This window comes from Amaranthus tricolor, chromosome 9 (assembly GCF_026212465.1).
Source record: "Amaranthus tricolor cultivar Red isolate AtriRed21 chromosome 9, ASM2621246v1, whole genome shotgun sequence".
NCBI lineage: Eukaryota > Viridiplantae > Streptophyta > Magnoliopsida > Caryophyllales > Amaranthaceae > Amaranthus > Amaranthus tricolor.
The window spans coordinates 2,381,498-2,453,586 of NC_080055.1; the positions used below are offsets into that span (position 1 = coordinate 2,381,498).

General features: G+C 34.2%; 1 protein-coding gene and 1 non-coding gene across 2 annotated transcripts; both read left to right on the forward strand.

The window, feature by feature from the left end:
* The first annotated feature begins 15,384 nt into the window (after nt 1-15,384).
* Nucleotides 15,385-31,620, forward strand: LOC130823180 (protein Ycf2-like). The gene is made up of 5 exons (XM_057687814.1): nt 15,385-15,393; nt 15,480-15,495; nt 15,598-15,696; nt 24,965-27,229; nt 31,496-31,620. Exons 1-5 carry the CDS (start codon nt 15,385-15,387, stop codon nt 31,618-31,620), a joined length of 2,514 nt encoding a protein of 837 aa, XP_057543797.1.
* Nucleotides 31,621-34,545: 2,925 nt separating this feature from the next.
* On the forward strand, nt 34,546-34,662 carry LOC130824678 (U5 spliceosomal RNA). Its single transcript, XR_009046770.1, has one exon. It is a non-coding gene; the product is annotated as a U5 spliceosomal RNA (small nuclear RNA).
* Nucleotides 34,663-72,089: the final 37,427 nt, after the last annotated feature.

The following is a 72,089-nucleotide window of genomic DNA, read 5'->3' on the forward strand; positions in this document are numbered from 1 at the left end:
GCATCACAATAAATAATATGCAAGGTATCTTATGTATTGTAGGGAATTCATTTTTATATTAGATTCATTTATATATATTAAACTTCTGGTCCTTCTGCTTGAGTACCAGGGCGTGATTTACTAACACTTCTGCTTGAGTGTTAGGGCATGGAATCCGATTATTTATTTAATGAATGCAACACATATGATCTTTGTTTGATATATGTAAGGGCCTGTTAGAGTGAGGTAAACCAAAACCCCTAACTTAGTGGGAGTCGTCACTCCTCCAGTACAATATTGCTCGAGCCACAGGTCAGGTTAAACAACCTTACTGTGTTCGCCGTATTTTATGTGCCGGAAAAACACGTCCCACGGTTTTTACATGCCGGAAGCATGGTTCGGCATTTCCTTACTATTAAGCCTTTTTATTATCATGTTACTGTTTTCATATAAATGCAACATTACAATAACATACAATAGAAATAAATTTATAGCAACTTGCATATAAGTATTCATTTATTATTAAACTAAATCAAAACTAAAATGGGTTTTTAGTATTTATTTATAGATAAATTTCAATTATGCTTTATTATTTTCTTAATAACTTATTTTTAAATTTTGTACATGAATAATTAATTTTCTTAGGATCGAAATCGACACGAAATATTTTAAAATAAATAATTTATTAAATGAGTTGGCATATCTCCTTATTCACCAAAATAAATTAGTTTTAATTATTTCTTTCATTTTTATTCTTTTTGCCTACAATAACAATTTAATTTATTAATTTATTTCTTTAAAATTTAAATATCATAAAATTTCACAAAAATAATTTAAATGAAATGAAAATACAGTAACACTAAAATAAATTTTTTTTTCCAGAATTAATTATTTTTAACCCAAATTTATGAATTTCCTTATTTTATGCGTTTTTTTAGCAAAAAAAATTAATAATAATATTTATATTCAACAATAATTCACGAAATTAATACACAACTCATGTCTCATATTTATATATATACGGAAAAAGTTTCGTTTAAAAATATTAATATTTACTATTATAATTAAAATTATTTCAGATTTTGCGGTTTGTTTTTTATAGAAAAACAATTAATAATAATATTTATACTCAACAATATTTCACGAAATTAATAAAAAAATCTATATTTCATATATATATATATATATATATATATATATATATATATATATGTACAGAAAAAATTTCGTTTAAAAATGTTAATATTTACTATTTTAATTTAAATTATTTCAGATTTTGCGGTTTTTGGCAATTTCAAAGAATAAATCATATAAATTAATTTACAACGAATTAATTCGCCAAAATTTGCAGAAAATGAAATTTAAATATATGTAAATAATTTCACTATTAATTTATGGGCATAATTTCATGTAAATAAATATATGTAAGAATTTATGCCTTTACTAATATCACTATTAATTAATTCCCTTTGTTATAGAATTTCTAGCCACAAAATTAGCTTTCTCTCATTGAATTTCTATAATTAACACTAAATAATATTTTTAGAAAATTTTTGAGAATTTTTAGGAATTTTTCTAGGGTTTTTAGAATTTTTCTTTGAATTAGCTTTTATGAAATAATTTTTTTCTGATTTTTTTTTCCTTCTCCTCAGTCACGGCATGCTTGTTCTATTTATAGGCTAAGGATTGTAAATTATTTTTTTGATTATTTTAATTTTCCTTAATGTGGAAGAAAAAAAAAATTAGGATAAGGATTAATTATGTTGTTTTGGCATTTAGCCTAATTGTTGCCGCCAACTTTTTCTCTCTCTCTTTTTTTTTTAATTATTATTATTATATATATTATTATTTTTAATAAATTAATATAGGAAATAAAAAGATTAATTTATTGTAGTTAATTTAGCTAGACTTAATATTTAGATAATTTATGTTAAGAGAAATAAATTATATATAAAAGAAAATCAAGAACTTTAAAAACGATTGGAATAAAATTTCGAAACGGCATTGAAAAGAAAATATAAAAACGAAACGATTATTGAATCATCAAAATATTTATGATTAAGAAAAAGGGTCTATTACAGTTGTTCCCCACGATATAGGTCTGGAGAAGACATTGACTGGAAGTTACGAAAATTATGTTTTTTGTTTTTAGTTAGTGTAAAATATTAAAAGTTTAATTAGTTGCTTAATTAAATTAATTTATTAATTGGCAAAAAGTTTTTTTAAAACGCCTACTAATATGGAGAAGACTTATTCTTCATTTTGAAAAAGTCTCCTTTAAATTTGAACGGCTAAAAGACTCATTCTTTATCTTGAATGAGTCTCCTTTGATTTAGGATCTCTTAGTGACTCATGTACTATTAACCGTACAAGAAAAAATTGTCACTTATATTTGGTAAAACCGCAACCTATTCTCCACCTCTACTCTCAACAACTTCCCCTTTCCTTTTGGGATCAAGTAAGTAAATGGAAGTCATGGGGTGAGTACACTAATGGTTGTTCCCTGTATAAATAAGGGAAGCTACGATCAAGCCAAGTATGAATCCAAGTGTGTCCATTTTAAGGGAGATCATTTAAGAAAAATATTTTCAGTTTTCCAATGTGAATTAATTTATTATATTTTTCTTAAGTAATTATTTTAATTTTTAATCTTCTTGAGAATTGGCATTGTAAGGGTAATTGAGTGTTTTGTTGTAACTAGACTTAAGGGAAGTCTAGGGGAATAGAGAAGCTTCAAGAGAAGTGTGAGAAGAGAAAGAGAAGGAGAAAAAGAAGAGAAGAGAAGTAGGCCTAGAGTAGAGAAGCTTCAAGTGAAGCATATTGTTTTATGTAATTGTATTTGCTTGCCTAAAACATAGTGAAAATTTTGAAATCCCGGGGGGTCGTGGTTTTTCCTTCTTATTAGGCCAAGAACGTTTCCACGTAAAATCTTTATCTCCTTTTATTATTTTTCTTTTCGATTTGAGTTTAAGTTCTATTCTTTTCTTGATACAATTCCGCAAAAAAAAAATTAGAGTAAAAAATCTTAAACTTAATACACAACAATTCACCCCCCCCCCCCCCCCTCTTGTTGAATTCGATCATCTATTTGCATTTCTACAATATACACCAAATAGTGTTGTGTGCCAAGTTTCGTGCAAAACAGACCAAGTTTGAGCTACTTTATGCGCAAAAATGCCAAAAATTCTTAAAAACCCTTAAAATCGAAACTTAACACGTAATTTCTTGCATATGACTATTATATACAATTCTTACCACCTCAACACAATAATATATACCAAATAGTGTTGTGTGCCATGTTTCGTACGAAACAAACCAAGTTTCAGCTACTTTATGCAAAAAAGTGCCAAAAACGTTAAAAAAAACGCTTAAAATCGCAACTTAACACGTAAGTTCTAGCCTATGACTTTGATTTTAAATTCTAACCACTTCAACCCAATAATATATACCAAATAGTGTTGTGTGCCATGTTTAATGCAAAACAAACAAAGTTTAAGCTACTTTATGCGCAAAAGTGCAAAAAACGCTTAAAAACACTTTAAATCGAAACATAACACGTAATTTATAGCATATGACTATCATTTACATATTTCACCACTTCATAACAATAATATATACCACTACATGAAAACTTGTTTTTAGCAACGGAAAAAGTCGTTGCTAAAAACCTGATTGATTTCGTTGCTAAAAATGTTTTTTTCAACGAATTCCATTGTTGCGGGTACAGCCGTAGCTAAAAGTTTTAGCAACGACTATGGTGGTTGCAAAAGGTATCTGTTTTTTGCAACGAGATCTATTGTTGCAAAAAAAATGTCGTTGCAATTCCTTCAAATGTTTTTAGCAACAAAAAAGCTCGTTGCCAAATTTCCTGCATTTTTAGCTACAACTATTTTCGTTGTTAAATTTCTATTTTTCACAACAACTTAAATTGCAACGCTTACAAACCTTTAAAATTGCAACGTAACACGTAATTTCTAGCATATGACTATGATTTAAAATTCCAACCACTACAACAAAATAATATATACCAAATAGTGTTGTGTGCCATGTTTCGTGCAAAACAAACCAAGTTTAAGCTACTTTATGCGCAAAAGTGCCAAAAACGCTTAAAAGCCCTTAAAATCGCAACTTAACATGTAATTTCTAGCATATGACTATGATTTACAATTTTAACCACTTAAAAACAATAATATATACCAAATAGTGTTGTGTGCCAAGTTTCGTGCAAAACAAACCAAGTTTGAGGTAGTGTATGCACAAAAGTGCCAAAAAAGCATAAAAAAACGCTTAAAATCGCAACTTAACACGTAATTTCTAACTTATGACTATAATTTTCAATTCTAACCACTTCAATCCAATAATATATACCAAATAGTGTTGTGTGTCAACTTTCTGTAAAACAAACCATGCTTGTGCTACTTTATGCACTAAAGTTCCAAAAACGCTTAACATACACTAAACTTAACTTAACACGTAATTTCTAGCATATGACTATGATTTACGATTCTAACCACTTCAACAAAATAATAAATACCAAATAGTGTTGTGTGCAAAGTTTCGTGCAAAATAAACCAAGTTTAAGCTACTTTATGCGCAAAAGTGCCGAAAACGCTTAAAAGACCTTATAATCGCAACATCACTCGCACTTTCTAGCATATGACTATGATTTACAATTGTAACCACTTCAAATCTATAATATATACCAAATAGTCTTGTGTGCCATGTTTCGTGCAAAACAAACAAAATTTGAGCTACTTTATGCACAAAACTGCGAACAACGCTTAAAAACCCCTAAAATCGCAACTTAACACGTAATTTCTAGTATATGACTATGATTTTCGAACCACTTCAACACAATAATATATACCAAATAGTGTTGTGTGCCAAGTTTTGTGCAAAACAAACCAAATTTAAGCTACTTTATGCGCAAAATTGCCAAAAATGTTTAAAAACCCTTAAAATTGAATCTTAACACGTAATTTCTAACATATAACTATGATTTAAAATATTAACCACTTCAACACAATAACATATACCAAATAGTGTTGTGTGCCAAGTTTCGTGCAAAACAGACCAAGTTTGAGCTACTTTATCCAAAAAAGTGCGAAAAACGTTTAAAAAAACGCTTAAAATCACAACTTAACACGTAATTTCTTGCCTATGACTTTGATTTTCAATTCTAACCACTTCAACATAATAATATATACCAAATAGTGTTGTGTGCCATGTTTCATGCAAAACAAACAAAGTTTAAGCTACTTTATGCGCTAAAGTGCAAAAAACGCTTAAAAACACTTTAAATCGAAACATAACACGTAATTTATAGCATATGACTATCATTTACATATTTAATCACTTCATAACAATAATATATACAAAATAGTCTTCTGTGCCAAGTTTCGTGCAAAACAAACCAAGTTTGACCTACTTTATGCGCAAAAGTGCAAAAAACGCTTACAAACCTTCAAAATTGCAACGTAACACGTAATTTCTAGCATATGACTATGATTTACAATTCCAACCACTACAACAAAATTATATATACCAAATAGTGTTGTGTGCCATGATTCGTGCAAAACAAACCAAGTTTAAGCTACTTTATGCGCAAAAGTGCCAAAAACGCTTAAAAGCCCTTAAAATCGCAACTTAACATGTAATTTCTAGCATATGACTATGATTTACAACTTTAACCACTTAAAAACAATAATATATACCAAATAGTGTTGTGTGCCAAGTTTCGTGCAAAACAAACCAAGTTTAAGGTAGTTTATGCACAAAAGTGCCAAAAAAGCATAAAAAAACGCTTAAAATCGCAACTTAACACGTAATTTCTAACTTATGACTATGATTTTCAATTCTAACCACTTCAACCCAATAATATATACCAAATAGTGTTGTGTGTCAACTTTCTGTAAAACAAACCAAGCTTGCGCTACTTTATGCACTAAAGTTCCAAAAACGCTTAACATGCACTAAACTTAACTTAACACGTAATTTCTAGCATATGACTATGATTTGCAATTCTAACCACTTCAACAAAATAATAAATACCAAATAGTGTTGTGTGCAAAGTTTCGTTCAAAATAAACCAAGTTTAAGCTACTTTATGCGCAAAAGTGCCGAAAACGCTTAAAAGACCTTATAATCGCAACATAAATCGTACATTCTAGCATATGACTATGATTTACAATTTTAACCACTTCAAATCTATAATATATACCAAATAGTCTTGTGTGCCATGTTTCGTGCAAAACAAACAAAATTTGAGCTACTTTATCCACAAAAGTGCGAACAACGCTTAAAAACCCCTAAAATCGCAACTTAACACGTAATTTCTAGTATATGACTATGATTTTCGAACCACTTCAACACAATAATATATACAAAATAGTGTTGTGTGCCAAGTTTTGTGCAAAACAAACCAAGTTTAAGCTACTTTATGCGCAAAATTGCCAAAAATGTTTAAAAACCCTTAAAATCGAATCTTAACACGTAATTTCTAACATATGACTATTATTTAAAATATTAACCACTTCAACACAATAATATATACCTACTGGTGTTGTGTGCCAAGTTTCATGCAAAACAGACCAAGTTTGAGCTACTTTATGCAAAAAAGTTCCAAAAACGTTTAAAAAACGCTTAAAATCGCAACTTAACACGTAATTTCTAGCCTATGACTTTGATTTTCAATTCTAACCACTTCAACCCAATAATATATACCAAATAGTGTTGTGTGCCATGTTTCATGCAAAACAAACCAAGTTTGAGGTAGTTTATGCACAAAAGTTCCAAAAAAGAATAAAAAAACGCTTAAAATCGCAACTTAACACGTAATTTTAACTTATGACTATAATTTTCAATTCTAACCACTTCAACCCAATAATATATACCAAATAGTGTTGTGTGTCAACTTTCTGTAAAACATTCCAAGCTTGCGCTACTTTATGCACTAAAGTTCCAAAAACGCTTAACATGCACTAAACTTAACTTAACACGTAATTTCTAGCATATGACTATGATTTGCAATTCTAACCACTTCAACAAAATAATAAATACCAAATAGTGTTGTGTGCAAAGTTTCGTTCAAAATAAACCAAGTTTAAGCTACTTTATGCGCAAAAGTGCCGAAAACGCTTAAAAGACCTTATAATCGCAACATAAGTCGTACATTCTAGCATATGACTATGATTTACAATTTTAACCACTTCAAATCTATAATATATACCAAATAGTCTTGTGTGCCATGTTTCGTGCAAAACAAACAAAATTTGAGCTACTTTATGCACAAAAGTGCGAACAACGCTTAAAAACCCCTAAAATCGCAACTTAACACGTAATTTCTAGTATATGACTATGATTTTCGAACCACTTCAACACAATAATATATACCAAATAGTGTTGTGTGTCAAGTTTTGTGCAAAACAAACCAAGTTTAAGCTACTTTATGCGCAAAATTGCCAAAAATGTTTAAAAACCCTTAAAATTGAATCTTAACACGTAATTTCTAACATATGACTATGATTTAAAATATTAACCACTTCAACACAATAACATATACCAAATAGTGTTGTGTGCCAAGTTTCGTGCAAAACAGACCAAGTTTGAGCTACTTTATCCAAAAAAGTGCGAAAAACGTTTAAAAAAACCCTTAAAATCACAACTTAACACGTAATTTCTAGCCTATGACTTTGATTTTCAATTCTAACCACTTCAACCCAATAATATATACCAAATAGTGTTGTGTGCCATGTTTCATGCAAAACAAACAAAGTTTAAGCTACTTTATGCGCTAAAGTGCAAAAAACGCTTAAAAACACTTTAAATCGAAACATAACACGTAATTTATAGCATATGACTATCATTTACATATTTAATCACTTCATAACAATAATATATACAAAATAGTCTTCTGTGCCATGTTTCGTGCAAAACAAACCAAGTTTGACCTACTTTATGCGCAAAAGTGCAAAAAACGCTTACAAACCTTTAAAATTGCAACGTAACACGTAATTTCTAGCATATGACTATGATTTACAATTCCAACCACTACAACAAAATAATATATACCAAATAGTGTTGTGTGCCATGTTTCGTGCAAAACAAACCAAGTTTAAGCTACTTTATGCGCAAAAGTGCCAAAAACGCTAAAAAGCCCTTAAAATCGCAACTTAACATGTAATTTCTAGCATATGACTATGATTTACAATTTTAACCACTTAAAAACAATAATATATACCAAATAGTGTTGTGTGCCAAGTTTCGTGCAAAACAAACTAAGTTTGAGGTAGTTTATGCACAAAAGTGCCAAAAAAGCATAAAAAAAACGCTTAAAATCGCAACTTAACACATAATTTCTAACTTATGACTATGATTTTCAATTCTAACCACTTCAACCCAATAATATATACCAAATAGTGTTGTGTGTCAACTTTCTGTAAAACAAACCAAGCTTGCGCTACTTTATGCACTAAAGTTCCAAAAACGCTTAACATGCACTAAACTTAACTTAACACGTAATTTCTAGCATATGACTATGATTTGCAATTCTAACCACTTCAACAAAATAATAAATACCAAATAGTGTTGTGTGCAAAGTTTCGTGCAAAATAAACCAAGTTTAAGCTACTTTATGCGCAAAAGTGCCGAAAACGCTTAAAAGACCTTATAATCGCAACATAAATCGTACATTCTAGCATATGACTATGATTTACAATTTTAACCACTTCAAATCTATAATATATACCAAATAGTCTTGTGTGCCATGTTTCGTGCAAAACAAACAAAATTTGAGCTACTTTATCCACAAAAGTGCGAACAACGCTTAAAAACCCCTAAAATCGCAACTTAACACGTAATTTCTAATATATGACTATGATTTTCGAACCACTTCAACACAATAACATATACAAAATAGTGTTGTGTGCTAAGTTTTGTGCAAAACAAACCAAGTTTAAGCTACTTTTTAACGCAAAATTGCCAAAAATGTTTAAAAACCCTTAAAATCGAATCTTAACACGTAATTTCTAACATATGACTATTATTTAAAATATTAACATCTTCAACACAATAATATATACCAACTGGTGTTGTGTGCCAAGTTTCGTGCAAAACAGACCAAGTTTGAGCTACTTTATGCAAAAAAGTTCCAAAAACGTTTAAAAAACGCTTAAAATTGCAACTTAACACGTAATTTCTAGCCTGTGACTTTGATTTTCAATTCTAACCACTTCAACCCAATAATATATACCAAATAGTGTTGTGTGCCATGTTTCATGCAAAACAAACCAAGTTTGAGGTAGTTTATGCACAAAAGTTCCAAAAAAGCATAAAAAAACGCTTAAAATCGCAACTTAACACGTAATTTTAACTTATGACTATAATTTTCAATTCTAACCACTTCAACCCAATAATATATACCAAATAGTGTTGTGTGTCAACTTTCTGTAAAACAAACCAAGCTTGTGCTACTTTATGCACTAAAGTTCCAAAAACGCTTAACATGCACTAAACTTAACTTGACACGTAATTTCTAGCATATGACTATGATTTACAATTCTAACCACTTCAACAAAATAATAAATACCAAATAGTGTTGTGTGCAAAGTTTCGTGCAAAATAAACCAAGTTAATGCTACTTTATGCGCAAAAGTGCCGAAAACGCTTAACAGACCTTATAATCGCAACATAACTGGTACTTTCTAGCATATGACTATGATTTACAATTGTAACCACTTCAAATCTATAATATATACCAAATAGTCTTGTGTGCCATGTTTCGTGCAAAACAAACAAAATTTGAGCTACTTTATGCACAAAAGTGCGAACAACGCTGAAAAACCCCTAAAATCGCAACTTAACACGTAATTTCTAGTATATGACTATGATTTTCGAACCACTTCAACACAATAATATATACCAAATAGTGTTGTGTGCCATGTTTTGTGCAAAACAAACCAAGTTTAAGCTACTTTATGCGCAAAATTGCCAAAAATGTTTAAAAACCCTTAAAATCGAATCTTAACACGTAATTTCTAACATATGACTATTTTTTAAAATATTAACCACTTCAACACAATAATATATACCAAATGGTGTTGTGTGCCAAGTTTCGTGCAAAACAGACCAAGTTTGAGCTACTTTATGCAAAAAAGTGCAAAAAACGTTTAAAAAAACGCTTAAAATCTCAACTTAACACGTAATTTCTTGCCTATGACTTTGATTTTCAATTCTAACCACTTCAAGCCAATAATATATAGCAAATAGTGTTGTGTGCCATGTTTCATGCAAAACAAACAAAGTTTAATCTACTTTATGCGCAAAAGTGCAAAAAACGCTTAAAAACAGTTTAAATCGAAACTTAACACGTAATTTATAACATATGACTATCATTTACAATTTTAACCACTTAATAATAGTAATATATACAAAATAGTCTTGTGTGCCAAGTTTCGTGCAAAACGAACCAAGTTTGACCTACTTTATGCGCAAAAGTGCCCAAAACGCTTACAAAGCATTAAAATTGCAACGTAACACGTAATTTCTAGCATATGACTATGATTTACAATTCCAACCACTACAACAAAATAATATATACCAAATAGTGTTGTGTGCCATGTTTCGTGCAAAACAAACTAAGTTTAAGATACTTTATGCGCAAAAGTGCCAAAAACGCTTAAAAGCCCTTAAAATCGCAACTTAACACGTAATTTCTCGCATATGACTATGATTTACAATTTTAACCGCTTCAAAACAATAATATATACCAAACGGTGTTGTGTGCCATGTTTCGTGCAAAACAAACGAAGTTCGAGCTACTTTATGCACAAAAGTGCCAAAAACACATAAAAAACACTTAAAAACGCAACTTAACACGTAATTTCTAGCTTATGACTATGATTATCAATTCTAAGCACTTCAACCCAATAATATACACCAAATCGTGTTGAGTTTCAAGTTTCGTGTAAAACAAACTAAGCTTGTGCTATTTTACGCGCAAAAGTTCAAAATACGCTGAAAAATCCTTAAATTTGCAACTTAACACGTAATTTCTAGCATACGACTATAATTTAAAATTCTAACAACTTCAACAAAATAATATATACCAAAAAGTGTTGTGTGCAAAGTTTCCTGAAAAACAAAACAAGTTTAAGCTACTTTATGCACAAAAGTGCTAAAAACGCATAAAAACCCTTAAAATCGAAACGTAATACGTAATTTCTAGCACATGACTATGATTTACAATTCTAAGCACCTCAACAAAATAATATATACCAAATAGTGTTGTGTGCCAAGTTTCGTACAAAACAAACCAAGTTTTTGCTATTTTATGCAAAAAAGTGCCAAAAACGTTTAAAAAAACGCTTAAAATCGTATCTTAACACGGAATTTTTAGCCTATGACTATAATTTTCAATTCTAACCACTTCAACCCAATAATATATACCAAATAGTGTTGTGTGCCATGTTTCATGCAAAACAAACAAAGTTTAAGCTACTTTATGCGCAAAGGTGCAAAAAACGCTTAAAAACCCTTAAAATCGAAACTTAACACGTAATTTATAGCATATGACTATCATTTTCTATTTCAACCACTTCATAACAATAATATATACAAAATAGTCTTGTGTGCCAAGTTTCGTGCAAAACAAACCAAGTTTGACGTACTTTATGCGCAAAAGTTCCAAAAACGCTTAAAATCCCTTAAAATCAAAACTTAACACGTAATTTCAAGCATATGACTAGATTTACAATTATAAACACTTCAACAAAATAATATACACCAAATAGTGTTGTGTGCCATGTTTTATGCAAAACAAACCATGTTTAAGCTACTTTATGCGTAAAATTTCCAAAAACGCTTAAAAATCTCTAAATCGCAACTTGACAACTAATTTCTAGCATATGACTATGATTTACATTTTTAACCACTTGAAAACAACAATATATACGAAATAGTGTTGTGTGTCAAGTTTAGTGCAAAACAAACCAAGTTTGAGCTACTTTATGCGCAAAAGTGCCAAAAACGCTTAAAAACTTTTAAAATCGTAAGTTAACACGTAATTTCTAGCATATGACTATGATTTACAATTCTAACCACTACAACAGAATAATATATACCAAATAGTGCTGTGTGCCATGTTTCGTGCAAAACAAACCATGTTTGAGCTACTTTATGCGCAAAAGTGCAAAAAACGCTTAAAAGCCCTTAAATTAGCAACTTAACACGTAATTTCTAGCAGATGACTATGTTTTACAATTTTAACCACTTCAAAAAAATAATATATACCAAATAGTGTTGTGTGCAAAGTTTCGAGCAAAACAAACTAAGTTTGAGCTACTTTATGCACAAAATTGCCAAAAACGCGTAAAAAAACACTTAAAATCACAACTTAACACGTAATTCTAGCGTATGACTGTCATTTTCATTTCTAACCACTTCAACACAATAAAATATACCAAATAGTGTTGTGTGCCAAGTTTCGTGCAAAACAAACCAAGTTTAAGCTACTTTATGCGCAAAATTGCCAAAAACGCTTAAAAGCCCTTAAAATCGCAACTTAACACGTAATTTCTAGCATATGACTGTTATTTAAAATTTTAACCTCCTCAAAACAATAATATATACCAAATAGTGTTGTTTGCCAAGTTTCGTGCAAAACAAACGAAGTTAGAGCTACTTTATGCACAAAAGTGTCAAAAACGCATAAAAAACGCTTAAAATTGCAACTTAACACATAATTTCTAGCTTATGACTATGATTTTCAATTCTAACAAATTCAACCCAATAATATATACCAAATAGTGTTGAGTGTCAAGTTTCGTGTAATACAAACCAAGCTTGTGCTACTTTATGCACAAAAGTTCCAAAAACGCATTAAAATCCTTAAATTCGCAACTTAACTTAACACGTAATTTCTAGCATATGACTTTGATTTACAATTATAACAACTTCAACAAAATAATATATACCAAAAAGTTTTGTGTGCCAAGTTTTGTGCAAAACAAACCAAGTTTAAGCTACTTTATGCAACAAAGTACCAATAACAATTAAAAGCCCTTAAAATCGCAACTTAACACGTAATTTCTAGCCTATGACTATGATTTTCAATTCTAACCACTTAAACCCAATAATATATACCAAATAGTGTTGTGTGCCATGTTTCATGCAAAACAAACAAAGTTTAAGCTACTTTATGCGCAAAAGTGCAAAAAACGCTTTAAAACCCCTAAAATCGAAACTCAACACGTAATTTATAGCGAATGACTATCATTTAAATTTTAACCACTTCATAATAATAATATATACAAAATAGTATTATGTGCCAATTTTCGTGCAAAACAAACCAAGTTTGACCTACTTTATGCGCATAAGTTCAAAAAACGCTTAAAAACCCTTAAAATTGAATCTTAACACGTAATTTCTAGCATATGACTATGATTTACAATTCTAACCACTACAACAAAATAATATATACCAAATAGTGTTGTGTGCCATGTTTCGTGCAAAACAAACCAAGTTTGAGCTACTTTATGCGCAAAAGTGCCAAACACGCTTAAAAGCCCTTAAATTCGCAACTTAACACGTAATTTCTAGCATATGACTATGATTTACAGTTTTAACCACTTCAAAACAATAATATATACCAAATAGTGTTGTGTGCAAAGTTTCGAGCAAAACAAACCAAGTTTGAGCTACTTTATGCACAAAATTGCCAAAAACGCTTAAAAAAACACTTAAAATCACAACTTAACATGTAATTTCTAGCTTATGACTATCATTTTCAATTCTAACCACTTCAACACAACAAAATATACCAAATAGTGTTGTGTGGTAAGTTTCGTGCAAAACAAACCAAGTTTGAGCTACTTTATGCAAAAAAGTGCCGAAAACGCTTAAAAGCCCTTAAAATCGCAACTTAACACATAATTTCTAGCATATGCCTATTATTTAAAATTTTAACCTCCTCAAAACAATAATATATACCAAATAGTGTTGTGTGCCAAGTTTCGTGCAAAACAAACAAAGTTTGAGCTACTTTATGCACAAAAGTGCCAAAAACGCATAAAAAACGCTTAAAATCGCAACTTAACACATAATTTCTAGCTTATGACTATGATTTTCAATTCTAACAACTTCAACCCAATAATATATACCAAATAGTGTTGAGTGTCAAGTTTCGTGTAAAACAAACCAAGCTTTTGCTACTTTATGCGCAAAATTTCCAAAAACGTATAAAAATCCTTAAATTCGCAACTTAACATAACACGTAATTTCTAGCATATGACTTTGATTTACAATTATAACAACTTCAACAAAATAATATATACCAAAAAGTTTTGTGTGCCAAGTTTCGTCCAAAACAAACCAAGTTTAAGCTACTTTATGCACAAAAGTGCCAATAACAATTAAAAGCCCTTAAAATCGCAACTTAACACGTAATTTCTAGCCTATGACTATGATTTTCAATTCTAGCCACTTCAACCCAATAATATATACCAAATAGTGTTGTGTGCCATGTTTCATGCAAAACAAACAAAGTTTAAGCTACTTTATTGCGCAAAAGTGCAAAAAAACGCTTAAAAACCCTTAAAATCGAAACTTAACACGTAATTTATAGCGAATGACTATCATTTAAAATTGGGATATTATCAATGGTTACCCCTGTACTATAGCAAAATAACAATGGTACCCCCAGTGTATTTCAGTGGTACCCCCCCAACTATATGCTAAGTACAACCGTGACACTATTAGTCAATTTTCCGTTAAGTTGCCGATAAATGTGAAATGACCTAACCATAGTTAGTTTCTTCTTCTTCTTCTTCCCTTTTTCCTTTCCTTTTCCTGCTCTCCTTCCATGGCTGCTTCATCATAGGTAGATTCAATAGTATTTAGAAAAGTCTTGTAATTCTGATCACATGAAAGATTATCATAAGCATGTTCGAATCCATAATTAAGCATCCCTCTTAATCCAGCCTCATAAATCTTATATTCATGAAACTCTAGAAATGAAAGCATATTAAATCATTACTCATATGAATCTTTGAATTTCTGCCTATATTTTTATTGGCACATAAAATTTGTTCAAGAGCAAAGCTCCACATATTTCCAGGTCCAAATTTCAGGAAAGAAATGCAAAGGCATTCAGTGGCTGTGAAGCTGCTACTTCATTATAAGGCGCAGGAGTATGGCAACTTTAAATTGCTTGACGAAAAACGGGTATTTCAATCAATTTTGACCTCATAAATCCAAATACCCATTTCAACAATCGGGTCAATAGACGCCATACTAAGATTTAAAATTGATTTAATCAATTTGTAGTGAAAAATGATGAAAATAATTTCTGGATATCATCAAGATTTAGGGTTGAAGAAGGATTTTTGTTTTGGAGTTGTTTTATGAGAAATGAATCGGGTTTTTCATCGAACTTTAGGCCGATTTTTTGCTTCCCTCTAATCCCATATCAATAATCATAGTCTCCTTGATTTCCTGATCTTCAGAAGCAGGAAACAGGATGTAAATCGGCAATAATCTCACATTTATTGGAATCCGATTCAGTTTCTTCTGCGATTTCGCTCGTAATTGAATTTGATTTTGAACCTAATTGAAATTCGGAAGCAATTGATGATATGCAAGAAGTTTCTGAATTATTTGATGAAATTGATTGTTCGATTTCCTCTGTTATGATCACATTCAATGGAATGTTCAATGATTCAAGTTTCTTTTTCAATCGATTCAGTTTGGAAGCTTTTTTCTTAATTATTTCTTGAACTATGAAGTTTTTGGGTGAGATAATTGGGGGGTTTAATACTGGAAGCTCATCTTAAAGGTTTAAAGAATAGAGTATCCGTCTCTTAGATTCCATACTAAACTGCCATGGAAGGAGAGCAGGAAAAGGGTGGAAGAAGAAGAAGAAACTAACCATGGTTAAGTCATTCGAGATTTAACGGCAACTTAACGGAAAATTGATTAATAGTGTCACGGTTGTAATTAGCATATACTTGGGGGTACCACTGAAATGCAGTGGGGTACCATTGTAATTTTTCAATAGTACAAGGGTACCATTGATAATAACCCTTTAAAATTTTAACCACTTCATAATAATAATATATACAAAATAGTATTGTGTGCCAATTTTCGTGCAAAACAAATCAAGTTTGACCTACTTTATGCGCAAAAGTGCAAAAAAACGCTTAAAAACCCTTAAAATCGAATCTTAACACGTAATTTATAGCATATGACTATGATTAAAAATTATAACGACCTCAACAGAATAATATATACCAAATAGTGTTGGGTGCCAAGTTTCATGCAAAACAAACAAAGTTTGAGCTACTTTCTGCGCAAAAGTGCGAAAAACGCTTAAAAAACCCTTAAAATCGCAACTTGACATGTAATTTCTAGCATATGACTATGATTTACAATTCAAACCACTTCAACAAAATAATATATAGCAAATAGTGTAGTGTGCCAAGTTTCATGCAAAACCAACCAAGTTTAAGCTACTTTATGCGCAAAAGTACAAAAAACGCTTAAAAGCCCTTAAAGTCGCAATTTTACACGTAATTTCTAGCATATGACTATGATTTACAATTTTAACCACTTCAAAACAATAATAAATTATACCAAATAGCTTTGTGTGCCATGTTTCGTGCAAAACAAACCAAGTTTGAGCTACTTTATGCACAAAAGTGCCTAAAACGTTTAATAAAACTCATAAAATCGAAACTTAACACATAACTTCTAGCTTATTACTATGATTTCCAGTTCTAAACACTTCAACACAATAATATATACCAAATAGTGTGTGTGCCATGTTTCGTGCAAAACAGACCAAGTTTGAGCTTGTTTATGCGCAAAAATGCCAGAAACGCTTAAAAACCCTTAAAATCGAAACTTAATACGCAATTTCTAGCACATGACTATGATGTAAAATTCAAAGCACCTCAACATAATAATATATACCAAATAGTGTTGTGTGCCTTGTTTCGTACAAAATAAACGAAGTTTCAGCTACATTATGCCAAAAAGTGCCAAAAACGTTTAACAAAACGCTTAGATTCGCAACTTAACACGTAATTTTTAGCGTATGACTATGATTTTCAATTCTAACCACTTCAACCCAATAATATACACCAAATAGTGTTGTGTGCCATGTTTCATGCAAAACAAACAACGTTTAAGCTACTTTATGCCCAAAAGTGCAAAAAACGCATAAAAGCCTTAAAATCGAAACTTAACACGTAATTTATAGCATATGACTATCATTTACAATATTAACATCTTCATAACAAAAATATATACAAAATAGTCTTCTATGCCAAGTTTCGTGCAAAACAAACCAAGTTTGAGCTACTTTATGCGCAAAAGTGCCAAAAACGCTTAAAAACCGTTAAAATTGCAATGTAACACGTAATTTCTAGCATATGACTATGATTTACAATTCTAACCACTACAACAGAATAATATATACCAAATAGTGTTGTGTGCCAAGTTTCGTGCAAAACAAACCATGTTTGAGCTACTTTATACGCAAAAGTACCAAAAACGCTTAAAAGCCCTTAAATTCGCAACTTCACACGTAATTTCTAGCATATGACTATGATTTAATATTTTAACCACTTCAAAACTATAATATATACCAAATAGTGTTGTGTGCAAAGTATCGAGCAAAACAAACCAAGTTTAAGCTACTTTATGCACAAAATTGCCAAAAACGCTTAAAAAACACTTAAAATCACTACTTAACACGTAATTTCTAGCTTATAACTATCATTTTCAATTCTAATCACTTCAACACAATAAAATATACCAAATAGTGTTGTGTGCCAAGTTTCGTGCAAAACAAACGAAGTTTGAGCTACTTTATGCACAAAAGTGCCAAAAACGCATAAAAAACGCTCAAAATCGCAACTTAACACATAATTTCTAGCTTATGACTATGACTTTCAATTCTAACCACTTCAACCCAATAATATATACCAAATAGTGTAGAGCGTCAAGTTTCGTGTAAAACAAACCAAGCTTGTGCTACTTTAAGCGCAAAAGTTCCAAAAACGCATTAAAATCCATAAATTCGCAACTTAACTTAACACGTAATTTCTAGCATATGAGTTTTATTTACAATTATAACAACTTTAACAAAATAATATATACCAAAAAGTTTTGTGTGCCATGTTTTGTGCAAAACAAACCAAGTTTAAGCTACTTTATGCACAAAAGTGCCAATACTAATTAAAAGCCCTTAAAATCGCAACTTAACACGTAATTTCTAGCCTATGACTATGATTTTCAATTCTAACCACTTCAACCCAATAATATATACCAAATAGTGTTGTGTGCCATGTTTCATGCAAAACAAACAAAGTTTAAGCTACTTTATGCGCAAAAGTGCAAAAAGCGCTTAAAAACCCTTAAAATCGAAACTTAACACGTAATTTATAGCGAATGACTATCATTTAAAATTTTAACCACTTCATAATAATAATATATACAAAAGAGTATTGTTTGCCAATTTTCGTGCAAAACAAATCAAGTTTGACCTACTTTATGCGCAAAAGTGCAAAAAACGCTTAAAAACCCTTAAAATCGAATCTTAACACGTAATTCATAGCATATGACTATGATTAAAAATTCTAACGACCACAACACAATAATATAAAACAAATAGTGTTGGGTGCCAAGTTTGATGCAAAACAAACAAAGTTTGAGCTACTTTAAGCGCAAAAGTGCGTAAAACGCTTAAAAAACCCTTAAAATCGCAAGTTGACACGTAATTTCTAGCATATGACTATGATTTACAACTCTAACCACTTCAACAAAATAATATATAGCAAATAGTGTAGTGTGCCAAGTTTCGTGCAAAACCAACCAAGTTTAAGCAACTTTATGCGCAAAAGTACAAAAAATGCTTAAAAGCCCTTAAAGTCGCAACTTTACACATAATTTCTAGCATATGACTATGATTTACAATTTTAACCACTTCAAAACAATAATAAATTATACCAAATAGCTTTGTGTGCTATGTTTCGTGCAAAACAAACCAAGTTTGAGCTACTTTATGCACAAAAGTGCCTAAAACGTTTAATAAAACTCATAAAATCGAAACTTAACACATAATTTCTAGCTTATTACTATGATTTTCAGTTCTAAACACTTCAACACAATAATATATACCAAATAGTGTGTGTGCCATGTTTCGTGCAAAACAGACCAAGTTTGAGCTTGTTTATGCTCAAAAATGCCAGAAACGCTTAAAAACCCTTAAAATCGAAACTTAATACGCAATTTCTAGCACATGACTATGATGTAAAATTCAAAGCACCTCAACATAATAATATATACCAAATAGTGTTGTGTGCCTTGTTTCGTACAAAATAAACGAAGTTTCAGCTACATTATGCCAAAAAGTGCCAAAAACGTTTAACAAAACGCTTAAATTCGCAACTTAACACGTAATTTTTAGCGTATGACTATGATTTTCAATTCTAACCACTTCAACCCAATAATATATACCAAATAGTGTTATGTGCCATGTTTCATGCAAAACAAACAACGTTTAAGCTACTTTATGCCCAAAAGTGCAAAAAACGCATAAAAGCCTTAAAATCGAAACTTAACACGTAATTTGTAGCATATGACTATCATTTACAATATTAACATCTTCATAACAAAAATATATACAAAATAGTCTTCTATGCCAAGTTTCGTGCAAAACAAACCAAGTTTGAGCTACTTTATGCGCAAAAGTGCCAAAAACGCTTAAAAACCTTTAAAATTGCAATGTAACACGTAATTTCTAGCATATGACTATGATTTACAATTCTAACCACTACAACAGAATAATATATACCAAATAGTGTTGTGTGCCATGTTTCATGCAAAACAAACCATGTTTGAGCTACTTTATGCGCAAAAGTGCCAAAAACGCTTAAAAGCCCTTAAATTCGCAACTTAACACGTAATTTGTAGCATATGACTATGAATTACAATTTTAACCACTGCAAAACAATAATATATACCAAATAGTGTTGTGTGCAAAGTTTCGAGCAAAACAAACCAAGTTTGAGCTACTTTATGCACAAATTTGCCAAAAACGCTTAAAAAAACACTTAAAATCACTACTTAACACGTAATCACTAGCTTATAACTATCATTTTCTATTCTAACCACTTCAACAAAATAAAATATACCAAATAGTGTTGTGTTCCAAGTTTCGTGCAAAACAAACCAAGTTTGAGGTACTTTATGCGCAAAAGTGCCAAAAACGCTTAAAAGCCCTTAAAATCGCAACTCAACACGTAATTTCTAGCATATGACTATTATTTAAAATTTTAACCTCCTCAAAACAATAATATATACCAAATATTGTTGTGTGCCAAGTTTTGTGCAAAACAAACGAAGTTTGAGCTACTTTATGCACAAAAGTGCCAAAAACGCATAAAAAACGCTCAAAATCGCAAATTAACACATAATTTCTAGCTTATGACTATGATTTTCAATTCTAACCACTTCAACCCAATAATATATACCAAATAGTGTTGAGCGTCAAGTTTCGTGTAAAACAAACCAAGCTTGTGCTACTTTATGCGCAAAAGTTCCAAAAACGCATTAAATTCCTTAAATTCGCAACTTAACTTAACACGTAATTTCTAGCATATGACTTTGATTTACAATTATAACAACTTTAACAAAATAATATATACCAAAAAGTTTTGTGTGCCAAGTTTTGTGCAAAACAAACCAAGTTTAAGCTACTTTATGCACAAAAGTGCCAATACTAATTAAAAGCCCTTAAAATCGCAACGTAACACGTAATTTCTAGCATATGACTATGATTTAAAATTCTAACCACTTCAACAAAATAATATATAGCAAATAGTGTGGTGTGCCAAGTTTCGTGCAAAACCAACCAAGTTTAAGCTACTTTATGCGCAAAAGTACAAAAAACGCTTAAAAGCCCTTAAAGTCGCAACTTTACACGTAATTTCTAGCATATGACTATGATTTACAATTTTAACCACTTCAAAACAATAATAAATTATACCAAATAGTTTTGTGTGCCATGTTTTGTGCAAAACAAACCAAGTTTGAGCTACTTTATGCACAAAAGTGCCTAAAACGTATAATAAAACTCATAAAATCGAAACTTAACACATAATTTCTAGCTTATTACTATGATTTTCAGTTCTAAACACTTCAACACTATAATATATACCAAATAGTGTGTGTGCCAAGTTTCGTGCAAAACAGACCAAGTTTGAGCTTGTTTATGCGTAAAAATGCCAAAAACGCTTAAAAACCCTTAAAATTCAAACTTAATACGTAATTTCTAGCACATGACTATGATGTAAAATTCAAAGCACCTCAACAAAATAATATATACCATATGTGTTTTGTGCCAAGTTTCGTATAAAATAAACGAAGTTTCAGCTACATTATGCCAAAAAGAGCCAAAAACGTTTAACAAAACGGTTAAATTCGCAACTTAACACGTAATTTTTACCGTATGACTATGATTTTCAATTCTAACCACTTCAACCCAATAATATATAACAAATAGTGTGATGTGCCACGTTTCATTCAAAACAAACAACGTTTAAGCTACTTTATGCCCAAAAGTGCAAAAAACGCATAAAAAGCCTTAAAATCGAAACTTAACAAGTAATTTATAGCATATGACTATCATTTACAATATTAACATCTTCATAACAAAAATATATACAAAATAGTCTTCTGTGCCAAGTTTCGTGCAAAACAAACCAAGTTTGACCTACTTTATGCGCAAAAGTGCAAAAAACGCTTAAAAGGCCTTAAAATCGCAACTTAACACGTAATTTCAAGCCTATGACTATGATTTACAATTCTAAGCACTTCAACAAAATAATATACACCAAATAGTGTTGTGTGCCATGTTTATTGGAAAACAAACCATGTTTAAGCTACTTTATGCGCAAAAGTGCAAAAAACGCTTAAAAACCCTTAAAATCGAAACTTAACACGTAATTTATAGCATATGACTATGATTTAAAATTCTAACAACCTAAAAACATTAATATATACCAAATAGTGTTGTGTGCAAAATTTCATGCAAAATAAACAAAGTTTGAGCTACTTTATGCGCAAAAGTGCAAAAAACGCTTTAAAAACCCTTAAAATCGCAACTTAACACGTAATTTCTAGCATATGACTATGATTTACTATTCTAACCACTTCAAAAAATAATATATACCAAATAGTGTGGTGTGCCAAGTTTTGTGCTATACAAACCAAGTTTAAACTAGTTTAAGAGCAAAAGTGCCAAAAACGCTTAAAAACCTTTAAAATTGCAACGTAACACGTAATTTCTAGCATATGACTATGATTTACAATTTTAACCACTACAACAGAATAATATATACCAAATAGTGTTGTGTGCCATGGTTCATGCAAAACAAACCAAGTTTGAGCTACTTTATGCACAAAAGTGCCAAAAACGCTTAAAAGCCCTTAAATTCGCAACTTAACACGTAATTTCTACCATATGACTATGATTTCCAGTTTTAACCACTTCAAAACAATAATATTTACCAAATAGTGTTGTGTGCAAAGTTTCGAGCAAAACAAACCAAGATTGAGCTACTTTATGCACAAAAGTGCCAAAAACGCTTAAAAAAACACTTAAAATCACAACTTAACGCGTAATTTCTAGCTTATGACTATCATTTTCAATTCTAACTAGTTCAACCCAATAATATATACGAAATAGTGTTGTGTGTCATGTTTCGTGTAAAACAAACCAAGCATGAGCTACTTTATGCGCAAAAGTGAAAAAAACGAAAAAAAACTCTTAAAATCACAACATAATACGTAATCTCTATCATATGACAATGATTTAAAATTATAACCACTTCAACACAATAATATATACCAAATAGTGTTGTGTGCCATGTTTCGTGCAAAACAAACCAAGTTTGAGCTACTTTAGGCGCAAAAGTGCCAAAAACGATAAAAAAAACCCTTAAAATCGCAACTTAACACGGAATATCTCGCATATGACTATGATATAAAATTCTAACAACTTCAACACAATAATATATACCAAATAGTGTTGTGGGCCAAGTTTCGTGTAAAACAAACCAAGTTTGAGCTACTTTATGCGCAAAAGTGCCAAAAACGCTTAAAATCCTTTAAAATTGCAACGTAACACGTAACTTCTAGCATATGACTATGATTTACAATTCTAACCACTACAACAGAATAATATACCAAATAGTGTTGTGTCACATGTTTCGTGCAAAACAAACCAAGTTTAAGCTACTTTATGCGCAAAAGTGCTAAAAACGCTAAAAAGCCTTTAAAATCGCAACTTAACACGTAATTTCTAGCATATGACTATGATTTACAATTTTAACCGCTTCAAAACAATAATATATACCAAATAGTGATGTGTGCCAAGTTTAGTGCAAAACAAACGAACTTTGAACTACTTTATGCACAAAAGTGCCAAAAACGCATAAAAAACGCTCAAATCGCAATTTAACACATAATTTCTTGCTTCTGACTATGATTTTCAATTCTAACCACTTCAAACCAATAATATATACCAAATAGTGTTGAGTGTCAAGTTTCGTGTAAAACAAACCAAGCTTGTGCTACTTTATGCGCAAAAGTTCCAAAAACGCATAAAAATCCTTAAATTCGCAACTTAACTTAACACGTAATTTCTAGCATATGACTTTGATTTACAATTATAAAACTTCAACAAAATAATATATACCAAAAAGTTTTGTGTGCCAAGTTTCGTGCAAAACAAACCAAGTTTAAGCTACTTTATGCACAAAAGTGCGAATAACAATTAAACGCCCTTTAAATCGCAACTTAACACGTAATTTCTAGCATATGACTATGATTTATGATGTTAACCAATTCAAAACAATAATATATACCAAATAGTGTTGTGTGCCAAGTTTCGTGCAAAACAGACCAAGTTTGAGCTACTTGATGCAAAAAAGTTCCAAAAACGTTTAAAAAAAACCCTTAAAATCGCAACTTAACACGTAATTTCTAGCCTATGACTATGATTTTCAATTCTAACCACTTCAACCCAATAATATATACCAAATAGTGTGGTGTGCCATGTTTCATGCAAAACAAACAAAGTTTAAGCTACTTTATGCGCAAAAGTGCAAAAAACATTTAAAAACTCTTAAAATCGAAACTTAACACCTAATTTATAGCGTATGACTATCATTTACAATTTTAACCACTTCATAATAATAATATATACCAAATAGTCTTGTGTGCCAAGTTTCGTGCAAAACAAGCCAAGTTTGACCTACTTTATGCGCAAAAGTGCTATAAACGCTTAAAACCCTTAAAATCGAATCTTAACACGTAATTTATAGCATATGACTATGATTAAAAATTCTAACAACCTCAACACAATAATATGTACCAAATAGTGTTGGGTGCCAAGTTTCATGCAAAACAAACAAAGTTTGAGCTACTTTATGCGCAAATGTGCGAAAAACGCTTAAAAAACCCTTAAATCGCAACTTGACACGTAATTTCTAGCATATGACTATAATTTACAATTCTAACCACTTCAACAAAATAATATATAGCAAATAGTGTAGTGTGCCAAGTTTCGTGCAAAACCAAACAAGTTTAAGCTACTTTATGCGCAAAAGTGCAAAAAAACGCTTAAAAGTACTTAAAATCGCAACTTTACACGTAATTTCTAGCTTATGACTATGATTTTACAATTTTAACCACTTCAAAACAATAATAAATTATAACAAAAAGTTTTGTGTGCCATGTTTCGTGCAAAAAAAACCAAGTTTGTGCTACTTTATGCACAAAAGTGCCAAAAACGTTTAATAAAACTCATAAAATCGCAACTTAATACGTAATTTCTAGCTTATGACTACGATTTTATATTCTAAACACTTCAACCCAATACTATATACCAAATAGTGTGCGTGCGAAGTTTCGTGCAAAACAGACCAAGAGATAGTGCTTTCTTCTATTCAATCCTTTCAACGAGATAGTGCTTTTTCAACTCTCTCAAAATGGAATCTATTCCAAACATATATGCCATGGTTCCTTACTTCGACAGGGTACAAATATCTAAATTTTCTATTTTTAGATACTTTTTCAGACCTATTGTCAATACTAAGTAGCAATCCAAAATTTTTATCTATTCTTCATGATATTATGTACAGATCAGATATATCATGGCGAATTCTTCAGAAAATTTTGTATCTTCCACAATGGAATCTGATAAGTGAGATTTCGAGTAAGTGTTTACATAATCTTCTTCTGTACGAAAAAACAATTCATCAAAATAATGAGTCACCATTGATATGGACACATCTGGGATCTCCAAATGTTCGGGAGTTCTTCTATTCAATCCTTTTCCTTCTTCTTCTTGCTGGATATCTCGTTCGTACACATCTTCTCTTTGTTTTTCGAGCCTCTAGTGAGTTACAGACAGAGTTCGAAAAGGTCAAATCTTTGATGATTCCATCATACATGATTGAGTTGCGAAAACTTCTGGATAGGTATCCTACATCGGAACCGAATTCCTTCTGGTTAAAGAATCTCTTTTTGGTTGCTTTGGAACAATTAGGAGATTCCTTAGAAGAAATATGGGGTTCTGTTTCTGGCGACAACATGCTATTGGGTAGTGGTCCCGCTTATGGGTTCAAATCAATACGTTCTAAGAAAAAATATTTGAATATTAATCTAATCGATATCATCGATCTCATAAGTATCATACCAAATCCCATCAATCGAATCACTTTTTCGAGAAATACGAGACATCTAAGTCATACAAGTAAAGAGATCTATTCATTGATAAGAAAAAGAAAAAGGGTGAACGGTGATTGGATTGATGATAAAATAGAATCCTGGGTCGCGAGCAGTGATTCGATTGATGATGAAGAAAGAGAATTCTTGGTTCAGTTCTCCACTTTAACGACAGAAAAAAGGATTGATAAAATTCTATTGAGTCTGACTCATAGTGATCATTTATCAAAGAATGACTCTGGTTATCAAATGATTGAACAACCGGGAGCAATTTACTTACGACACTTAGTTAACATTCATAAAAAGTATCTAATGAATTATGAGTTCAATACATCTTGTTTAACAGAAAGACGAGTATTCCTTGCTCATTATCAGACAATCACTTATTCACAAACCTCGTGTGGGGCTAATAGTTTTCATTTCCCATCTCATGGAAAACCCTTTTCGCTCCGATTAGCCCTATCCCCCTCTAGAGGTATTTTAGTGATAGGTTCTATAGGAACTGGACGATCCTATTTGGTCAAATACCTAGCGACAAACTCCTATGTTCCTTTTATTACGGTATTTCTGAACAAGTTCCTGGATAACAAGCCTAAAGGTTCTCTTATTGATCTTAGTGACGATATTTATGCTAGTGCTAGTGACGATATTGATGCTAGTGACTATATTGATGCTAGTGACGATATCGATTATGACCTTGATACGGAGCTGGAGCTGCTAACTATGGATATGATGCCGGAAATAGACCCATTTTCTATCACCCTTCAATTCGAATTAGCAAAAGCAATGTCTCCTTGCATAATATGGATTCCAAACATTCATGATCTGGATGTGAATGAGTCGAATTACTTATCCCTCGGTCTATTAGTGAACTATCTCTCCAGGGATTGTGAAAAAGGGTCTACTAGAAATATTCTTGTTATTGCTTCGACTCATATTCCGCAAAAAGTGGATCCCGCTCTAATAGCCCCGAATCAATTAAATACATGCATTAAGATACGAAGGCTTCGTATTCCACAACAACGAAAGCACTTTTTGACTCTTTCATATACTAGGGGATTTCACTTGGAAAAGAAAATGTTCCATACTAATGGATTCGGGTCCATAACCATTGGTTCCAATGTACGAGATCTTGTAGCACTTATCAATGAGGCCCTATCGATTAGTATTACACAGAAGAAATCCATTCTAGACACTAATACAATTCGATCCGCTCTTCATAGACAAACTTGGGATTTGCGATCCCAGGTAAGATCGGTTCAGGATCATGGGATCCTTTTCTATCAGATAGGAAGGGCTGTTGCACAAAATGTACTTCTAAGTAATTGCCCTATAGATCCTATATCTATCTATATGAAGAAGAAATCATGTAACGAAGGGGATTCTTATTTGTACAAATGGTACTTCGAACTTGGAACGAGCATGAAGAAATTAACGATACTTCTTTATGCGCAAAAATGTCAAAAACGCTTAAAAACCCTTAAAATCGAAACTTAATACGTAATTTCTAGAACATGACTATGATTTAAAATTCAAAGCACCTCAAAAAAATAATATATACCAAATAGTGTTGTGTGCCATGTTTCGTACAAAACAAACCAAGTTTTAGCTACTTTATGCAAAAAAGTGCCGAAAACGTTTAATAAAACGCTTAAAATCGAAACTTAACACGTAATTTTTAGCCTATGACTATGATTTTCACATCTAACCACTTCAACCCAATAATATATACCAAAAAGTGTTGTGTGCCATGTTTCATGCAAAACAAACAAAGTTTAAGCTACTTTATGCGCAAAAGTGCAAAAAACGCTTAAAAAGCCTTAAAATCAAAACTTAACACATAATTTATAGCAAATGACTATTATTTACAATATTAACATCTTCATAACAAAAATATATACAAAATAGTCTTATGTGCCATGTTTCGTGCAAAACAAACCAAGTTTGACTTACTTTATGCGCAAAAGTGCAAAAAACGCTTAAAAGGCCTTAAAATCGCAACTTAACACGTAATTTCAAGCATATAACTATGATTTACAATTCTAAGCACTTCAACAAAATAATATACACCAAATAGTGTTGTGTGCCATGTTTAATGGAAAACAAACCATGTTAAAGCTACTTTATGCGGACAAGTGCAAAAAACGCTTAAAAACCCTTAACATCGAAACTTAACACGTAATTTATAGCATATGACTATGAATTATAATTGTAACGACCTAAAAACATTAATATATACCAAATAGTGCTGTGTGCAAAATTTCATGCAAAATAAACAAAGTTTAAGCTACTTTATGCGCAAAAGTGCGAAAAACGCTTTAAAAACCCTTAAAATCGCAACTTAACACGTAATTTCTAGCATATGACTATGATTTACTATTCTAACCACTTCAAAAAATAATATATACCAAATAGTGTGGTGTGCCAAGTTTTGTGCTATACAAACCAAGTTTAAACTACTTTAAGAGCAAAAGTGCAAAAAACTCTTAAAAGCCCTTAAAATCGCAACTTTACACGTAATTTCTAATATATGAACAAAAGTGCGAACAACACTTAAAAAAACGCTTAAAATCACAACTTAACACGTAATTTCTAGCTTATGACTATCATTTTCCATTCTAACTAGTTCAACCATAGAATATATACCAAATAGTGTTGTGTGTCAAGTTTCGTGTAAAACAAACCAAGCTTCAGCTACTTTATGCGCAAAAGTGACTAAAACGAAAAAAACCCTTAAAATCACAACTTAACACGTAATCTTTAACATATGACTATGATTTAAAATTCTAACCACTTCAACACAATAATATATACGAAATAGTGTTGTGTGCCAAGTTTCGTGCAAAACAAACCAAGTTTGAGCTACTTTAGGCGCAAAAGTGCCAAAAACGATTAAAAAACTCTTAAAATCGCAACTTAACACGTAATATCACGCATATGACTATGATATACAATTTTAACCACTTCAACTCAATAATATATACCAAATAGTGTTGTGTGCCAAGTTTCGTGCAAAACAAACCAAGTTTGAGCTACTTTATGCGCAAAAGTGCCAAAAACGCTTAAAAACCTTTAAATTTGCAACGTAACACGTAATTTCTAGCATATGACTATGATTTACAATTCTAACCAGTTCAACCCAATAATATATACCAAATAGTGTTGTGTGTCAAGTTTCGTGTAAAACAAACCAAGCTTGAGCTACTTTATGCGCAAAAGTGACAAAATCGAAAAAAAAAACCCTTAAAATCTCAACTTAACACGTAATCTCTAGCATATGACTATGATTTACAATTCTAACTAGTTCAACCCAATAATATATACCAAATAGTGTTGTGTCTCAAGTTTCGTGCAAAACAAACCAAGTTTCAGCTACTTTATGCACAAAAGTGCCAAAAACGCCTAAAAAAACTCTTAAAATCGGAACTGAACACGTAATTTCTAGCTTATGACTATGATTTTAAATTCTAGCCACTTCAACCCAATAATATATAACAAATAGGGTTGTGTGTCAAGTTTCGTGTAAAACAAAGCAAGCATATACTACTTTATGCGCAAAAGTTCCAAAAACGCTTTAAAATCCTTAAAATCACAACTTAACTTAACACGTAGTTTCTAGCATATGACTATGATTTACAATTCTAACCACTTCAACAAAATAATATATACCAAATAGTGTTGTGTGCGAAGTTTCGTGCAAAACAAACCAAAGCTACTTTATGCGCAAAAGTGCCAAAAACTATTAAAAACCCATAAAATCTAAACTTAACACGTGATTTCTTGCATATGACTATGATTTACAATTCTAACCACCTCAATACTATGTGCCAAGTTTCGTGCAATTACTAATTTAATTCATGTCTTCATCTTCAATCTAATCAGTTAAAGCCCAAGAATTATTCATTAACCTAATTTTATAATTTCCACAAAATTCAAATATAAAACATAAAATTTCACTTATTAAAGATTTAAATCAACCAATTGAATTTGTTTGGGTGGGAGTGTACCTCAAGCATAAACCTCTTTCAATTTTCATCGCTAATTCATTCTTATCTTCACCTTCCCTTCATCCTTAAGAATGAAAAAAAAAATTGAAATTGAAACTGACTGTGGGCAGCAAGCAGCTGCGGTGGTTAATACTGGCAACGATTAGCGAATATAGGCGGTGCAAATGGCAGTGATTACGCAAAGGGTCAGTCGAGGTTTCATCAGGATGAAGATGAAGTTTTTTTTATATATCTTTTATCTCTTTAGTTTCAAAGATATGTTTGAAAGAATATAGATGGAAGATACTACTACTGGATAGAAAAAGCTTTCACTTGAAGGCTTTAACTTTATTTCTTTTCTTTTTTTTTTAATCATCAACATTACTACTTCCTCTTGTTACATTTTTTATTTTTGCCAATTTTATATTATTTGTTATATTTTTATTTTTAGTAATAAAATAACCAATCAAATATCTACATCACCCCTATTTTTATTCTATTTTATAGCTTATTAACTTTTATATTTACCATTATTTATTACTTACATATTCCTAATTAAATTTAATAAAACCCCTTTTAATAACCCACCACCCCTTTTAATAACCCACCCTCATCCTGTCATCCATCATCATCTCTAAAACACATCCCCTCTTAGAAAACCCACCCTCATCCATCATATGTGAAAAATCAACCCTTACAATTTCTCTCTCTCCCTCTCATCTTTGCTTAGAAACCTTCATCATCTTCTGGTTTACAATTGAGATATGGGTCTTTTGATTTGCTTTGAAACTCATATATGAAATTGTACCAATTATTCGAGATCTAATTTTTTGATTTGCTTTGGTTTGTTAAGATCTTGTTATGAAATTTTTGATGTATCTTGAAGTTAATTTTTGTTCTTATTTGAGTTTAATCATCATTTATTCTAATGTTATTTTTTGTTTTGATTTGGGTTTGATCTATTGTGTTATGATTTTTTTAATCTAGTTTAAAGATAATTTTTCAATTTACTCATTTGTTATGTTTTTTTATTTATTGCTTTCATTTTCCCGATTTATTTTTTATTTTGTTCAGTTTTAATCATTTTCTCTGATTTTGTTCAGTTTTAATCACTTGATTCTTCCCTCAAAAAAACAAAATCACTTGATTCTGATTTTGTTTTGGTACTATCAAGTTTTAATCACTTGATTAAGATTTTGTTCAGTTTTAATTAGAATGAAAGTGAAGGGTGAACTAGTCTTTGAAAAGGTAGGTTTTCTTTTCTTAATTTATGCGCCGAGAGTAAATGTAGCAACAATATCAGAATAGAGGAAGTATTATTATTAGGATATTATTATTATTATTATTATTATTATTATTATTATTATTATTATTATTATTATTATTATTATTATTATTTATGAGGGAAAAGATTTTTTGTATTACTCAATCAAAAAGCGAGATACAAGGGAACAAAGCCCCTTTGGTTTCAAGCTTATCTCCCCATGGTTGCATCATTGTGAATACAAAGCCCACCTTTTAGAAAGTTTCAAGGTGTCATTCTTTATGTGCAAAGGAGGTAAGCGGAAAACCTCAAAAAAGCTATACACAACAGCAGAGCCAAATAATAATGCTAACTATGTCAGGAGGACATGCCTAACTTGACAAGTCAATAACAAAAGAGCCTTGAGAAATTGGCCTAGCTACAGAAAAAAGAAAGAAAGGATCTAGGGAGTGACACAAGTCGGGGCCAAACACAGCAGCTGTCGTGAGGGCAATCGTGCTAGAACTGAGAGCTGTCGAGCATCCGAGTGCAACATTTATCAGAGAGAGACTCAAGGTGTGGGGGAAAGCTTCAAGCTGTAGCAAATCTCAAGGACGCTAGTAATTTGATTATGGTCTCCGAAGTGTCTTTGACATTCCCTACCACTTGAGTAACCATTGGTACTCTGTGGTTCCACGTGGCGTCATTCCCAGCGCTCCAAATTGCATAGATTAGATTGCAAAGGACGGCCTCATAGTGTTTTCTTTTGTGGCGGCCCAGGTGGTTCCTCTTGAAGGTGTCATCCAGTGCCTACAATCCTTTAGCTTATCTACACACTTTTGGCTAAAGGCGCATTGGAAGAATAGATGGTTCACTATTTCACTTTCCAGTCCGCAGATTGGGCATGTATCAACATCCAAGACTCCATCGAGCTTTTGGCGATGTTTGGTTTTCAATTGATTGTTGAACGCCAGCCAGTCTATAAACCTACTTCTGGGTGTGGCAATCCTCCTCCAAACTATGTTGTTCCAAATGACTCTTTCTCCTCCACCCCCTAGGTTGTGGTACACATCTGTGATTGAGTAGGTCGGAGTGTTCATCCACCTCATTAACTTGTTCTTGACCTTGTAGAGCTTTTTCACAACCCAGCTGGATGTGATTAGGGGGGGGGGGGGGGGGGGGGGGGGGGTTAAACAGTATCCAATTACCCCCTTTCATGTACACCTCGTGTATCCATTTAACCAAAAGGGACTCATGGAGGGTGCTAATGTGCCAAGAAACTTTACCAACCGCGGCTAAGTTCTAAGACTTTAAGTCTCTAATTCCAAGGCCTCCTTCTTTCTTTGGCTTACAGACTTTCTCCCACCTAATATTCCCAGGGTTCTTGGAAAGTGGAACCATACCAAAGAAAGGATCTGCTGACACTAGTGAAAAAACATCATTTGCTGCGGTTTTTTTAGCCATTATTTGCTGCGGTTTTGTCCCCAAGCAATAGTGATAGCAGCAAATGGCCTACTTTAAATGATGCGGTTAAAACCGCAGCAAAAAAGGGCATTATTTGTTGCGGTCAGGTAGAAAACCGCAGCAAATAAAAAAGAATATTTGCTGCTGTCAGGCACAAAACCGGCACAAAATCGCAGCAAATAAAGAAGAATATTTGCTGCGGTCAGGCACAAAACCGCAGCAAATAAGCAAGATACTATATATAATAATGAACTCTTTGTATAAAGTCTCAATCGTGTATATAATATAATATTATGTACGTACATATATATATATATAATATACATTAAAGTCTTAAAAAATCTATACTAATTACAATTTATCAAGGACAAAAATTACCAAGATACGCGGCAATCTTCTCTTTTATATCGCGCGTCTCTCCACTTCTCAGAGAGCGTGTTTTCCTCGGAATGTCGTATATAACCTAGAATATAATATAAAATTAAAAGATTAATAAACATTACATTTTACCAATAATAATAATTTAAGAACGTAACAAATACTTACGGCATCTAGGTTTTCGACTCCAACCTCCTTCACGGATTTTAAGATATCGTCCATGTATTTGAGAGTGTAGTAGCCGCAATCAACAGAATTAGAAGGTTTTCTAAAGCACTAAGAAAAAATAGACGTTAGTGGCAAAAAAGCATAAAAACGCATAAAATCACAACTTAGGACGTAATTTCTAGCATATGACAATGATTTTCAATTCAAACCACTTAAACACAATAATATATACCAAATAGTAATGTGTGCCAAGTTTCGAGCAAAATAAACCAAGTTTGAGCTACTTTATGCGCAAAAGTGGCAAAAACGCTTAAAAATACATAAAATAGAAACATAACATGTAATTTCAGGCATATGACTAAGATTTTCAATTCTAACCACTTCAACACAATAATATATACCAAGTAGTGTTGTGTGCCAAGTTTCGTGCAAAAGAAACCAAGTTTGAGCTACTTTATGCGCAAAAGTGGCAAAAATGCTTTAAAACGCATAAAATCGCAACTTAACACGTAATTTCTAGCATATGACTATGATTTTCAATTGTAACCACTTCAACACAATAATATATACCGAATAGTATTGTGTGCAAAGTTTCGTGCGAAACAAACCAAGTTTGAGCTACTTTATGCGCAAAAGTGGCAAAAACGCTTAAAAACACATAAAATCGCAACTTAACACGTAATTTCTAGCATATGACTATGATTTTCAATTCTAACCACTTCAACACAATAATATATACAAAATAGTGTTGTGTGCCAAGTTTCGTGCAAAACAAACCAAGTTTGAGCTACTTTATGCGCAAAAGTGGCAAAAACGCTTTAAAACGCATAAAATCGCAACTTAACACGTAATTTCTAGCATATGACTATGATTTTCAATTCTAACCACTTCAACAAAATAATATATACCAAATAGTGTGGTGTGCCATGTTTCGTGCAAAACCAACCAAGTTTGAGCTACTTTATGCGCAAAAGTGCCAAAAATGCTTAAAAACCATTAAAATTGCAACTTAACACGTAATTTCTGGCATATGACTATGATTTTCAATTATAACCACTTCAACACAATAATATATACCGAATAGTGTTGTGTGCCAAGTTTCGTGCAAAACTAGGGCTGGCAAAAGCTGACCCGACCTGCTAACCTGATCTGATACCGACCCGAAATTAGCGGGTTTTGGTTTAGATTTTTGACCCAATTAATTAGATGGGTCAACCCGACCTGATCTGTTTATTAAATGGGTTAGGTTCAGGTCTAATATTTAAACCCGAAAAAAACCTGTTTAACCCATTTAATAAATTTAAGATTTGCCAAATACTTCGTAAAACTAAGATAATACCAATTACCATGTATTGAGGGATTTGTCAACTGAAGATGACTTTAATAAGAAAGGAAGTTGTCACACATCGGCTAAGGGATTTGTCAGCTGAAGATGACTTTCAATAAGAAAGGAAGTCGTCCCACATCGGCTATGAAAGATACTAATAAAAGAAAAATCCTTTAAATCACTTCCACAGATCTCATACTAACTTATGCAGCCACGCAGTGAGCACAAAGCGAACTATTCTTTCGCCTTTTACTAAAGAATACCGTGTGCTCGCTTCATTAAATGGAATACGTTTATTTTTTGAGGAAGCCTTTAATTAAGGTTAAATGGGGCAAATGACCTGAAATATATGGATTTAATGACCTAAAAAAAAAGCAAGTTAAATGGGTTATTAGCAGGTTGACCCGATTTGCTACAGATCAGGTCGGGGTTTTAAATTTTTACCCATTTAATTAAATGGGTCAGGTTTAGGTCAAGGGTTTATTGACCCATTTATATATGACCCAAACCTAAAAATGACCCAACCCGACCTGTTTGACACCCTATGCAAAACAAACCAAGTTTGAGCTACTTGATGCACAAAAGTGCCAAAAACGCTTAAAAACCCTTAAAATCGCAACTTAACACGTAATTTCTAGAATATGACTACAATTTTCAATTCTAACCACTTCAATACAATAATATATACCAAATAGTGTTGTGTGCCAAGTTTCGTGCAAAACAAACCATGTTTGAGCTACTTTATGCGCAAAAGTGCTAAAAACGCTTAAAAACGCATCTAATCGCAACTTAACACGTAATTTCTAGCATATGACTATGATTTTCAATTCTAACCACTTCAACACAATAATATATACCAAATAGTGTTGTGTTCCAAGTTTCGTGCAAAACAAACCAAGTTTGAGCTACTTTATGCGCAAAAGTGCCAAAAACGCTTAAAAACGCATAAAATCGCAACTTAAAATGTAATTTCTAGCATACGACAATGATTTTCAATTATAACCACTTCAACACAATAATATATACCAAAAAATATTGTGTGCCAAGTTTCGTGAAAATCTGATACAAATGTGGTTGTACCAAATGAAGATACCAAAGGAGCCCATCCAAGGCTGCATAGGCTGCATACAGAGCTCACAAAACAGGTCATGGCTTTAGAACAGCACAGCAGCAAACTAGCGACCAGACCACCTTGCACGACACGCGGAGACCAAACCTATGCATCCAAGACCTAGGCTAAAGTGGAAATGGAATCTTGGTACTTGGATCTAGCTATCAAGGTCCTAAAACCATTCTAACAATCCCCGTGGACTCCTAGAAGCTGAGATGTAATAGCACGTGCGATTTAATTAGGCGTGTACTAATATAGCCGTTATGTTAGTTGAGAGCTCTATATAAGGAGAGCCTCACCTGTGTAATAAACGTTGAACAATTTATGTTTCAGATTTAATCAAAGTAATATAGAGGTATTTAAGAACATTAATCCTTGGTTCTATTTGTGGTTGTTTCGTGTTCTTTTCATGATCATTTGTAGTTTTTCTCTATGTCATTAATCAAAGTTTCCGCACAACATTAATCCTTGCATAACCAAGGCCTTAATCAGCCCCGGTTTCGCATCAAAATCAAAATCGCAACTTAACACGTAATTTCTAGCATATGACTTTTCAATTCTAACCACTTCAACACAATAATATATACCAAATAGTGTTGTTGCCAAGTTTCGTTCAAAACAAACCAAGTTTGAGCTATTTTATGCGCAAAAGTGGCAAAAACGCTTAAAAACGCATAAAATCGCAACTTAACACGTAATTTCTAGCATATGACTATGATTTTCAATTCTAACAACTTCAACACAATAATATATACAAAATAGTGTTGTGTGCCAAGTTTCATGCAAAACAAACCAAGTTTGAGCTACTTTATGCGCAAAAGTGGCAAAAACGCTTTAAAACGCATAAAATCGCAACTTAACACGTAATTTCTACCATATGATTATGATTTTCAATTCTAACCAATTCAATAGAATAATATATACCAAATAGTGTTGTGTTCCAAGTTTCGTGCAAAACAAACCAAGTTTAAGCTACTTTATGCGCAAAAGTGCCAAAAAAGTTTTAAAACGCATAAAATCGAATTTGTGTAACTTTATTGCTGTCCATTTTTCCATTTGTCCCATTTGTAGATCCTATTTTTCCACGCACTTTTTTCATTGTGCTGAAACGCATGGGAAAAGTAATACTATTTATATATATATATATAACACTTAATTAAATCAAATTGGTAAAATAATTAATATTACGTACGCATTCTACAACACTTTGAATTTTGTGTTGCGAGGCGGGCTTTGAGTTTTTGGTAATGAGTCGAAGACGTGCACAACATTCGTTAAAGGAAATATGACTAAAAGTATCCAATGCAAACTACAAACGCAAATTTAAAATCAACAAATTAGAGATTAGGTGACTTTAAAAATCAAAAGATAAGTTCAATTTCAAAAATAAAAATTACTCTTCCATATATAGAGCCAGAATGAACGTGTGTTTAAATGCAAGGGAATTAGTCAAAGCAGTCTCAATGTATGCTCTGACGTCATCTAGATCATTTACACATTTAGTACCCGAAATCGACTCAGAATAAAACCATCCAGTTTTTATTGGAGGTTCGCAAGAATGTAGCTCCTCGTAAGCCGCACTAAACTTACGAATAAGAAAATTTTGTTAGTAATTCGGTTATTAAAACGATTAAACAATAATGCCTAACTTGTAAGATAATGAGTATCACCTCATGTAGACATGGAAAAGAGCTACGTTCAGCATCTCTCCTCTCAAACATTGCCCAATGTCACTAGGACCAATAATTACAAACGGGCTCTCTAAAGAGCAGTATTGGTCCTTCAGTAGGTTTAGAAGGATTGGGTCCTCCTCACGCAGGCGAGATGCACAAGTGTGCAGCCATTTGCAATCTTAAGAGAGACCTTTTAGCTCCGCATCAGTCAAAATTGGAGTGCTTGGCATTGACTTTGACCCAGTCGACACCTTTGCTGAGGAACTAATCTCTCTCCAACATCCCTTTGGACTCTTTTGCTATTTCAATTTATACAATTAAATTAGTGTAAGCATGCAATTAAAAAAATAAAAATAAATAAGGTACAAATGATTCTTACCATGCTAGTGAATCGGACCCAAGCGTATGACCATGTGACGAAACTACCTAGGGCGTTTGATAGTTTCTCAAGGCTCCATTCTGGCATTGGAACCAGGAGTGAGAAATCTTCAAACCCCTTTACAATAGTTTCCACGGTCACACTGATGTGGCCACTTGTAACAGGCATCGAATGCACTGTTTGGCCCTCTTTGGTTGGCTGAGCCACACCATATGCAACCTCAGTTAAGTCGTCATCACTAGCAACACCTAACTGAGGCAGCAAAAGAGAACAAGGAGTCGCCTCCTGAAAATTGTGTCGTCTAGTATAATAAGCATCATAATAAAATATTAAAACGCGTTGCAATTTAAATTACTAAGTGCTTATATATTTAAAAACTATGTACCCGTAGCACTGGCTCCGGAGTTGGCTCTGGATTTTGAGCAACGTAGTTTATGGTCTCCGGTGTGGGGTTTTCCCTTTCAGGGAAAGTAATGGGATGGGGTGCTACGGGGGTAATGGGCTCGGGTGTTGGTTCGACCAAAGCATTAGGATCCCCATGTTGACTTTCCTGATCCTCGACAATCAGGTTTGCCAAGTTAACAATGGGTGCTCCCATCTTCTGCAACAAGACGGCCAGTTTGGCGAGAACGTCCTTCGTAATCTCTGCTCGGAGGGTTGCTACTTCATCCCGCAGCGTTGTTCGGGATTGAGTAGCAACACACTCTTTGCCGAATGCCTTCTGTAACCCCACGCGGACTCCTCCTTTTCCGACTACCCGCCCACTGTGGTCTTTCCCTAAGACCATATGCAATGCGTCAACATTGCCTCTTTGGGTGAACTCCCCCGTAGTTTCTTTTTCCTTCCAGCCCATCTGTTCAAATAAAAAGTGACATATATAGTAATTAGTATAAGTAAATCAAAGCCAAAGAATACAAAACAAATCAAGAATATACTTAATAATTTCAAAACTTACCACAGCATCAGCAACCTTCTTCGTTCTCGGATCATTAATGGTAAATTTACCACTTGCATCTCGAGAATGAAGCCCGCAATACTAATCACGCACCCGTTCTCCAGCAGGATTATTCACGGATGCGGAGGTAGTCGTAGATGTGGGCGTGGATGAACTGTGATTGGGGTATAAACCCGCATCTACCCACTCTTTTCGGACCTCATCGTACGTTTTCTGGCCCAAGCGATGGTAAAACTTCCTTTTGCTTGCAGAATCAGAAGCTTTACCACGCATTTTCTAATTAATCAATAGAAATGGAATGTCATGTATTAGTTTAATGACTGAATCAAAAGAAGTAAATTCAAATCAAAAACTATAATACAATATGAAATACTTACAACTTCTATGGGAGTTGTTCTTTTGGCAACAAAGGCCTCCCAATCCCTCTTTGATATGTGACCCCATATTTCGTAGGGCATTTTCGAAGGTGCTTGCTCTCCACCTTCGTTTCCCGTTTTGACCTTTTTGGTCGTACGGGCACGCCTCTTCATAATCCAGCCAGTTACTAGCTTGGATTTGAAATCTCTGAATCTTTCAGCAACAGCTGAAAGAAACACATTCTTCTTGTCCTCATCGCTCTCGATGTCGAAAAAATTCTACAAAGAAAAGTTATATTTATTACTGTCAATTAAATTAATTTTAAAATGAAACTAAATGAATAAAAATAGTAAAGTTGCTTACCATAGTATCATTCCATAGAGAGTTCTTCAAACCCTCTGGAACCTCGTTCCATGCGTGCAATATGGAAATCTTGCGGATACATAGGCCCACTTGTTTTCCATATTGCCTATGCCATTTTCCGCAGGGGTTGACCCAATGCATTGTATTTCAAATGCATGGGTTCTATGACTTTGAGGTTATTTCGTAGGACCTCGCCCTTTTCTTTTCTTACTGGTAGTGGGAGCATCCATTGGTGGGGCGTCTTCAATCTCAAAATCATTGTCAATTGGTAGAGCGTCTTCAGCCATACGCTCGTATCTCACAATTTTGTCCTCTTCACTGTCGTAACTATAATGCTCATTATCCGAGGTCTCAATCTCGGGGACAATTTCGTCTCTGAATAGATGCATTGTATATCCGTACCTGAAAGAGTATGAATAGAAATATATTAGAACATCAGCTAAGTAATATTAAGAATATGACTATGATTTACAATTCTAATACATTCAACACAATAATATATAACAAATAGTGTTCTGTGCAAAGTTTCATGCAAAACAAACCAAGTGCCAAAAAAACTTTTAAAAGCATTAAATTCATACCTTGTGAATCACTTAATTCAAATGTATTCCTTGCGTGTGATCTACACGCATATAACCAACATCTACATCATCTACATCATCTTGATCCACTGATTTTGATTTGATAAATGGAGGGGAGTCTTCAAAAGCTTCATATTCTTCCTCATCCTCAACATCACCTATACCAAGAATGCTTCTTTTTTCCAATACAACAATAGACCATTTTTTATCAGACGGGTCTACAATGTAGAATACTTACTTGGCTTGTGTGGCTAGTATGAATGGCTCCTCACTATCACACAAACGAGCTAAGTCTACAAGAGTGAATCCACAACGGTCGTCATTTTTTATGCATCGTCGATTATTATCTACCCACTTACATTTGAAAAGACCAATATTGAAAGTGGAGTAGTCAAGCTCCCATATTTCCTGTACCCGCCCGTAGTATACCAATTTAGCATCAACCGGCGCTTGATCCTTCGCACTCGCGTAAAATGTAGATGACGCCAAAATAGAAACCCCACTATTCTGTAGATAAGATGACTTCTTGTCTTGACCCTCAGTCCAAAATGTGAAGCCATTGACATCGTAACCCTCATATTTGTTGACATCATCACGCGTACCAAAAGCTAACCACTTAACAATTTCGAATACACCCTTGAGTTCTTCGCATATTACTCGATTATGAAACCAATTAATAAAAGTCTTGTTATGCAACTGCATAAAGGCTCTATCCCCTTTAGAAGGATGTTTTGCGCGCAATATATCAAAATGCTCACTCAAAAAAGGATGAACTTCTGGAATATGATGCAACACATACAAGTGTGCTTGTAGAAGGTTGTCTCGAGGAGGTGTGACCGATTTAGAGCCAATTGTTCCTTTTCCCTCAAGCTTTCCTTAATGTCTAGAGGTGGGAAGTCCAATAGGCTTTGCCATGGCCAAATACTCGGCTATAAAGTTACTAATCTCATCGCTCACAGTGCCTTGAATCATACACCCCTTGGGTTGTGCTGGATTCCTCACCTTGTTTTATAAAACACCCATGTGTCTTTCAAAAGGATAACACCACCTTAAAAAAACTGGACCCAAAAGCTTGATTTCACGAACCATTATGTCAAAGAAAGAAGGAGGAAAATACATCTCAAACTTGCATAAAGTTACAATCACGTCGAGTTGAAGTGCATCAAGTTTAAAGGGATCAAAAACTTTACTAAAAATTGTGTTGAAGAACGAACATAGCTCGGTAATAGCATATCTCACATGTTTTGGTAGTATTCCACGGATTGCAATTGGTAAGAACACTTGCATCATTACATGACAATCGTGAGATTTCATGCTTCCAACTTCTGCTCACCATTTAGGCTCACAAATCTCTTCATGTTGGATGAGTACCCAGACGGAACCTTAATGCCATACAAACACTCACAAAATGTCTGCTTCTCTGCTTTGGACAATGTGTAGCAAGCTGGAGGCAAATAAACTTTTTCATTACTCATCTTCTTCTTACTGCCACCAACTTCATCAGCTCTATTTCTTTTCTTACTCACCTTAACATGTGCTCAAAACTCCAGACGAAGACCCTGACATTCAAACCAATCTCGCACGGCACTAACATCCATTGTCTTACTCTGAATGTTCATGAGAGTCCCGAGTATGGCATCGCATACATTTTTTTCTATATGCATAATGTCAAGACAATGCCTAACCTGTAGATCTCTCGAATACGGAAGCTTCCAAAAGATTGATTCTTTTTTCCATAATCGGTCTTCACCCCCTTGCACTTGCCCCATTTTACCAAATACAATCTAAACTCTCTTAACCTGTTCATAAACCTCATAACCGGTCAACGGTCGACGAGCTACACGGTCCTCAACCTCCCCGTTGAACAACTTCTTCTTCTTACGATATTGGTGGTCTCGTGGGAGGAACTTTCGATGGTGCATGAATACGTGTTTGCACTTAGGAATCCACGTTGGTTCCATGTCATCGATACATATTGGGCATGCTTTCTTCCCTTTATTCTTATACCCCAATAAGTTGCGATATGCCGAAAAATCATTAACGGTGCATAAAAGCATTGCACGCAAGGTGAACTCTTCATTAGCATATGCATCAAACATTGAAACGCCTTCATCCCACATCTTTCTCAAATCCTCAACGAGAGGTGCAAGATATACATCTATGTCATTGCCAGGTTGTTTAGGACTCAAGATAAGAAGCGAAAGCATAATGTACTTACGCTTTATATACAGCCAAGGTGGCAAATTATAGATCATTAAAAGTACCGGCCAAGTACTATGTTGAGAACTAAGATTGTCGAATGGGTTCATTCCATTCGTACACAGTCCAAGCCTTAAATTACGAACCTCATCTCCAAAAGTCTTATGCCACCTATCAATACTCTTCCATTCCGGAGAATCAGATGGATGTGTGAGCAAGTGACCTTTCTTCACCCTATTTGCATGCCACCTCAAATTTGACGCATCTTTATTTATAGAAAACAAGCGCTTAAATCTAGGTATTAATGGAAGATACCACAATACCTTAGCCGGGGGCCCTTTAGCATCCCGAGCCCCTTTACACTTGTAGCGCGATAACCCACACCTAGGACACTCTTCTAAGTTCTCGTTTTCATTCCGATACAACACACAATCATTCGAATACGCATGAATCTTCTGGTACTGTAAACCGAAAGGACACATGAGCTTTTGGCATAACATGTCGACTTTATTTGGAAGTTCATTTCCCTCAGGAAGCATCTCACCTAACGCTTCTAATAACATTGTGAAACTAGCGTCACTCCAATTAAACTTTGACTTAATGTTGAAAATTGTCAACACTGCTATTAGTTTGGTGAACTTTGTACATCCAGGGAACAAAGGCTTTTGAGAAGCCTCTGTCAACAAGTCAAAAACACGAGGACGTTTTCCTAACTCATCATCGACTCGCTCCATCATCTCAACAACACGATTTATATCCTCATCGACATTCTCTTCATCTGTCTCATACCCATCAACATGATCTACTATATCCTCATTGACATCGGCCACATTATTGACGTCCTCAACAACACTTTTCTCTTTGTAAACTCCCTCCTCACCATGCCAAACCCAAACATGATATTGAGGCCTAAACCCACGTCGAAGTATGTGCTCCCTAAGGATATCAACACTATCTACCTTTGATACATTGCCACAACTGACACATGGGCAATAAAAACAAACTCCCCCCGTCCTAACTTGATGTTCAATCGCAATACTAGTACAATAATCAAGGATGCAAAGCAAGGCTATGATTCATATTCAAGCAATGAAGCAGATCCAAGAATAGAAGAGGAAGAAATAGAACTCAAAGCTACAACATAGCAGAGCACAACAACAACTGACGAACAGCTGACCTTGCACATCTTTCCCAGATCATCCAAGAAGGACTCAGAGGCCATGGAATATGAAAATGGAATCTTGGGACATGGAACATCATACCTTGACTCTAGAACATTGCTATACATCAAGGAAAACTCACTGAAATCAGCTGTGAAGGACAGCCAGTCAGCAGGCTGCTTAGAACAGAAGGGAACGAACCTGCTGACCAGCAGACCTTGGGCTTCATGTCTAGAACGTATCTTGACTCCTTGGAGGATTCTAAGAATAGAAATGGAATCTTTACACTTGGATCTATGTACCATGATTCAAGGATACTAATACCAGCCATTGGAAGAACCCAAGAAGAGTAGATGAAGGTAGCTCAGTCAGCAGCTGGTTCAAACAAAACAGCATTGATCTTCTGACTAGCATACCTTGTGAGTCATGTCTAGATCGTACCTCCTGACCTATGGGGCCACCAAGGGTAGAAATGGAATCTCTACTCTAGGATCTTGCTACCAGCGCTCTTAGTGACCATTATCAACCTTTGGAAGAGCACACGAAAGTGAGTGGAAGGTCACCCAGTCAGCAGCCTTCTGTCAGGATTATACTTAGCTTGTTTTTTATGTTTTTAATGTGCACATGTTTTGCACGTGGCTTTAAATGACCGTTATGATTAGTTATCTGAGTCATTAGCATCCTTATGGTATTTTCCCCACCCCTCACGTCTATAAATAAAGGGCCTTAGCCTTGTGAACAGACAAGTTATGAATGATAAAATTTCAGAAATTCACTAAGTGTTTTTCCTTGTAATTGCCTTGCAATTGGGTTACTTAGGGCCAGTTTTGCCCTTCAAGGTTGTGCGTATTCTTGTGTGTTCATCAAGACACCACTCCTCCCCATCCATAGATGTTGTTAACTCCCTTGCAGATCAAAGGAGGAAGCGTAGAGTTGAGTGATTAAGGAGTCCGGCAGTCCGGTTCTTACACCTATTCTTTGTGTCAGTTTCTTGGAATATCCCTTATGTTTGCGTATTAAATCCAATTCGTGCGTAATTTCTTCAACCACCATGCGTAATTGGATCAATTGGTATCAGAGCCTTAAAGTCCTTGGGGTTCATAATTCAATCGGTTTTGATGAGAAACAACAGAAAAAAGTCGCAAAAACAAGAAGAAACAGAAGCTGTCAGAAACTGATTACATTTGGTGTCGAAAGCAGTAGTGTTTTGGGGATCGTATTGTGATTTGTTTTCAAAACTGTTTTTACACGGTATTTCGGATTGAGTTGGGAAACTTTTGGCTTTGGAATCATTAGATTTGGCGTTGTGGTTAAGGAGATATGAATTTTTCTTTACAGACTGCCCAAAACTGATGAAATCCGGGTACCTTGGTAAGTTGTCTTCGAAAACCTATCAAGATTCTTTTATTTTACTTTCATCTTTCACCAAATTATCAATACCTATCCTAAATTCATTAAACCATATCATTTGTGCACTATTTCTTACGTTTCATAGGTTTCTTGATTGACCCATTTCATTGTTGTTTCTCAAAGTACAGGAGAGCCTCATTTGTATTTGTCTTCTGTATTTTCATTGTGTCTCCTTCATTTTTGAGTCTTTTTCTTTTTTTCACTTTGGGTATTTTTGAGTCTAGTTTTTGTTAAGCCTTGTGGTGTAGTCATTGGAGTTGTGGAAAAAAAGATGCGCAAGTGTTTTAGACCAAAGGTCACAAAAATAGTTCAGAATGGATGTTTGGAGGAATTTTTGAATTGTGATCAAACTAGACCACGTATTTGAGTATTTCCAATTTGGGGTGTTTGTAGACATCTTCAGGTGTGTTGTCACCAAGTTTCATCATACTTGAAGTTGGTTTGGTCGGGTTTTCAATAGCAAACATTTCATACTGATTTCTGAATTTGGGGCTATTTGGTTCTGATTTGCCTTCTGTTTTGTGCACAAAAATTCCAAAACTTCATTTCTTTGTTTCTTTCTTTCTTTTTCACTCTTATCTTTACTCTCATACTTAAATTTTGAGAGATTTTTGAGCCTTAGAATATGAAATCAACAGAAGCTGGAATTGTTCCTTAAAGCTATTAATGAGTATATATAGTGCAACTGAAGTTGTTCCATGAAGCTATTGATGAGAATGATAGTATACTGTTCTTGTTTTTATTGTTGGTTTAAGAATTAAGGACAACACAAATGGTGCAGCAGCAAATTTATTCACGTGCAACAGAATTCATAAGAGGTCCTATGCAACAACACATCAATATTGCTAGTAGCTGTCTATTGTTGTGGTGTTTTTATTGGGGTTACGTGCAGTATGTATTGGGTTCGTGCAGCAACATACAGGTCAAGAATTGAGGACGATTCTTTTTCCAAGAAGGAGGGATTGAACCATATTGGTTCAGGTCTTGGTAGCTTGGCAATAAGTGGAAGAATGGACGTGTGTTGTTCAACCATATGCACATGCATCTCCCAAGTCATGTGCATCTTTCTAGTACATTTCAGCACATGGTTCAATATAAGACTTACCTTGAAGACATGTATGTAGATGAAATTTAGCCAAATGAACTAGGCTCAAATGAAGGAAGCAACAATGGCTCAAGAAGCAACCCAAGAACATTAATGTACAGCAACAACAAAGGCAACAGAAACCATTTTAATGTTTCTGATGAGACTTGTGATGATTCTGATTTTTCGAGTAGAAAACCATCATCTACGAACTATGATGAATTCAATGCATGCAAAAATAATCAAGATCAAAAGGAACTAATTATGATGAAACAAATACAAGAGATTAAGACATCAAAGGCACAAGGATGGCCAACAGAAACCGCAAGATAAGATACACAGAAGGCCTTGACCAATACCGATGACCAGGCCACCGTGACGGAGCCGTACAGACGTAACCAGAGGTCATGGGAGGAGATGAAGGGTATAATTGGAATCTCTCCACATGGGCCTTGCTGTCATGGCCCAAGAACCACCCTTGAAGTCACCGGAAGTGCACAGAAAATCGACGCGAAGGTCGCGTGGTCAGCAGGTGAACGCTGACAGAAGGACCAGCAGCTTTGTTCTGTTTCTGTGTATTTTAATTGGCACGTGTAATGCACATGAGCCATATGACCGTTATGAGTAGTTACTTGACCTGTATTCTCTTTAGCTTTGATCATGTAATCTAGTTCTATATATATGTGGCTCATTCATTGTAAAGGGGACAAGTTGATTTTTAATAAAATTCAGAAAAATTCCTTGAGTGAATTTTCCTTCAATTGCCTTTGCAATTGGGTTACTTAGGGCCAGTTTGCCCTTCGTGAATGTGTAAACCCTTGATCAGTCTTCAAGATTACACTTCACTCTATCCAAGAACGCTGAGTATTCCATTGATTGATCAAAGAAAAGCACCGGTGTTGCGTTGAAAAGAGGCTTGGCAGTCCAACTCTTATCAAGGCATTGGCTACCAATCTTGGAATATCCTTCATCATTTTCGTATCAAATCCAATGTCGTGTGTTGACCACGCATACATGGATCACTTATGCTCCATTGTTTTAATGATGGAAAATTTTTTGCGTTTGAAACTTTGATTGTGTGAAAATTCAATAAAATTTTGGTGTATTGTGGGTGATCTAAAGATACTTATTTTTTGAATTTTTTTATTATTTAAAGGTTTTTTGAGATGTGATTAGAAAATCTTTAGAAGTAGTTTTTCCTTTTTGAAAATTCTAAGTTAAATTTGATGAAAGACTAATTTTTTTTAAATGTTGGGTTATATTAAGGATTGTTCACATACAATGCTAATGTTATGTTCTAATCATTATGTTATGTACTGTAATGTTGTTTTATGTTTGTTAAGGCTAGTGTTAAATAGCATTAGAGCAGTACATTTGTATGTTAGAGTGGATTTAAAACATAATTTCTCGGGTCGGATTAATTTTAATTAAAATTAATCAATGATAAGATAAAACTCGCCTTTGTTTTCAGTATTACAGAGAAATCAAAGCAGGAATGTATGGAAATATGGGTAGACCAATGGAAGGACCCAACCTATGGTATCGATAAAATCTCCTTTGTATAATTATATTTATATTTTTATTAATTTTAACGTATATATGAGGTTTCTTGTAATTGGATTTTGAAAACATGTAACATTGCTTTCATGTGCGTTTTCAATATACTTAGTTTCATTATTGTTTGGTATTTTTAAGATCATTAATTTATAATATTTCAGGAGATAGGTATTTTGTTAATAAGATTATAATGAAAAAAACATGGTTAAAATAGACATTTAAACACTCTATTGGTTTTTATTTATGTTCCGATTTACTTTTAGCGTTCATCTTAATACATACTTGAAACTCACATAATTTTAATTGTGCGTGTTCAAAGATTCTAAAAGTTGGATATTTAAAAATTAAATATTGAGGCAAATCTATTAAGATTTCACATGAATATATTTTTTTCATATAAATCGATGAGAAATTACAATCAATGATTTACACTAAAATTTATAAATTTTATGTGAGAAGAACATAAGAAAAGATAAGGACTAAGATTTTTCTTTTTTTTTTTTTTTGCCAAAAATGATAAAGTAGTAAATAATTTTAAATGGTCGAATAAAAAAGTGTAGCAAATATGAGAAAGTAATAACAAACAATATGATTATCCCTTGATGCAGGCCATCCAATCCTCAAAACTTTAAAGTTTTGATTAATTAACATCTACTCCCTCCGTTCCTTTTTGATCTTCCACATTACTATAACGGGTAGTTTCAAAAGTTCTTCCACTTTAGAATACTTTCTATTTTTAGAAAGTTTTTATCTCACTTTTACCCCTTAAAATCCCCCTTTTCTTTTAATGTACCCATTTTCTTTTATTTATAATTATTTTCTCTCTCATACTTCCAATACAATCATTACTTCACACTACTATTTAATTAAAATAATATCCACTACAACCTCATACTTCCAATACAATCATTACTTCCCACTATTATATAATTAAAATAATACCCACTACTACCAAAGATTCTTTTTTTCTTAATCTTTGTGAAATACTCAAATAGGAAGAACAAATAGGAACGGAGGGAGTATTTCTCTACATCTTTTTTGTAACATCTATTAATATCAAAATAAATACAATTTGATTAATTAAAATTTTTATTTTGTAATTATGATTTTTCTTGTTTATGATTCAACTGGAATTCACACAGATTATGGTAAGTATTTTATTAAGATAGACAGAAGTTAAGAATTAATTAATTTTGAATTCTATAAAATCATATTAATTTCAATTTTGTGCTTAATAGGTCTTCTCACGTTGCTCAATCAAGATGAGAATATTAATGCTCTTCAGGTACCCTCAATTTAACAATTTTATTTATTAAACTTTTATAGATTATGATTTAATATAATAATGTGTTACAATTTACTTTTCAAAAAATTAAAAAAATTATTAAGATTAATAAAATAAAGGAAGAATTACCTATAATAATCCAAACTTTTCCTTATTTTTCTACAATAATCCCAACTATTGATTAACAATGAATAATCCCAACTTTTGAGTCACTTGACCAAAAATATTATTGCTCAATTTTTAACTTGTAATTGTAGGATAACTTTTTAAAAAAATAAAGAGAAAAACAAATAAATAATAAAAATACTAAATTTTAAAAGTAAAATTAAGAAAATTAAAAGATAATTCACCTCCACCCCTTCGCCTTTCCCACTGCAGATGCTAGACCTCCAATACTCCATCACAGCCATTCATTCTTCCTCTTAAAATAATCTAGAAAGATTTAGGATTTTAATTAAACATAAAAATATCTAAACTAAAGAATTAAAAAATAAAAATATCTAAGATAATATAATAGAAGATCCTAAAAAAAGGTAATTAAAAAATAAAAATATATAAGATATTTTAGTAAACTTGTAACCAAACTCATCACTAAAAATACCCATTGATGTAATCAATTCTTGGCAATGAAGAAGAATATTCATTTTACATATTCACTCATCTTTCTCTCCAAATAAATCAATTTACTATTTTACCATCTAAATTTTCCTACATTTGGTATCATAGCTAATTAAAACTCCAAACAACTTAAACACATTAACCAATATACTCCACAATAAAATAAACCTCTAACCACAAAATAAAAAAAAATGACCTCAAACATTAATTACGCCAAAGTTAATTGGGTCCTCACATTTAACGGAGAAAAATATAAACAATAGGCTATGCAAATGAGGTCAATATTTATCTCCCAAGATTTATGGGAATTAGTACAAGAAGGTTATGAGCAACCACCAAAGATGACACTAAAGAGTCATCTTGGGATGAAACAAAAATAAAACAATATAAACAAAATAGGATAAGGGATAACTATGACCTATCCCTATTATACCGTGGAGTCGACGAGTCAATACTTACAATGATCATGCCCGCAAAAACAGCTACGGAGGCTTGGAGAATCCTAAAGATAAAATACAGAGGTTCCGAAGAGGTAATTCTTTTTATACTTCAATCACTATGAAGAGAATTTGATAATTTACTAATGGTAGAAAATGAAACAATTCATTCATTTTTTGACCGAGTGGCGAATATAGTCTATCAAATAAGATCAAATGGAGGTAAAATAGAAGATCAAAATGTGGTTCGAAAAATATTAAGGAGTCTCTCACAAAAATATAACATTATGCAATAGCATTCTCTAGTCTAATTGTTGTTTTTGTTTCTGTATTCCTAATTTATCCATTAGGTCAGTCTGGTTGGTTTTTTGCACCTAGTTTTGGTGTAGCAGCTATATTTAGATTCATTCTATTTTTCAAGGGTTCCATAACTAGACGTTGAACCCATTTCATATGATGGGAGTTGCGGGTGTATTGGGCGCTGCTCTGCTGTGCGCTATTCATGGTGCTACTGTAGAAAATACTTTATTTGAGGATGGTGATGGGGCAAATACATTCCAGGCTTTTAACCCAACTCAAGCTGAAGAAACTTATTCAATGGTTACCGCTAACTGCTTTTGGTCCCAAATCTTTGGGGTTGCTTTTTCCAATAAACATTGGTTAAGTTAACAAGAAAAATTTATCTCAATTAAGTATACCCGAACTAATGGGATTACTACTTCCACATGAAGATAGATTAAAAAGATTTAACGAAAAATCACTAGAACAAGCTTTTCAAGCTAAATTAAAATTTTCTAATGGTGAAAATAAAAATGGTCATTGTAAAAATTATGAAAAAGGACAAACATCAACTAATCGTAGCAAAGCAAGAGAAAATTTTAAAAATCAAGGGAGTCGATTAAAAAATCAAACTGACCTTTATTATAAATTATGTAAGAAAACTAACCACAGTACTAATGATTATCGGTATAAATGTAAGAGGTGTAAAAAACACACTCACCTAGATAAAGATTGTTGGTATCGACAAAAACAAGAAGCAAACTATTCCGAAAACAATAATTCCGGAGAACAAATATTTTACATTGGATTGAATGCACAAGAAAAGTAAGTGACATATGGTATATTGATAGTGGTTGTTCAAATGACATGACTCACAATAAAAATTATTTTGTCATTCTTGATGAAAATGTTATGACTGGCAATAAAAATTATTTTGTCATTCTCGAAGAAAATGTTAAAACACACATCACACTTGGCGACGGTAAAAAAGAAGATGTCGCCGGAAAAGGGACAATCACCGTTAAAACAAAAAATGGCTTATCAAAATTAATTCATGAAGTTTTCTATGTTCTCAAACTTGTACAAAATTTATTAACTGTAAGCCAATTAATTAAAAAAGAATATATGGTTAAATTTGAGAATAAGAAATGTGAAATTTATAATAAAAATAAGCGTCAGATAATAACAACTGTCGAAATGGCTTTCAACAAAATATTCCCATTAAAAATGCCATTTGAAGAAAACTTGGCTTTAAGCTCAACATATGATCAATCCACCTTATGGCATTTGAGATTCAGGCATCTAAATTTTAACAGTCTAAAACTATTAAAACAAAAAGAAATGGTAATTTGACTACCATCAATGAAAAATGAAAGAAAAATTTGCGAAGGCTGTATATATGGCAAGATGCACAGATTGCGATTTCCTACCGCATCTTGGAGGGCCAAGGCTCCTCTAGAGCTTGTTTATGCAGATACCTGGGGTCCTACCAAGACTCCGTCTTTTGGCGAAAAATATATTTTCTTTTGTTCGTAGATGACAACTCCCGCATGATGTGGGTATATTTCCTGGAGAAAAAATCAGAAGCTTTTTCCCACTTCATGCAATTCAAAGACCTCACTAAAAATCAAAGTGACCATTCTCTTAAGCTTCTTAGAACGGATCGTGGCAGAGAATTTACAAGCAACGAATTCAGCAGCTTCTGTAAGAAGCATGGAATTAAAAGAGAACTTACAGCAAGACGTATACCTCAACAAAATGGTGTTGCAGAAAGGAAAAACCGCATTATAGCAGAGATGACCCGCAACATGATGCAGGGTAAACATCTACCCAAAAGATACTAGGCCGAAGCTGTTCACACGACAGTATATATATCCTCAATAGATCTCCCACAAAAGCAGTTAAGGATTTAACATCATATGAAGCTTGGCATAAGAGAAAGCCAAGAGTAGAGCACCACAAAGTGTTCGGATGCGTAGCTTATGCCCACATCCCGAAGAAGAATCAAGAAAAGCTTGTTGAGAAAGGAGAAAAATGCATATTCATTGGATACAGTCACGAAACAAAAGAATATCGCCTCTACAAGCCTGAATCTAAAGTATTAATCATCTCTGGAGACATAATTTTCGACGAAGCAATCGAGTAGACGTGGAAAGAAAAAGAAATTGAAGCTCACGAAGGAGATATACTCCTAAGAGATCCAAGTGAAGAATACGGAGCAGACAAACCAACAAACCCATCATCTCCGAGTCCAAGCACACATGGAAGTACAAGATCATCCCCAAGCTCAAGAAGCCTAACATCATGTTCAACTCCTCAACATCAAGAAGCCCGAAGATCAACATGAGATCGGCAGCCGCCATCATGGCTACAAGATTACCATTGTGACTAATCAATGATGGCTTTCTTCTCTAGTGACCCACAAACATTTTAAGAAGCAGCATAAGAAGAAACATGGATTGAGGCTATGAACGAAGAAATCAAAAAGATCGAGAAGAATCGCATATGGGAACTTGTAGACAAACCACAAGAAAAGGAAGTCATCGAACTCAAGAGGGTCTACAAGGTGAAACATAACAATGATGGCTCCATCAACAAGTAAAAAGCAAGGCTCTTAGCAAAGGGATATGCACAACAACCAGGAATCGACTTCAACGAAAAATATGCACCAGTTGTCCGCATGGAGACAATCAGAACAATCTTGGCATTAGCATCACAACATCAACTACCAGTCTTTCAGCTCGATGTCAAATCAGCATTTCTAAATGGAGAACTCGAAGAAGAAGTGTACATCAAGCAACCGTAGGGATACGTCATCAAAGGCCAAGAAGACAAAGTATACCGCCTTCGAAAAGCTCTATACGGACTCAAACAAGCACCCCGAGCGTGGAACAGCAATATCGACAATTATCTTCTTCAGCATGATTTCATCAAGAGTCTGAGTGAACCTTCACTATACATCAAGACACAGGGTAACAACTTTCTCGTTTTATGCTTGTACGTGGATGATCTAATCTATATAGGCACACATCCAACGATGATCGAAGAATTTAAAAAGACTATGATGAAGGAGTACTAGATGACAAACCTTGGTACAATGAAATACTTCCTTGGCATACAAGTCAAACAAAGCCCAAGAAGAATATTTCTATCACAAGAGAAATGTGCAGAAGACCTTCTTAAGAAATTCAACATGGGTGAATGTAAATCGCTAGCTACACCAATAGCAAACAATGAGAAGTTATCAAAGTACGATGGCAAACCAAAAGTCGACGGAGCAAAATTCAACATGGGTGAACGTAAACCGCTGGCTACACCAATGGCAATCAATGATAAGTTATCAAAGTACGATGGCAAACCAAAAGTTGACGGAGCAATGTATCAAAGCTTGGTCGGCTCTCTTATTTATCTCACACATACAAGACCAGATATAGTCAACGCTGTCAGCATCGTATCCAGGTTCATGAGTGAACCGAGCAAGGATCATCTAACAACAGAAAAGAGGATTCTCAGATACATTAAGGGAACGAAAAGCTATGCGATGATGTACAAAACTGAAAAAGATTTCAAGCTCATAGGATACACCGATAGCGACTGGGCTAGAAGCGTGGATGATAGAAAAAGTACAAGCGGGTACGTATTTTAGCTTGGAAACAAAGTGGTCTCAAGATCATAAAAAAAACAGGCGACAGTAGCTTTATCATCAGCAGAAATAGAGTACATTGCAGCAACAAGTGCAGCATGTGAAGCAGTCTAGCTCAGAAGGATATTAATCGATCTACAACATAAGCAAGAGACACCAACTACAATGTTCTGCGACAACATGTCAACAATAGCAATGACGAAGAATCCAATGTTTGACAGCAGATCAAAACACATCAAGATACGACATCACTACATTCGTGAGTTAGTAGACAAGAAAGAGATCGAACTACAATTCTGCAAGACAGGACAGCAACTCGCATACATTTTCACTAAACCCATATCAAATGATAGATTTATCGAGTTCAGAAGAGAACTCATAGTTCAAGATTTTTCACATTAGGAGGAGTGTTAAAATAATCTAGAAAAATCTAGGCTTTTAATTAAACATAAAAATATCTAAAATAAAGAATTATAAAAGAAAAATATCTAAGATAATATAATAGAAGATCCTAGAAAAAGTAATTAAAAAATAAAAATATCTAAGATATTTTAGTAAACTTGTAACCAAACTCATCACTATAATATCCATTAATGTAATCAATTTTTGGCAATGAAGAAGAATATTCATTCTACATATTCACTCATTTTCCTCTCCAAATAAATTAATTCACTATTTTACCATTTAAATTTTACTACACCTCCCTCCGTTATCCCCACACACCGTCTTCCACACCCTTATCACCACACACCCCCTCCCCTTCCCTCATCCTGATGACCACCACTTATATCGTACTAAAACTCCTTCATAAAACAGAAAAGCAGAGGATGCTGATGGGATGAAGGTGACGTAGCTTCGTGGTTAGGTTAGCATTACAAATACTGGTGGACATTGGTAGGAGAGGAGGTTGATTTTATGGGCACTAGGTTGTGAGGGCCAGGCAATGGTGGGGGTTTGGGAAAGTGGAAGCTAAGGTCATCATGGTGAAGTCTGGAAGATCAATCTTGCCTGATACGATTTTTTTTTTTAAATACATTTAAATTTTTTTTTTGCCAACTTCACCTGTTAATAGGCAACCGGCAACCCGGGTCTATTCTAAGTAAAGATCCATTAAAATTGGGATTATTCATGATTAATCGATAAATGGAATTATTGTTGGAAAATCAAGAAAAAATTGAATTATTATAAGTCAATATTCCTAAAATAAACCTAAATATATATTACTCTATTAGTTATCATGGTAAATCATTTTGGCTTTTGATATTAGGTTGACATTTAAAATTTTTATTTTAAATCAAATATTTAATTTTTAGGTTCAAAAATTATATAAATATTACATTATTTGGAAATAATCAATAATAGAGAACTAGAAATTATTCATAGCAAATGGATAATAATTAGAATTAATCATAAAAAATTTTCGGTAAAACTTTTATGAATACAAATGAAATACACATACATAATATATGACATATAATAATACATGATATATAATATATAATGTATACTTATATTCAACACCAATTACATTATTTATTCAAACAAAAAAATGTCAACTCCTATGGTTATAAAATTTTTTTAGTTATCCTTTTAAAACTTTTTACCATTGAATATAATAATTATTATTGAACGTGAATAGGGCATAAATATGTCCAAATATTATTTTGTGTTTATTAAGCTTTATAAATATAAATAAAAATAGTTGATTAAATTGGGCAGCCAAATTATAACGCGAGCATTCAACCATTGGACAACCTAGTCAAGAAGTCAAATGAAACAAAGAAACTTGGACCACCAGCAATATATGGTGAACATCTTGTAGGAAAAGTCACAAATAATTTTGTGTTTGACTAATGGACTAGCTCATGAAGATTTTAAGAGGGTGTTTGGTATGAACTTTTTAATACTAAATAAGAGATTCAATTACCATTACTCCACATATTTGTTTGGTATGATATTAGGTTAACCCAATCCCTTTCTTGAGGGTAATGGATACCCTTACTTTGTTACCATCCATTTATGTCAAGTAACAAATTCACTTTCTATGATCAATTAAGTGTTTCCTTTATATTTTCATACCAAACAACATATAACTACAACCCATACCCTTACCCTTACTCTTCTTTATCATTTTCCTTTCCATTACATTTTATATTTTATATTCCCATACCAAACACTCCCTAAATGTATCAAAGAAATAACATTTCTAAACTTGTTATTATTTACCATGTACAACCATACTGTTGATAAATAATAATGACATTGTTAAGCCTAAGAGTATATAGCTATTCATCATTATCATCCTACTCAGTATATCCCGCTCTAAGAAAAAAGCATATAGCTATTATATATTTAAATTATTGAAAGTTGATCAAGTCTTTTTGAAAGTTATTATTTGATTTCAAATTTGTAATATAAACTCATACACGTGATTTTTATTTATTTATGATCTTTTTAGTGAATATATAATTTCTGAAATATCATTTAAAATATATAGTTAAATATATTCTAGATGGGGAGTTTGAATAGAGTATTTTTTATTTTCAAAAGTTGCTTTTGTTAGGATCCTTTTGCTTTTGAATACAAATATAGAATTGTTAGGATCGTAACATTGTTTTAAAAATGTGGAAAAACAAAAAAAATTTCCTGTATTCAAACGGGAATACAATTAACACTACCAAAAAAAAGTATTAATTCTGACTAACCGAAACAGTTAGAAATTTCTGATTGAATTTCCGACTGACAGACGTTAGTCAGAATTTGCGAGTACATTGCTTCTGACATTGTTTAGTCGGAATTTTAAATTGGAAAAAAAAGAAAAATTTTAAATTGAATATTTCCAACTAATTTCCGACTGAAGTCAGAAAAAATTTCCATGGAATTCCGACTAAATTCAGTCGAAAATATTGATTTCACAATTTTGTACTTTGGTTTGTAATTATTTGTCTTCCAATTTTGTCTGCCATTTTAGTTGGTTGGTTTGTAAATTTGTCCTTTGTCCTTTGTTTAATTACTTGGTTTATTAATTGTCATTTGTATTTTTTTTAGAAATTTCTATTTATTTACTTTGGTTTGTACCAATTAATTTTATTTATTTTGTTTGACTAAAATGCACAACCAGTAAAAAAAAACCCAAACATACCGATTAATAATATATTAATACAATTAATAATATAGTAATATACTAAGAATGCGATACTACGAGTGATAATGCTCAACCCAATCAGTGACAGCCGCTAAGAAATTTCTATAATGTACTAAAAAATATTCACAGTTAAAATAATGTAATATTGGAAAAGGAGTACTGAGGAAGATATGGACACGAGTGGAGAGTAAGATGGAGTTTTTGCAATCACGGTGTTCAGTGACATAGTTGCATAGCTGCTGGCCACGACCTAAGTTTTCAATTGTAGTGGCACATGTACATGCATTATCAGAAGTACAGTAGACATCTCAATAGCGTTAATTACTAGACGGAGCATCATTTAAATTAGTGGCACTGTGATGGGAATATCAATATTGTCAACGGGTGAAACCTTGGAAGCAAACTGGGCACTAGGATGAGTATAAGGAAAATATTGCGGGACAGCGGAAGTAAGTTTAATGAACAATAATAAAACAATAAGAAATTCAATGCAAATAATAAGAAAATGACACAAGAGATTTAACGTGGTTCACTATCAATGTGATAGCTACGTCCACCGGCACCGAAATCAAATATTTTCACTATGATCGCAAAAAATTTACAAGATGAATCTCAATCACACTCACAAATTAATGGCTTTCTTGTGATCTCTCTCAATTTGTGAATTATTATGTATTAATCCCAATAAAAGGAAGTTATTACATAATAAACACAAAGTAACCGTCCCAAAAGACACCTCCTGTGAAAAGAAACCGCCATTTCGTGAGCCGTGTACAACTACGTGAGCCGCGTGAGCCGCGAAATGGAGACAGAACGCATTCTGCGCCCCGCAGAGTTCTCCGCGCCTCGTGGACTGAGGCAGTAGCTTCTCCACGCCTCGTGGATCGACTCTTTGACCCATACTCATCTTCAATGGTGCTTGCTAGTTTGAGTCACCATTAATCAACAATCTTCACCTTGACGAAAACTCGTATTCAGCAAACGATCTCATCAACGCATAGTAAACATATCTCAAGCCAAAACCCGACACAAAGCTCATGCATAAGCCATACATCCCGATAAGTCTCCAACCTAGACTCATCTTGACAAGTCTCTAACCAAGACCCATCATATACTTGTCACCAAGTATAACAACTCATAATGCTCCATCTGCATCACAAGCCTTGGGCAAGCTCCACCTTAAGGCCAACATGCCTACAACAGGAGCTCCCCAACACCGCCCCTAAGGGCCTACTACATCACATAGTAATCAATATTTAGCAAGTCTAAGAAATGTTAAACTCACTAAATGGAACAGGCTTAGTAAAGAAATCAGCTAGGTTGTCAGTGGTCCCAATCTTCTTTACCTTTACCCTCATGTCAGTACGCAAGAAATGGTACCTAACATCAATGTGCTTGGCCGATCATGGTGTACTTGGTCATTAGCTAAGCAAATAGCACTTAGACTATCACAATACACCGTAACAAAATCCTGTGTGATACCCAGTTCACCTACAAGGCCTTTGAGCCATATAGACTCCTTAGCTGCAGAAGTTAAAGCCATCTACTCGGCTTCAGTAGTAGACAACGTAACCGAAGAATGCAATGTAGACTTCCAACTAACCACAGAACCACCCAAAGTAAACACATACTAGGTCACCGACCTCCTGGTATCCACATCAGCTGCATAATCAAAATCACTATATCCAGTTACCAAACACTCCTTACCATTCCCATACACAAGACCAATATGAGTTGTCCCTCTCAAATAGCGAAAAATCCTTTTCACCCTCTGCCAGTGCTCTCTCCCAGGTCGAGCCATGAACCTACTCACAACACTAACAGCGTGTGCAATATCCGGCCTAGTACAAACCATAGCATACATCCAACAACTAACTTCGTTGGCATAAGGGACCCTAGACATATACGCCAACTCCTCCTCAGTTTGAGGTGACGTAGACAAAGTCAATTTGCAGCTCATAGATGTTGGTATACTTATAGGCTTCGATTTCTCCATCCCAAAACGAGACAAAATCTTTTCGATGTAACTTTTCTGAGTCAAGAAAAGTTTACCCTTAGCCCGATCCCTATAGATCTCCATACCCAAAATCTTCTTAGCTGGACCCAAATCTTTCATGTCAAATTCCGAGCTAAGCAACTCTTTAAGTCTAGCAACATCGGATTTATTCTTTGTGGCAACAAGCATGTCATCAACATATAACAGCAGATAAATCATGGAACCATTATCTAGCTTACTATGATACACACAACAATCATACGAGTTCCTATCAAAACCTTGAGAAACCATAAAAGAATCAAACCTCTTGTACCACTGCCGAGGGGATTGCTTAAGTCCATACAATGACTTTAGCAATCTACATGCATAGTGCTCTTTCCCTAGAATCTCGAATCCCTCGGGCTGCTTCATCAAAATATCCTCCTCCAAATCATGATGAAGGAAAACCGTCTTAACATCCAGCTGCTCCAGCTCAAGGTCAAAATGTGCTACAATCGACAATAGTACATGAATAGAAGTATGTCCAACCACTTGTGAGAATATCTCCATGAAGTCAACCCCTTCTACCCAACTGAACCCCTTTGCAACTAGCCTAGCCTTAAAACGAACTTTCTCAGATTTGGATTATCCTTTTTTCTTCTTAAAAATCCACTTGCACCCTACAAGCTTTCTCCCCTCTAGTACCTTCACAAGTTCTGACACTCTATTCTTGTAAAGAGACTGCATCTCTTCACCCATTGCAGCAAGCCATTGCGCCGACTCACTACAACTAATTGCTTGTTTATACGTGGCAGGTTCATATGACTCTTTATCATCAGCTACACTCAATGCATAACCTGTCAAATTCTCAACAAAGAAATTTCTTCCTTCCATCTCTTTAATCAATCTAACAAGCTTCTTGATAACTCGTCTAGGTTTCTCAAGAATAGTATTAGATTGACTAGATGGCCCCTGATTAGACTGATCCACCTCCTCCCAGAGTTAGGACTTAGGAGAAGATGGAACAACCTCAGGTTCAGAAGTACTCGGCATTAGAACCTCAGCATCATCATCAATAAATTGCACTCGAGGTAAATCAGCAACCGATGACTGATGTACCTCAAGTACTCCATCTGTCTGCAGCAAGTTCTCCCCTTCTTTTCCCAAATCAAAAGACTCCGAGCTCTTCTTGGAATAAATGGTGCTCTCATGAAAAGTGACATCCCTACTAAGAATGACCCGACCCTCCGAAGGTGAATACACTAAACCCCTTCACACCATCACCGTACCCAACAAAACACCCCGTCTTGGCTCGTGGATCCAGCTTACCTTCACTCACATGATAGTAAGCAATACAGCCAAAAATCTTCAAATTAGAAAAACTAGGCAACTTACCACTCCAGATCTCAAATGGGATTTTGAATTCTATTCCCGAGTGAGGACCCCTATTGATGATATAACAAGTTGTCTTCACAGCTTCACTCCAATACCTCCTCCCAAGCCCTGCATTAGAGAGCATGCATCGAACTCTCTCAAGTAGTGTCTGATTAACCCGCTCTACAACACCATTCTGCTGTGGTGTCCTCCTGACGGTATGATGTCGACCAATACCCTCATCTGCACAGAACTGATTAAACTCCTCTTTTTGCAAAACTCTAGCCTATTGTCTGTTCGTAGCTTCTTGATCTTCCTACCCTGTCGATTCTCCACCAAAGCTTTCCATTGCTTAAAAGCTTTGAAGGCCTCATCCTTTGACTTAAGCAACCTAAGCCATGCGTAACGGGACTTGTCATCTACAAATGATACAAAATAGCGGAAACCTCTTATACCTTCAGCCCTAGATGGACCCCAGCAATCTGAATGGATATAATCGAGCACATCATCACTAATGTGAGCACCCTTGCTGAACTTTGACCTGTGTTTCTTCCCAAACACACAATGCTCACAAAATCCAAGTCTATCTTGAAAGTCAAGAAAAAAGAAGAGTTTGGTAGAAATGTAAGAGGTTGCAATGGTTTCACGCCATCAACCATGATTATGGAGAAAAACAAAGAAAAAAATGGCAAAAAAAGATTTACGATATGCCCGATATAAGAAATGATTCCATGCCATACATTTTATGATTTGATTTGAATGTATACAAAATACAATCTCTAGTTTTAGAAAACTAAATAACTACAAAATAATTACCAAATCAAAAGAATTACAAAATATACAAGATATTATTTTATTCTATTACTCCCCCACAGTCGAATGCGGAGGTATGCGGACGCTGAGACTGGATCGAAAATCATCAAATAAAATCTAAGGTAGACCCTTGGTAAAAATATCGGCAATCTGTTAACGAGACGGAATGTGAATTACCCTTACATCACCACATTGTACTTTTTCACGAACAAAGTGAATGTTCATCTCAATATGTTTAGTGCGTTGATGATGAACATGATTGCCCGATAAGTAAACAGCACTGATATTATCACAATAAACAAGCGTTGCCGTAGTGATAGGACAATGATGCTCAAGTAGTAAGTTACATATCCAACAAATCTCAAAAACAACATTTACAACACTGCAATATTCGGCCTCGGCACTGGACTTAGAAACTGCAAGTTAGCGCTTAGCAGACCAAGAGATCAAACTATTGCTAAGAAAAGCACAGAAAGCGAAAGTGGATTGACTGGTGTCAGGACAATCGCCCCAATCAACATCAGGATATGACGGAAGAGAAGAAACAGAGGATTTTTATAGCTGCAAGCCATAGTCAATAGTGCCTTGAACATATTGAAGAAAGCGATGAAGAGAAACCATATGCTCGACTCGAGGACCATGCATAAATAAACACACCTGTTAGACAGCAAAGGAAATATCCGGACGGGTGAAAGTGAGATGTTGTAAGGCTCCAGCTAAGCTGCGATACAAAGTAGGATTGTCATATGGAAAGCCAGCATTAGCACAAAGTTTGCGAGAGTTAGTCACAGGAGTAGGAGTAGGTTTGCACCGAGACATGCCAGCTTTGTCTAGGATTTTGGTAGCATATTTCTATTGAGAAAGAAATAGACCTGCAAGAGTATGAAAAACAACAATACCCAAGAAATAACTCAGAGGACCCAAGTCCTGCATAGCAAACTCAGAACTCAATTTGGACATAATACACTGGTGGAGACGATCAAAGGTTGTAGTGAGAATAATATCGTCCACATACTAAAGAAGTTAAGTAATATCGGTCCCATGACAATAAACAAATAATAAAGTATCAAAATGCTATTTCGAAAACCGATAGTAGTGACAAATTCAGCAAATCGCTAATACCATGCCCGAGGAGCCTGGTTGAGACCATAAAGAGACTTCCATAGAAGACAAACATGATTGGGACGATTCGGATCACAAAAACCCAAAGGTTGATGCATGTATACCGTTTCATTCAAGTAACCATGAAGAAAAGCATTTTTAACGTCAAAGTAATGATTCTTCTAAGACTTAGATAGAGCAATACTCAAAACAATGCGAATAGAGGTGGGTTTGACCACAGGACTAAAGGTTTCATCACAATCAATACCTTCCCTTTGAGACTCACCGTCACCAATAAGACGCGCCTTATAGCGCTCAAACGAACCATCAGACTTGGTTTTCACCCGAAAAATTCACAAAGATCGAATGATTATAGCATTATGAGGCCGAGGTACAAGATCCCAAGTATGATTCTCAATTAAAGCATCAAATTCATCGGTCATGGCTTGTTTCCAGTTTGGGTCACGAAGGTCTTAGATGGGATTTTCGGGAATAGGAGAAAAGGAGACGGAAAGGGCATGAGAAGTGTATTTGGGATTGGCTTGGAAAATGCCATGCTTACTACGGGTAATCATGCTGAGTAGAGATATAGGAGGTAGAGTTGATAAGGGAGATGAAATGGATGAGGGAGATGCAGGTCCAGAACAAGGGATATCATGAGCAGGAAGGATGGCTGGACCAGAAGATAAGGGAGGAGGTGAAGCTGGGCTACTGTATAAAGGCCTTGAGGGTTAAGGGTATTTGGGTGTTGAGGGGTTATGAGGTCCTGTCGTCGGTGAGGAGGGTGGAGAGGGAGAAACGAGGTTTGTGGACGTTTATTTGGCTCAGCAGTATGTGAACATTGGCTAGAGGAAAGTTGGAAAAATAAAAAAGGGTTGCAATCATCGAAAAGGAAATGTTGAGAGAGAATAATCTTATGGAATGAGTGATCATAACACTTGTAACCCTTATGCAAAGAAGGATATTCCAAAAAGACACATGGAGATGAGCGAGGTCGTAATTTGTGAACTTTGGTGGAGGGAATAAGAGGAAAACATAAGCACCCAAAAACCCAGAGATGATTATATGTTGGAGATTTATTGTAAATCATATGGGTAGGAGTAAAATGACCTAGCAATTTAGAAGGAAGAATGTTGAGAAGGTAGGTAGTGGTATTCAAGGCGTAAGGCCAAAAATAAGGGGGAAGAGAAGCATGGCACAATAAAGTACGAATGATGTTATTAATTGTGCGTATTTATCTTTCGAATTTTCCATTTTGAGATGAAATTTGAGGACAAGAAAAACGAAGAGTGATACCTATATTAGCACAGAATTGGTGAAATATTTTATTATCAAATTCACCCCCATGATCACATTGAAAAGATTTGATATGAAGCTCAAATTGAGTATTGACAAATTTAAATTGCACAAAAATATCATACACTTGAGAGTTGAGACTAGGGCTGAACAAAGTTTGGTCAAAACCGTAAACCAAACCGAAATTTATGTATTTGGTCTGGTCTACGGTCTAAATGGTCTGGTCTGGTTTTTTTATTTGTGAATTACGGTTTCCGGTCCGGTCTAGATTTTAAAATTTTAAGACCAGACCAGACCGGAAAACCGTAATATTTTTCGGTCTGGTGTAACCCATAAACTAGAGACCATAAAACCGTTTAATAATGGGCATAGACTAGTGGGCCCAAATATAAAATAACCTTATTAGCCCATAAAATAGAAATGAAAGGTTGAAATCCTAAATTCTAACTAGCGGAGGCGCCATCTCTATCTCTTCTTGACATTTCTATGCCCCTATCCATTCTCTGCCACAATTATCAATTTTTCTTCATCAACGCTTAAGTACCAATTTTCAGAATCCAGAGACTTTTATGATTGATATGGTTGTGCTGTTTGATTTGTTTCGTACTTTGGTTTGGATTTTTCTTGAGTTTTTGAATTTAAGTAGATGGATTTTGTAGTATTGTTCTTGATATTTCTTGATTTTTCAAATTTCAAGTGATGAATCTTGTAGCTTTTTTCCTTGTTTTTGAATTTCAATAGGTGAATCCTGTAGTTTTTTTTTCTTTTTTTTGAATATAGATGAATTTCAGCTGATGAACACAACATTTCCAATTTCATAGTCAGTACTCTTTAGTTCTCTTTTTTCGAATGATTGTTTGGGAATTGGGATGACTGTGATTCTTCGGATCTGTATGATTATTGTAGATGATTGTTCCTAGTCTATATTTCTCTCTTAAAGGAACTACATACAGTTTCATCCAAAAAAATTGCTTTAAAATGAAAAAACCGTAGGCCAGACCAGACCAGACCGTTGTAGAACGGTCTGGTCCGGTCCGGTCTGTATTACAACTGGTCTGGTCTGGATTAAAAAATTTTCAGACTGGAATTTCTGGTTTGGTTTGATTTTTGTGTTAAACTAGACCGGACCAGACCGTGTGCAGCCTACTTGAGACTTGCGAAAAAGAGGAAAGGTCCACAAAAAATTGGTATGATGATCAAGAAATAAAACATAGTATTTGTATCCCGAAGGACTTGTAACTGCAGAAGTCCATAAGTCACTATGAATGATTTCAAAAGGTTTAATGCTCACAAACGGAGAATTAACAAAAGGTAATCTAATATGTTTTAGTAAAGGACAAGGCTGACACACAAAATATGGAGTTTTATTACATTTGATAGAATTAAAATCACCAGTGCTATTAGATCTCAGAATGATGCTCCCCGTGACCAAGTCCTTCACAGAATAGCCAAAAGGATCAAATTCAACAGAAACCATATTATTATGAATAAATTTGCAAACAGAGATGAGATTTTTAATAAGCTTAGGGGCACGAAGGACATTTTTTATAGTGAGGAGTTTGTGAGAGGAGGGGAGGGAAATGTATCCGTAACCATGAACGGAAATCATATGACCATTACCGACAAAAATAGCATTTGTTAAATGATATATTAATCATTAAAGTACCTTGAGAGCGAGTCATGTGGGAAGTGGCACCGGTATGCATGTAATTTTGCACACCCGGAGAAGACAACGAGAGAGTGCAATGTCCGTCGGACAATAACCCATAGATAAACTAGATCCAGAACAAAAATTATGGGCCGGTTTGGGTCCAAGAATACCAGCAGCAGACTTGGGATGAGAGGCCCAAGCCTGATTTGAAAATGGGCAAGGGGGTAGAGCCCAATAAGGAGGGGCCTAGTTCCAAGAAAATTTGAAAAAAATACATTTAACAACTTAATTCCAAAAATAAGCTTCATGAAAACTTAATTCCCAAAATAAGAGTCCGTACATCCAAACCTAGCCTCGGACTAAGTCTTTGTTACTAACAGCGAAAGACCAAAAAAAAAAAAATAATAAAAGGCATAAGTCGCTGTTACTAACAGCGACTTATGGCTGTTATAATTTTCCAGAATCCTTCTCCCTCATTTCACTTCACGCGTATTTGTTTTCCTCAATCAACCTACGAGATCTCCATCTTCTTTCTACCCTTTAAAATCAACTTCAATCCTTCAACTAAACTCATCAAATTCCAAGTTTGTACCACTAATTAGTTCTGTCATCTTCCTACATCGACCTAAGGTACTTTTTTTTGTGTTTTTTTTCCATTTTCGAAAATTAGGGTTTATTGAATGTTAATCAACTTTCACATTAATGTAGGTTCATAAACTTGCAATTTACTAATTCTTGTTGATCTACAGCTTATTGAGGTACGTTTTTATTATAAATTTTTTTATTTGTTGTTGATTTTAAAATGTATGTCATGTATAGTGGTCATTTACACTTAAACTCTACAAATATGTCGAATCTAGTTGTTATTTAGCTTGATCTTCATAATTAAAAGTTTGTTCGTGAATTTGTTGTTGAATTTAAAATGTATAGTGGTCATATATTTATGAACCTGATGGTGATGTTGATTTTGTATGTATTGTTGTAGAAATGGATTCATTTCGTGTGACTGTTGTATGCTTTTGGAATGGTTCAATTCTATCAACTAGTAACAATGTTAAGTATGTTGGGGGAAGACGTAAACTGTTTGCATGCAACTCATACATAGATTTGAATGATTTTAAACATTTTATATGCACTAAGATTGGCATTGACACTACAAGAAGTACTGTTAATTTAAGTTTTAAGTACAATCTGAGTGGAGATTTGTTAGCTTTTCCGGTTGAGGATGAGGAGGCTATCACTAGTGGAAAAAAACGTATTTGTTGATTATGATTTGCTACGATTTTTGCATATACGCAGCAATAAATAGGAAAAAGAATAAGAAAAAAAAGAACCATTAATTGCTGCGGTTTTCGTCTTCGACCGCAGCAAATACTCTATTGCACACACAAGTGCTGCGGTTGTATGTGTGCCCGCAGCAAATAGTCCATGAATAATTCATAACTGCTGCGGTTATGTATGTGACCGGAGCAACTAACGTTATTAAAATGGCACCTAAAATTTTAACGTTTATATTTTCATTAGAAACCCTTAAGCTTCTGTTCTCTCCTTCATTCCTTCATTCCATTCCAGACGCACAAACCTTTGTTCCATTCTCGCTCCTTCGTTCATTAACTTCAAACGCACAAACGAACAACAGTAATTCCTTCACTCTCCTTCGTTCCATTCCAGACTTCAAACGCAAAAACCCTTCGTTCCATTCTCCTTCATTCATTAACTTCAAACGCGTTCTTGTTCATTATCGTACTACTCTTTCACAAACAGTACAACGATTTTCTTCAATTCGTACTGCTCTTGTTCATCATCATTTCTTCAAAACCGTTCTTGTTCATTATCAAATTAAACTTCAAACTTCGAATTTTCATAAACATCAAATTATAGGGTATTATTATATTTCTCTTTTTAATATGGTTTGCAAGTTCAATATAATACATTTGAAAATTAGTGCTAATTTTTTTTTCTTTGTAGATTATTACATAACCCACGAAATAAAGGTAATTTCTATTTGTTTTGTAAATTTGCAAGTTTATATTTTTATTGTTTCACTTGTAATTTAGTAATCTAGTTAAAACTGTGGTTTTTTAATTAATTATTTGCATATTTAGTAATTATTTGTGAATGTGGTTTGTGTGGTTTGTTAATTATTTGCATATTTTATTAGAAATGTGGTTTGTTGTTATACTTGTCTTTAATTATTAGAATTAGAATACTTATATTTCTAATGTTAAATGATTTAATTTTATTATTTATATTTTGAATGTTATATTTCTAAGGTTATACAATGTTAATTATTCAAATTATATATTTTTAGGGTTAAATATGTTTGTTAGAAATAATTATATATGTTTAAAAGTTGTGTATTAATTTTGTTTTGAATTAATTAATCACACTTATTAGGATGACAAAAGATCGTTCTTGGATGTATGGAAGCATTGAATCGTCGGAATTTATTGATGGCGTATTAGAATTTTGTAGTTTTGCGGTTGAACATCAAGTTAGGACGGGGGGAGTTGGTTTTTATTGCCCATGTGTCAGTTGTGGCAATGTATCAAAGGTAGATAGTGTTGATATCCTTAGGGAGCACATACTTCGACGTGGGTTTAGGCCTCAATATCATGTTTGGGTTTCGCATGGTGAGGAGGGAGTTTACAAAGAGAAAAGTGTTGTTGAGGACGTCAATAATGTGGCCAATGTCAATGAGAATGTAGTAGATCATGTTGATGGGTATGAGACAGATGAAGAGAATGTTGATGAGGATGTGGATCGTGTTGATGAGATGATGGAGGGAGTCGAGGATAAGTTAGGAAAACGTCCTCGTGTTTTTGACTTTTTGACAGAGGCTTCTCAAAAGCCTTTATACCCTGGATGTACAAAGTTCACCAAACTAACAACAGTGTTGACAATTTTCAACATTAAGTCAAAGTTCAATTGAAGTGACGCTAGTTTTAGGACAAACAATTCTGATCTAGCAAACTGTCGAGCAGCCCTCCTTCAACTCAACTTCTAGGAGTCCACGGGGATTGTTAGAATGGTTTTAGGACCTTGATAGCTAGATCCAAGTACCAAGATTCCATTTTCACTTTAGCCTAGGTCCTGGATGCATTGGTTTGGTCTCCACGTGTCGTGCAAGGTGGTCTGGTCACTAGTTTGCTGCTGTGTCGTGAGGTCTGTATGCAGCCTTGTGTGGGCTCCTTTGGTATCTTCATTTCATACAACCACATTTGTATTAGATTTACACGAAACTTCGCACACAACACTCTATATATTATTGTGTTGAAGTGGATAGAATTGAAAATCATAGTTATATGCTAGAAATTACGTGTTAAGTTGCGATTTTATGCGTTTTTAAGCGTTTTTGTCAATTTCGCGCGTAAAGTAGCTCAAACTTGGTTTGTTATGCACAAAACATGGCACACAACACTATTTGGTATATATTATTGTGTTGAAGTGGTTAGAATTGAAAATCATAGTCATATGCTAGAAATTACGTGTTAAGTTGTGATTTTATGCGTTTTTAACCGTTTTTGGCACTTTTGCGCATAAAGTAGCTCAAACATGGTTTGTTTTGCACGAAACTTGGTACACAACACTAATTGGTATATATTATTGTGTTGAAGTGGTTAGTATTGAAAATCATAGTCATATGCTAGAAATTACGTATTAAGAAGCGATTTTATGCGTTTTTAAGCGTTTTTGGCATTAACATCTATTTTCTCTTAGTGCTTTCAACAACCTTCTACTTCCGTTGATTGCGGCTACTACACGCTGAAGTACATAGACGATATTATAAAATCCGTGAAGGATTTTGGAGTCGAAAATATAGATGTCGTAAGTATTTGTTACGTTCTTAAATAATTATTATTGGTAAAATCTAATGTTTATCTAATTCTTTTAATTTTATATTATATTATAGGTTTTAAACGACATTCCGAGGGAAACACGCCCTTTGAGAAGTGGAGAGATGCGCGAATTAAAAGACAAGATTGCCGCGTATCTTGCTAATTTTTGTCCTTGATAAATTGTAATTAGTATAGATTTTTTAGGACTTTAATGTATATTATATATATATATATATATCTATATATATATATATATATATATATATATATATATATATATATGTACGTACATAATATTATATTATATATACGATCGAGAGTTTATTATTACAAAGAGATTAGTGGTGATTATTTGTGATTATCATTGGATTATTATTGGATTAATCATTGTTATTACATTGTATTATTATTGATTTATTTTTAAAAAAAACAAAAGAAGAAAAAAAAATAGCAAGTATTTGCTGTGGTCAGAGGGAAAACCGCAGCAAATAATGCCCACTAATTTGCTGCGGTTTTTCCTCTGACCGCAGCAAATAATGCTCTTTTTTGCTGCGGTTATTAACCGCAGCATTTAAAGTAGGACGTTTGCTACTATCACTATTGCAGGGGGCCAAAACCGCAGCAAATAATGGCCAAAAATCCGCAGCAAATGAGGTTTTTTCCACTAGTGTATAGATGCAATGTGGGAGTATTCAAGGTCTACCCCTACTCCTTCTTTTGAGTTATATGTAGAAGAGGTACCCCTAGAGAATGAAGATATCAATGTTGTGGAAACAAATGCATTCACGAATATAACTTCCTCTGCTCCTTCTCATACGCCCTTCCCTACCCAAGAAACCCAAAATCCCTTTATGCCATCTTCCTCTTATCCTTCTAATAAACCCAATCAACTTCAATTTCAAGTCACAAATAATGATACTTTTAAATTAGAAGATACAAATGAGCCGTGGGGTGATGTTAATAGTGAGAGTAATGAATTTGTAGAAGCTCCTTCTGAGGACGATGTGGGTGTTGACGAGGAGGCTCTAGCTAATGACATGAGCTTAGGCAACATTCCAACAATCATTGCTTCTACACCCTATGCACTGGTTCCTCCTCTAGATGAACACATTGAGGACAACTCTTGGAGGTCTTGGGATTGTGATACAACCTACACCGATGAAGGAGAGTTTCAAAAGGTTATGATGTTTGATAACAAGGATGCCTTGTTGGACGCTGCTAGATTGTATCATATTCGTAGGAACATTGAGTACCGAACTGAGACTTCAAATCAAACCGTGCTCACCTTGAAGTGTAAGAGAGGGTGTGGTTATAGGCTTAGGGCTAGGAAGAGCTCCTATTCACCATCATGGGAGATTGTTACGTATAAAGGGAAGCATGGGGGTTGCGTATTAAGTACTGAAAATGTGTCAGCTGGGCACATTCATTTGACATCTTCCATGATTAACAATCTTATTAGAAATTGTGTTGCTCAAGACCCATCAATTAAGGTCTCTGTTGTGCGTCAAATGGTGAAAGACCAATTTGGTATCGCACCTCCCTGAAGGTGCTGATGACGCCACCATTGTCTTATATCTGATTGGTGCTGTCTTGTTTCCAACAAGACTGGCAACCGGGTACAACTATTGTACTTGACGTTGCTTTATGCGCCATGGGAGGTCATCTCCGGGTACAGCTGAGGTTCGGCAGCCCTAGTGTATCTGTACAGGAGACTATGTGAAGCTTCACAGAAGAACATGAAGGAGATCGCTGGGCCCTTGATTATTCTGCAGGTAATACTAACTTTACATGTTACCATTTTGTTTCTTTTATTAAATGTTTTTGTGTTTCTATTACTTACTTATAATTGTAATTCATAGCTTTAGGCGTGGGAGCATGTTCTCATTGGTCAATCGATGAAGTGTGTGGGACGTGGTGCATTTGCGCCACCAATTCTTCGACCCCCACATGTGTCGTATGGATCGCGGTGGTCCTTTGAAAGACGAACAAGGACCCACACAAGATCGGGTGTGGGGTTCTACCGCGATCAACTCGATCCTACTACGAGCTGACCAGGTAACAACTTCACTACAACTTGTTTTGTAACTATCACATTGCGTAATTTATTAATCGAATTTTCACGTTTAGTTTCGATGGGACCCTTACCCCGCTGAGGCATACGCTGCATTGCCTCAGCACTCAGGCATGTTGTCAGGGGCATGGAGAGCATCTGTACCTCTGATCTGCTTCGACATAGTCAAAGTGCATCTCCCTGAGCGCATACTGCGCCAATTTGGGACGGTACAGGGCATCCCACCGTCATGTGACACAGAGGCGGAGCTCCATCACTCTCTCAAGGGTCGGGATCCCAAGAACTGGCTCGAGATCAACCGGCGCCATGTAATTCGTTGGGAGCACATGCTAGAGCTGCTGGCCCAAGGTGCGCTGATCGAGGCGGTAGGCGCACCTACTTCGACGGATTACATGTCGTGGTTCATCTCTATCACTCGTTGATGGATGACACCACGAGGTATCATGGCGGCAGCCCAGTACGCTCCCGCAGCACCGGTGATGACACACTTTGTAAGTATTCTTTAACATTGATTATTTTCCATAGAACTTACACGTTATACATTTCATTAATACTTAAGTCTTACTGCAGGCACAAGGCATTGCATTAGTCATCAACTCCTTCCAAGAGGAACCCGTACGAGAGATTGCCCAAGGCATACTCCTAGAGACGCAGTTTCAACACTTTATTTCGAAAGTGACTGCGCCCAACACCACTATGTACGAGTACGGGTCATCTCCTCATCATGCCGACGTTCGTCTTGAGGAAGTCGACTTAACGCGCCCGGACTACGGTGCCGGGTCCTCACAGGGTGCCACATCATCACAGTATCAATCACCTCTCCTACCCGAGCGTCATGCGACGGCCTCTTACTATCGTAGGAGGCGTCGTAAACCGTCACAGTTAGACAGGGTACAGGAGGAGGATTAGCATTAGAATACTTTTTGTATATATTGAACATTTGTACATACTCAATATTTGTAACATTTGGTCTTTTGTGTATAAATTGTAACATATATGTAGATGTATATATTTTTATCGTATTATCACACGTTTATTATGAATGAAATGATGTTAAGTACTCAGACTTTTCGACGATGAATCATTGCGCCAAGAATGCAGTATGAATTTAATCAAAAACAAACAAACAATCATATTCAAATAGGGAAAATGCTATTGAAAATTCAACACAATTTCATTCATGTTCAACGAATACATATTAAATTACATAGTTCACTCGTTAAGTTAAACTGCCGTCGCTAACGAAGATGGCTTCTTCAACTTTCTCATAATCCTTTCAGTTTATTCTTTCCTATGTGCCATATCATCTATTTGTCTCTTTAGATTAAATACCTCATCTTTAAGCTCTTGTTTTTCCTTTTCACGCCGTATTATTAAGTCTCTCTGCCATTTGGTAC

Bases quoted from the DNA above. Each gene is read 5' to 3' on its own strand.
- LOC130823180 (XM_057687814.1), top strand. The intron at 15,697-24,964 runs GTTTCTTTTTCA...CGTGCAAAACAG, and splicing joins TGGAATGTTCAATGATTCAA to ACCAAGAGATAGTGCTTTCT. The intron at 27,230-31,495 runs GTCAAAAACGCT...GGCCAAACACAG, and splicing joins ACTTCTTTATGCGCAAAAAT to CAGCTGTCGTGAGGGCAATC.